The sequence below is a fragment of the Podarcis bocagei genome (genome assembly GCF_964188305.1).
Source record: "Podarcis bocagei genome assembly, chromosome: 3".
NCBI lineage: Eukaryota > Metazoa > Chordata > Lepidosauria > Squamata > Lacertidae > Podarcis > Podarcis bocagei.
Window position 1 is genome coordinate 27,616,474 of NC_138127.1, and position 72,089 is coordinate 27,688,562.

The following is a 72,089-nucleotide window of genomic DNA, read 5'->3' on the forward strand; positions in this document are numbered from 1 at the left end:
TCCTATGCAGTGATGCCCTGTTTTCTGTTTTAAAGTCACTCGTGTCATGACCCAAAGTTCCACACAAAAAACTGTATAACTGGACCTATGTAAGAACCACCTCCTTTCTCATGAGTGTTTTGGGAAGCTATGTCACTATGGTGGACATGAAGCATATCTTCCCTCTTCCTTCTGTTTGGAGATGGGTTTCCTGCCCACCTCAAACCATTCCCACTGGCTCTCTTCACACCCCTACAGCTCTTTCTGACTCTGAAAATATACCCAGCTGGGGAATTGGGAATGGGGGTCAGGCTTCATCAAAGAGTTGCAGGGGGCGCGTGCAGAATGACAGGGAGGGGAAGTTTTCATTGCCATCCCTCACTGGTAATACTCTCCCACAAATATCCCTTGGTCCACATTACTGTTACCTTTTTGTGAAACAGATATTTGCCAGTGTAATGCATAATTCCAGTCTTGAAGCATCGAACCTTCTAAATTTTGCCATTTAATGAATTTTCAACCTAAATTTCCTTCGGGATATTCTCAGTGCTAATGAAAGAAGATGGTGGATTTTTACATACATAGAAGTGACCCTTCCTTCAACGACTGTAAGCAATGAAAAGCCAAAAGCCAGATCTGTCTAAACACTTCTTTCCAGAGGACAAAAGCAAGATTATTACAAATATGAAAAGGTGCATTGTTTAGCTTGGGTGGCTCTTTAAAGGGGAGTTAAACAAATCATGCAGGATGATGCTGTCAGTGGCAACCAAGCTTGATGGATAAGCTGCTGGAGGCTGTATGCTTCTGAATACTGGTTGCTGGAAACTGCAGGAGGGAAGAGTGTTTTTATGCCCAGATTCTGCTTTTGGGCTTTCCATAGGCCTCTGGCTATTTTTGGATCCTCTTCCAGCAGGCTCTATTTGTTGTTCCAGTGGCTCAACAGCAATTTATTCTCAACCTGAGGATTTGGTTCTGGACATATTTTTCTCATCTTTGGAGAGTTCTGAAACAAGTTTTGATGCACACTAAAAAGGCACTTTGATATTTGCTAAGTGTTCACTCCTAGGCCTGTCAGCATGCTCATTGGAAGTACATTCCCTTTCCCCCATCAGGCAACTGTTTCACGCTACAGAGAGACAAACATATTGCTGTGGTCATGCGCAGCTTGCAAAAGATCATGGGAACTGTGACTGTCAAACATATTTAAGATACCAGCCCGTGCAAAAGCAGTTTAAGTGTAGCCTCCTGTCCTGAAGTTGATGGTTTGCATTAGATTGATTACATGCAGACCAAGAAATGTATCATATGTATCCACTGTGTACTGTGCTGAAAGATTAAAAAAAATCCCATTTGCTGTGCTTTGTATTGGTGGACTTTGACACTGGTAATGCAGATCTGTATGTTCCTTGTAAATCACAGATATAATGACTGCCAGAGAGCATTTCTCTTATCTATGGAAAAAATGTGGTTGTTTGGTGCTCAAAACTTGCAACCTTACCATATATGCTATCGAAGATCAAGGATGTAGCAAGCACCAACATTAGGAGGAATGCCTGGATTTCCAAAGCACTGTCTATGCTCCAACCTAAAAATAAACGCTGGGTGGCATTTTCTCCCCCACTTTGGGCCAGGACTCCATGACTTATCAGCGAGGGGCCATTTTTTCTCAGGGATCTCTGTGAGTGCAGAGCCTGAGCGTTTCCATTATATTCTGTCATGGAACATGGGATACCCAGGATCAGACTGTAGACCATTGCCAGAAGGGCATAAACAGCCCCCAAATCTGATCTTTAAATGTATGTGCTCCCACAGTCTGGCCCCACTCAACAGTGGGTGGAGCCAGAGCTAATGATAGGCAGAATCAGAGCTAATGATGGGCAGCATCACCCTCTGGACTGGTTGTAAGGGGAAAGGTACGCAGGTGAAGTAAAGATGAATTTGGTGGGGCAATACCTCTTTCACCCTAAAGGACCAGCCTCTGCTGGACTCCAGCAGACATCTTCATGTTCTCCTTTACACTCTGATTCGCTTTTTACAGCAATGAAAGCCAAGCTAGTTTCTGTGCTCTGTAAGGAGCACCCATGCATTGTGTGGTATCTCAAATGTGCCTTTTAGGGGCTTGTAATGGAACTGTCTAGTTACGCATCTTAGTCCCACTGAGTGAGTGTGGCTTTTATTTGGCCTACCTTTGTGTGTATATGAGAGTGAGCAACCATATGAGTTGCTCTGTTCCTGCAGCAAGACTCTGGATTGTTTCTAATGCAAAGGAAAGTATTTTATGAACCTACCTATTGAAGCACGTGAACGTAAGCAGGTACCCGCTTGGTGTTAAATAAGGATCAGGCAGACTCAGCAATGGAGAATAAGAAGGTAAGGTTTATTGCCAGGCAATAAGGACCCAGTTTGGAATCTCTTCCAAAAGGAACTGGGACCCCGATTGACAAGAAATCCAGAGGTCTTTATACCTGAGCAAATCACAGCAAATCATAGATCATGAGACAACCATGAGGGATTCACAATATTGTCAGCGAGAATCAGCCAATCAGCAAGCTCTTGTCACGCTACCAGCTCCTGGTCAAGCACAGAGTTCAAGTTCTGCTTTCCGATGCTTGCAGTGACGCTCTGTCTAACCTCTCCCCTCGTTATGACAGGACAGGGAGTTTGGAGATTTTGTGGTTTTGCTCTTCCTGTTCTGTGGATTAATTTAGCCTGTATCTGAGGGGATTTTGTACCAGAATCTCTGATTCACGTCTTCCCCTTGTCCAGGGTACACGGATGTTTGTAGGGGAAAGGTCGGCTCCTAACTTTGCTGTTCCAAGCAGTTTGCAGTTAGCTAAGGCACAGAAGAGAAGAGAGTTTTGGATTTGATATCCCGCTTTATCACTACCTGAAGGAGTCTCAAAGCGGCTAACATTCTCCTTTCCCTTCCTCCCCCACAACAAACACTCTGTGAGGTGAGTGGGGCTGAGAGACTTCAAAGAAGTGTGACTAGCCCAAGGTCACCCGGCAGCTGCATGTGGAGGAGCGGGGAATCGAACCCGGTTCCCCAGATTACGAGCCCACTGCTCTTAACCACTACACCACACTGGCTCTCCCTTTGATTCAAAATGGATTACAAAATACTGTAAGCCTTGATTATGTGTAAGCATATATGAATATATATTGAATATATTGATTACTGATAACTGATTATATGGATAGCATAGGGGTAGCCCTTCTTCCTTGCCTCACTATCTCTGCTGAGTGCAGACCTGGGAGCAGAACCTATGAGCACATGGAAGCCTGAGCCAGCACTTCATCCCTGGGACCCAGCCACAGACAAAGAGGAAACATGTGCAGGGTATAGGCTCTGCCCAGCATAATTTTAAGAGTGCTCTTTCTTTACCTCCAGAGGGCTGCCTGTTGAAAATGGTAATACATTTTTGTTCCACTTTGCTATAATTACACTCAAGAGCTTACTCTTTCCCAGTCACAGATTGAACCCAGGTTTCCTGCTGTGCAGGGAATTGACGCACACTATTTCTAGCACACCCAGAAGCCTTTTTGGAATGATTCCCTTGGATGATAGAAATTACAGCCCCTTTCTGTTTGCAACTCTTTTCACTCCTTCCCTCACCATATCACAATTTTTTCTCGCGACCTTTTTCATTGGGGTTCTTGTATGTGTCAAAACTACAACATCTCCACCCCAAACATATGAACTGCTTAGATTTATATACCAGGTGAACTTGGGGAATTCTTGAATTTAAAGAACATTTTTTTTGGCCCCTCGAGGCAAGCTTAAACTGATACCAATAGAATCAGTTGGACGTGCCTGCAATAGATGAAGTAACATAGTCATTCAGTTGCTAGTTTCTAAATTAATAGCTTTGCGTCAAATGTCAATGAGCTGTGAGCAAGCTGAAATTCTGGTCACTAAGATCCAAGACAGTACTTAGGGATCGCAGAGCAGTGATACATCTTGTTTCTTCTTTCTTTCCTTAGGCTTCTGGACTATAACAGTGAGTTGGGAAGAGATCCAAATAACCAGAGCAAGTAAGCTGAAATTGATTTCTTTGTATGTCTCCATCTGCTGCCAGTATTGCATGAAATGAAAGCAAGCACTTAAACCTGTAATCTTTCATAAAGGGATTGTCAAACAAAAACATCCATTGTGCTGCTTTTAGGCCCACTTCCCAAATTTCATGCATGTCAAATATGACTGACAAGGAGAAAGGCGGGGAGCCCTGTTGAGGGCTCTAAATAATTGTTGGGTTCCATACTTTTTCTACCCAGCACATGAACCGAAGCAACAAAAGTTTATCAGGATTAGATCTTGTAGAAGCAAGACAGTGATGTGTGAATCAGCTGTTATTCTATCTTGACTGGTGTGTAGGGGAACTGGCAGCGCAAGGAGTTAAGCACAACAGGCTTCCTGACCCACATCAGGGGGCATGTGGACACTTGGCTTATGGAGACAGGCTGCCATGTTTCGATGACAGCCCAGGAGAATGATGGCATTCCTTTCACCACCCTTGTGAGTGACACATAAATTGCCTCAGTGTTTGGGTGCTTTAATTTATCCCATGAAACCACCCTTCCTTGACCTTGGTTGGTTAGTATTTGGCCAATGTACTCAGCCCAGACTTTTTCATTTCTTTTTGGAGGGAGTTATCAATTGCCTCAGTATTCGGGTGTTTTGATACAGCTCATGAAACCATCCTCCACCTTGGCTGGTCATCCAGGATTTTTCATTCCTTTTCAGGTGTGAGGGAGGAAGTGCTTGAGTATTTGAAAACTTTAATATATCCCATGAAACCACTCTCCATGCCATTGGTCATTTAGCATTGAGGATTGGGCCAAAGCATTTAACCCAGACTTCTTTTCAGTGTTGAATGAAAATATCCCCCAAGGTTGAATTCATTTTGGGAGGTAGACTTATCTTGAAGACAACATGGCTTACTTAACAAAAATGCTTTGTTACTTGCTGAGGAGCTGCACAGTGGAATGACCTGTGGGAACGATGCTGAAGTAGACTCTGCTTCTGCCTAGTTTCAAACCTGCCATTTAAGAGCAGAGTGCTGGAGCAGGTGGTAGCTTCCCTCAGCTTTGGGTGGTTTGGGGTGATGGAAATTGTTTGAATTCATTACAGTTGAGATTTCTACTCTACGTCTCATTTTCATTCTCTGAGCTAAAGTAGTGTTTGCGGGTGGTTCTGGAGTGGATGAGGGTGAAAAAACTGAGGTCAGAGTGCTGTGAGTTGGGAAAGCAAATGGTGATTTACTTGTGGTCTTATACAGGACTGCACTCCCACTTGAAAGATGAAGTCCACAGTTCAGCAGTTCTTCTGTACTCTGCCTTACCACATTGGTAAACAGAGATGGATAGATATCAGCCTACAACAGCTGTATGTGACAGCCCAGGGATCTTGTTCGCCTGGGTCACTAGGTTTGCCATGTCTTAATTCTAAGAATGGGACGCCTTATTTAAACTGGATATCTGTTCCAAAATACAGGGAAGTTTCTTCCTTGGGTGCTTTAATGCCTTATCCTTAAACCTTTAAGAAGGCAGATATAATGAAGTTCCTGTAAACAATAGGTACCATGCTTGGAATAAGGAAGAGGTAGAGTCAGTTTTGGTGCTATTTTAAAATGCAGTTTTTACTCAGGACTGGAGAAACTTGAACATGACCCATTTATTGCCATCTTGATCTTCAGCAGTGCTGTTTTTCTAGGGGGAAATGGTGCTGAAGCTCACAATGAACTTCTCCCTTGTTTTCTTTGAATAGCAAATGTGCCCACCTGAGAGATGCCAGAGTTGAGCTCCAATGAGCTCTGGAAGAAAAAAAAAAAGGCTTGATCATCAGAGTCTCAGTTGATTATTTTATAGGAAGGCTCTAATTTTTTAATCTTTTTTTAAATTAAAATTTAATTTTTTAATTTTTTAATCTGGCGTGCTCTGGTCCATGGGGTCACGAAGAGTCGGACACGACTAAACAACTAAACAACAACAACAATTTTTTAATCACAGAGCAATTTACAATATTTCCACATGTAGCCATTTCACTTAGAAAATAAGAACATAAAAAGGGCTTGCTGGATCAGGCATGTCCCATCTAGTGCAGGATCCAGCACTAGCTGCATTGAACATATTTTACTAAAATAATAGTAACCCTGCAAAAAGTAACGACCGTATCCTCATCATGTTGATGCTGAAAAAGAGGTGCTTGTAAAAATCACTCCAGACATGGAAGCAACTGACAGTAAGCACCACATTTCAATAGTCTTAGACCAAAGAGCTGGAAAAATAGAGAGAGAGCAGGTAACTTCTCACTTCAAATAATTTGTGGTGACTCTTCCCACAGCCGTGGCCCATCTCATATTTATGCAGTTGTTGGTCATCATGCTGCCACAACCCTTGCTGTGCTTTGGACAAGTGCCTGGCCCAATCATTCTTCATATCATCCCAAGGCTAAAATTAGTTGTCTCTACACAACCTGCAAAGGATTTCTATCCTGTTCTGGCTCAGATTTTATGTCTCTGATTGACAGCCAAACATGGTAGCTGCCTACATGGGTGGCCCTTTGGATATTTAAAAAGGATATGGGGGGAGGTAGAGGGGGAGGGGTATTGATTATCCTTTTCCAAAAGGAGAAGGTGGTGCTGCTGCAGCTCTGGAATCGCTGCTGCTGCGTAGCTTGACAGGACAAAGTCATCTACAGCTCTGACATCTATGAGTGTAAAATACCCACAATCTACTGTATTCAGGTTTTTTAATGTCAATTTTTTCCCCCATAAGAAAACAGTAAGCTAAGAATAAGAAAGAAAGAAAGAAAGAAAGAAAGAAAGAAAGAAAGAAAGAAAGAAAGAGTTGATTCGAAGAATGAAACTCCACTGGCTTGTAGACCACCCCCACCCTATTCTGCTAACCTAATTGAGAGTTTTATCACCTTAACTGGCAACTCTTTCTTTCTGACAGAGCTCTTGTGTGTTCTGCAACCCTTAAAAGGAAATGGCATTCACAAGTGTAAAAGGCTTAGGCTCTACCATTTTGGTCTTTAGCGTTTTTCTTAGCTTATGCACTATTTTATCATACAATCCTAGCTCCACTTCTTTGGGAGCAAGGCTCACTGATCTCTTAATTTCAGAATAGAAGGCATTTGTGCTGTCAGTAATTCATTAGGCAACCAGAACTAACTTCAGGGCCACTTCAATATGCCATCTGGGATTGCATGTATCTTGTATGGACACTTGGCCAAAGCTGCAATGGAAAAAGCAGGAGTGACTTGCTGCTTCTGGAGCTCCTTCAAGGAAGCACAGCCCTGCAGGAAAATGCCTATCTGTCCATGCTTTGGATAATCTCCCCATATAATGCACAGCAACATAGTGTGCTACATTATACCAAGTCAGGCTAATGGTCCATCTAAGGTCAGCCTTGTCCACAAACACTGAGTGGCAGTGGTTCTCTAGGGGTTTCTCCCAGCTCTGTGCTGGGACCTGGATGCAGGTGGCGCTGTGGTCTAAACCACTGAGCCTCTTGGGCTTGCCAATTAGAAGGTCAGCGGTTCGAATTCCTGCAACGGGGTGAGCTCCCATTGTTCGGTCCCAGCTCCTGCCAACCTAACAGTTCGAAAGCTTGCCAGTGCAAGTAGATAAATAGGTACCGCTATGGCGGGAAGGTAAACGGCGTTTCCGTGTGGTCTGGTTTCCATCACGGTGTTCCATTGCACCAGAAGTGGTTTAGTCAGGCTGGCCACATGACCCAGAAAGCTGTCTGTGGACAAACACCAGCTATCTTGGCCTGACAGAGATATGAGTGCCACAACCCCATAGTCGCCTTTGACTGGACTTAACTGTCCAAGGGTCCTTTACCTTTTACCTTATGCTGGGACTTTTGCATGCCAACACAGGCTTCAGGATTGAGCAAAAAGCTCTTTTCCTGAGCTACAACCAGCCTCTCCGGTGTGATCACCGGACATCCTTTTTATTGTGGGTTCATGATTATTTGTACTCATGATGGTAGTTATGTCTTCAGAAAGGTTAAGCACTACCCTACTTTCAATACTGTTTGTGCTTGCAAAAGTTGGAGGGTGGATATACTACTTTGTTTCAATGAATGCACATTAATGAATGCACATTCCCTATGTTCCTGCTGAAATCCTGTAACTGTTTATACCACAAGCGTTCTGGAATTTTTTGTTTCCCCCTCTGCATTCGTTGACCATCCCGGTTCCAATAATGTGGCAAAGCTGGGGGAGCATCACTAATGCAACTAATAAAGCATAATGACATTTGAATGAGCCAGCTTAAATCCACCACAACTGCACTGTTGTTGTATCTGTGCCCTTTTGCAGAATGCACCCACAAAAACACCAGTCTGCAGGGGTCCCTAGATGCTCCGAAAAACTGAAAAGCTGTTTGAGCAAGGAAATGGACACCTCTCTTGAGATATGCTTCTTAACAAAACATGCTGTTAACAAGCAATACTGGGTGTCACTCTGAAACAAATTGCCGAAAGATAGTGTCAAAATGGAATCTTTCAACTGAATCATGAAATCTTCACTGTATCTTCACACATTCATCTAACACCAAGTGAGTTGTGCTGAAGGCAAAAGGCAAGGGAACTGCAGCAAGATGAGTGGGCTGTCTGCAGAAGTTTCTATTTTTGGTGGCGACAAATCTCTCCACATTAGTGTATTTTGTTGCTCAGCTTGCTAAGAAGCACATCACAAATCATGCCAGTTATCCACAGAGTCATCAGCAAATGTCGAAGTGCTTGAAGCAGGGCAGGGAAGAGCATTGCTGGAACCTATCAAGTGACATTCCAGGCAGGGACAGCGCATCCTAATCTCAGTATGAACATGATCTCTCTCCAAATGTTGATGAGATGTTGTCAAATACATATGCAGACACGAGTTATATGAGAGAGACAGAGACATTATCTGCACAGGAACATTCAGAGTTCTGAAATGAACCAATGTACCAGGAAGCCAGAGCCACTGATTTCAGTGCCTCTTGTTCCATGTAGATGTGTTAAGCATAATTGGCTTAGATTGTAAGAAAGCATGCTCCTAAGAATCTACTGTGGCTCCTAGAAGTTGTCAGCATGCAACAGTGGCTGCACCCTGGGAAATGACTCCGAATGGCCATCTTCACCAGGTGAGGGAGCCAATGGGTCTCAAATGCTTGCATTTCCCTGCATGCAAAGATAGGCTCTGGCAGATTGAGCAGATGAGACCAATAGTGGGTCCAACGGTCAATAAGGCAGTTTCTCTACATGCTGTAGAGGGAAGTCAGGGGCAGATGGGGCTCATCAACCTGGGAAGGTAGCCCATCTAGGAGAAGGAAAACCCTGACCTTAACCCTCACTGTCTTGTGGGCTATCTTTGGCAAAAGAAAAGGGATAAACCCTACACAAATCCAGAGTGAAGTTTCTAAGGCAGTTGGATGGAGCCTTGTACTCCTCCTTCCAGCAGCTCCTGCAGCCAAGCTTGTGCCAGACATATTTTTCTACTGTCCTTTGGACCACATCAGCAAGGCCAAGAGAGGAGTCTTGTTTGGGCAGCCAGGACCTCCATACACATTACCCAGGCTTGTACCCTGGAGAGGTCACTTTGGCGCTGCCAACACAACAGTTTGGCTTCACCCCAGAGGCACACTCCATTGTCTTTCAAGACAGACAGATGCCAGCAGTAGCAATCTTTCTCCCACATCTTTTGATGGTTAAAATGTCTGACAGTTTTTGAAAGACTGTGGCCTTAAGAATTCGCCCATCCATGAAATAAACGTGCTCTCAATGAAGGCAAACAAACCCCTTGTGATACTTGCGGAGGTCTTTGGATTCCTGTGACTGCATAGGTGTAATGAGGTAGCAAGAAGGATGGTGCAAATGTGCACACCTTATGCTCATCCCATTCCCACAGCTGTCATCTTATGTGTATCTATGAAGCCACACATAACATTTACTTCAGTATAACCAAGATACAGCAGAACATGCAGCCATAGCAAACATGCTTTGTACTATGACGTGAACTGTATTTATGGGGGGAAACATTCATGTCCCTTCTGTGTTGTATTTTAAATTGCTGTAATCCACCCTAGGCCCTTAAGGTGAAGGGTGGGCAATAAATTAAAATAAGAAAACAGGTTCTCCTTAGGTTTTCTTTATTTTCTATTCATGTAATATGGCATTGATTGCTGACTGGTGCCTGGATTCTGTCTAATTATCCGCCTGCTGAGAAATTCTTTATCACAGCCAAAGATCCTTTTGTGTCTAACAGCTGCTCTGGGTTTCTTTCTTTTCTCTCTCTCTCTCTCTCTCTCTCTCTCTCTCTCTCTCTCTCTCTCTCTCTCTCTCTCTCTCTCTCTCCTCACCCTCCTTCTCATGTGGAAGTGTTGTTATCTCTTTAGCAGACTTTAGCAATCATGTCTGTCATTTCAACAGCTCTGCTTTCTTACTTCTGTCAGACAGCATAGCGCGTTGCTGTTGCCTTTTGTTGCAAACTCTGGAGCACGGCCAAGCTATTCTTACTTAAGTGTCAGTCTCTCCAAAACCCCAAGTCTTTTAGGCACTCCACTTTCACAAGCAGCTCATAGGACTGGGTGGGAGAATCCCCCTTGTGTCGTAAGTGGAATCCAATTCAGCTCTAGTTAGTAACCCAGGAGCAGCCAGAGGCACATGCCTTTCCCTCTCTGTTCATCACATCTATGACATATGAGGTCTTTTGCCACTCTGAAGTGGGACATAGTCAATTCTGTGCTTCATATGTAATACTCAAGGCTATTAGGTTGAGCAAGGGTGTCCATTGCTGCAGACTATGGCCCTTAATTTTTAACAATAAATGGTATGAGGTGGTGTTCTGGCATACGACATATTCAACTCTTTCCAGCCCTTCCCAGCTCATTAAAGGTTCAAGTTTAGCCTCAGTGTCTCAAATTTAGAGCAACTCTTGCTGTTCCAATATTACTAGAACCATTTTTAAGTCTGCACATCTATTTTATACCACAACCACATGAACAATCAAGTTGCGTTATTGTAAACAGTGGAACAATTGCCAGCAAGCTAACACCAAAAAGTAGCTTTTTGCTTATTCTCCAGCATGGAAGCTCTGCCATGAAGTGTTGCGGTCACTGTGTGTGAGTGACTTCCATGTACATAGTAAATTTCAATGATTCTGTCAGTGCTATCAAAGTGCACCGTTTTCAGTTTGGTGGCTTGGTTAGAACACATACAGGCTGAGTACACATTCCTATTTACTCCAGTGTGTTCCTGACACTGATTAAGGAAGTGGTGTACATACACAATGTTAGTCACAATTCATTTCTTCCCTTTATCTGTCCAGGTGTTTTATATGAAATACCATGTTTTGATACACTCCCTCTCAAACCTGTTCTGATCCAAGTTGATAGAAAGAATGCCCTAGCTGAATTTTAAGTCAGTAATATCTACACAACCATTGGTAGGTGAGCTGTGCAGACATTTGCAGGATTGTCCTGCCGAAGCTTAATTAACAAAAAGGTCAACTCTGATATTTCCTTTCAGTGAAGTATGTTAAGGGTGTAACTAAATAAGACAGTGGGAGTTCACACATTTTTTTTCAAAAGGGCAAGGTGCGATTTGGATCAGGGTTGTGCTGCTGGGGGAAGGTTTATATGTTTCTCCTTCTAGTTTTCCAGATCCAAATCAACGCCCACACACTGTGAGTACTATCTGCCCTCTAAATAAAAGTGGGAGGCATGATAATAGATCTCCTGTCATTTTCTCTCTTTTGGCCCTAAGATGTAAATTGCCCTTTACATGCATGCATGTATTAAAGTCCCAACAGTTTGGGGTTTGTTTGTTTTTTTACATCAAAAAGCACACTCAGAAGACTACGGATTTCAGTTGAAGTGCAGTAGTGGAAAAGTGTCTTAACCTTTTTCCTGCTGGTAATTTCCCGCCCCCCAAGAAAATTGCACCTGACACTGCAAACAAACATCTGGAACCCTTGCAGGGTTTTGGCAGCTTGGGGAATGATTCTGAGAAGAAATCAGAAGAGTGGTTAATTGGTATTTGGTTTTACATAATTTTGACCCTGGGATGGTAATAGAATTTTTACAGAGGTCCTGTTGTACTTGCGAGTGTCTGCTTCAGGAAACGATGCACGAATCAAGTGCAGTGGTGCAAGGGCAAATTAGATAGATGCATCTCTAAAAGTGAAATGAATTGAATTAGTCTCCTATCCCAAGTCATTGGACACAGAAGCATGAGAACAGAATAGCATCCCAGAATGGTGCAATTTTTTTAATCAGGTAGTCAAGCAGTCACAGATATTGCACAGGCCAATGTCAAGCAACACAGAGGAACAAGCACCCACAAGATGTGAACCAAAGCCATTGCTTTGCAGCTGCCACAAAATATTGCCTTGAAACAATGCTGGCATTGGCCAAACCAGTACTGGTGAGTGGTTGATGGCTTTTTGATGGTGCTTAATGGCCAGGAAATGATTAGACATCTCTCTGGAAAGTTCTGAGTACAAAAATATCTTTCAAATGATGCTGCTACAATGGTGTGCGTGTGCTTGTGTGTTGCCACTAGACCACTTTAAAGAAGAAGGCCATGGTTCACCATAAAAAGAACTATGCTGGAACAGAGGAGACACCCATCTAATCCAGCTTCCTTTTCCCCACAGTGGCCAGCCGTTGCCTATTGGAAGAATATGAGGGCAATAGCACTCTCCCCCGCTATCTTACTTTTATAAGACATTTGAAGGCAGCCCAGTTTAGGAAGGTTTTTAACATTTGATGATTTATTGTATTTTTAATATTTTGTTGGAAGCCGCCCAGAGTGGCTGAGGAAACCCAGCCAGATGGGCGGAGTATAAATAATAAATTACTACTACTACTACTACTACTACTACTACTACTACTACTACTCTTGTTCCCCATCAGTTTGTATTCATGGGCATACCATATCTGATTCTGGAGGTTCACATACAGCCATTGTGACTAGAAGCCGTTGATAGCTTTATCCTCCAGCAATTTTTCTAACCCTCTTATAAAGCCATTGCTACATTGAGTGGCAGAATACCAGCCATGCCCTGTATTTCCTCCTTGAAGTGACAGAATCGTCTGCTGACCCAAAATCCAGAGGTCTGGACATTGACGTTTCCTCCTTTCCTCCCACTGCATTTACTGAAGCCAGCCACAAAAAGCTCCAGGTCAGTACAACTGTGCTGCATGATTTGTGTATTCAGTTACCTCATCACTGATTTTAATTTAGCAAGATAGACTACAACGGAAAGTGGACGTCAGTGCATCAGCCACAGCTGTGACAGATGTTGCGCAAAACCTGCTTATGCAAAACATAACGTGAAAGCACCTCCCCTCCCCCACCTCCGCCCCCCCCAGCCCCAAATACACAAGACTTCAAAGAAATAAATTCTGGCATCTGTAGCAATGACCAAAGATTGTCAGTCAAAGCCAATGCAGAACAGGCTACATTGGAGCGCAGCGTAAGTCATACAGTTACAGGGGTTTGTAGTTCCAGTTGATGGAGGAACATATGGCTGACAGCACTGGGGCCAGGATGTCTTAAAGGAGCTCCAGCCGGGTTTCAAACTTTGATTGTACAGAGGTGTCAGAAAAGAAAAAGGCTGCGTTCATGCCGTGCATATGTTGTCATTTTGGTGATTGAAGAAGCACCTGCGGCACACACACCACTTACGGGCACCGATGAGTGCAATTAATTTACCCTTCACTGAGGTCACTGGAGAAAATCTGTGGGTTTGATTGGTCCTGGACCAAATGGATCGAGTTTTAGATATGTGAGGAAAGTCACAGGAAGCCTCTTTTTGCCAGAACTTCCATTCCTTTGCCAGACAAGGTTAAACTGTAACATAACAATTTACTTGCGACAAAGAAAATATCCTGTAAAGCTGCATGTGCCTTTCTTCTAAATTAAAGACACCCTATTACCTAAAATGTTTGGGGGGTTTTCTGTTCTGTTTTGTGCTATATTGCTGTAAGTTGCTTTAAGGTACTTTTCTTTTTTAAAAGACTGGCTTATAACTTTAATTAGTAATGATACAAAAGCTATGCTCAAATAAAAAAATAGAATAGACAATGGTAAAATATTAAGTCACATTCAGTCAAAGAAAAGGGTGAATGGGACTTCTGCACCTTTGCTGAACTTGTTGACTGGGAGAGGAGGCTTATCAGTAATTTGTATTACTTATGTGTACCTGTAATTTCATCCTTCTCTTGTCACATGGACACTGTCCAGATAATGTTATAGAGTAAATAAATGGATGGCGTGAGGCCCCACGTAATTCTCAATCTGGGTGACCTTAGGCCAGTTGCTATGTGACTTCAGTCATACATACATATATGGAGCAGTGAATCTTATTTCAGCTCAGGGGCTGCATTCCTCATGGCCAGTCAGTCTTCTGAGGGCTGCATGCCAATATTGCGTGGAGCCAAAGACGAAAGTGGGTGGAGAAACAGATGTGACTCTTACCTTTCTACAGTAAGGCCATGCAAAAGTCATAGGTTTTTTTTAAAAAAATCCCATATACACACCTCTTCATCCAGGCAAACAAAAGGCATTGACAAAGGTCAGTGAGACACATCACAGCCAGCTAGAGGCACTCAAGGACAATGCAGAACAGACCAGTGGAATCTGTAGCCTGAATCGTGTGGCCAAGGGAGAGTCCTGAAGTTCAGATATGGATGTCTGGAGGGCTGCATTTGGCCCAGGTCTGAGGTATACACACTCCCTGGAAGTAAGCCCAGTTGAACACAGTGGGATTTGCATCCAACTAAAGAAGGGGGCCAGTTAGGAACAGACACTTTAATTAATTATTAAATGTTAAAAGGAGGGGGGGGAATGGGAGAGCCTAGTATTTTATATGAGTGGATCATGCTTGCTGATAGCCAAGCCAGATGCCGCGGAGTGTAGTAGTGTAGGCAGCCACCGCATGGAGTTGTGCATTCATTTGAGCTGCTGCTGTAGATGTGTGCATGGGCAACTGCTGTGCCTGCTTGTACAGGCAACTACTGTAGGTGGGTAGATGCTTGTGGGTCACTCTGTGGATGTTTCTGAGCTGCTGGGGCACACCTTGGGGTGGGGCAGCTGCTGGGTGCATCTGTCCAGCTGGCTGCCAAGCATCTTTGTGCAGCTGTCTATCATGGATGCTGTGGTTGGTTGAAATAGGTGTGGGCATCTTGTGTGCACATATATGCAGTCTGCTTCTGTGCACACCTCTGCATGTAGGTGCTGTATGCATGTTGGTGCTTGCGTCTCTCTGCAAAACTGTGTTGTACAGGCTCCAAGCTGGTGAGCAGTTACAGTGTGTGACCGACAAAATGGTTCATTTCTGTGGGCCTCTCTTTTGCATTGTCTAGTGGGCAGCTGCTGTGAATAGTTGCCGTATTTGCAAGGCCACCCCTGTGAGCAGCCATTTTGTAGCTTGATGCTGGATGCATTTGTACATTTGTCCCGGCCATTGCTGCACACAGTTCTGCTTTCTGTGGGTAGCTACTGTGTGTCAGTCAGGGAAAGGGAAATGGTTTGTGGAAAAGCCTGCCCAAGAGCTGGGATCATTGAATTAAACTAATGTCAGCTTGGGTTAAAAAGCCTGAGCCTTTAACTGAGCTTTGGGTGCTGTATAAACCAACAGAGCCAATTTCAAGCCAACTCTGGCCTTGGGAAATTCCTTTTTGTGATGCTTCTGGTTGATATTATTGTTCCTAGGGAGCTTATCTACTATCTTGCTGGGAAGGACAGTCCACTTTAATAAAGTGCCTAAAATATCGTAATAAACACAGAGCTTATATCAATAGCATCGGATTTCTCCATGCTGTATTTGTGTGTGGTTTAATTAGAGGGAAGGATCACAGGAGACGTTTGTGTCATAATGATTCTTTAAAGTGAAACCATAGATCAAAGTTCATAGCTGCCAAATATACAACTTTCAAACTAGGCTCAAGTGCTGCTATTAATCATGGCTGCTGGAGGATTTGATGACAAAGATTAAACTGCTGTAAAGGATACTGCTGTGCATCGGATTCTTGCAACTGTCATCAAATACTCTGCCAACCATTAACAGGCCAGGAAAGCTGTCCAGAATCCATTCCTGGTGCTCCACTGCTGGACTCACCTACTGTAAGCCTACGCGACAGTCAGCAGCATAGGAAAAGTAGCTGCGACCACCAACTTGATTCACCTCAGAGGTTCTCTGAGCATGAGGAAATCATCACATTGGAGACCATTGGCTCAAAGCAAGCTTGCCAGAAGCACAGTCCATTGGAGCACGGTTGTGGAAAATTTAGAGAGTGTGTTCTGTTCCCAGTTCTTCGCTTCACAAGCACAAGAAACTCAGCAAGGACGATGAGTGTAGCTGCCTCATGCAATCCTACATGGATCACTTTGTAAAGCTGGTGCAACACACTGGGGTTCTTCCAGTTGCCCTTCTATTGCAGATGCTTTGGACTACGGTTCTCATCAGCCCCAGACAGCATGGCCAATGGTCAGGCAGTTGCAGTCCATGACATTGGGGTGCACCAGGATGGTGGAACCTATTGAAGAGAACCATTTAGTGTGCTTTGCCCCCTCTGTTGTGACTGTGTAGATTTCCTGATTACCAATCTACAAGAACTACCACAATAATAGTGCAAAACATGATATGTCCACAAATCTGTTTATTTGTACACCTCTTCCTCTTAAGCTGCTTTACCAAACCTAGGCAAAAATATTAACGTTTGAGAGGGAAATAAAGTAATAGGCCAATTTGTTGAACTCTTAGAGTGGACTCTCCCCACCCTGATGTCTCTTTTCCTATTGCATAGGCGAAAGCAACTTCAAGGAAACCTTCCATTTTCTGTGACAGTCAATAATATACACTATCCATCCCATACACTCGTGAAGCAGGGAATGGAGCGCTACAGCATATGACACATAGTATATTAAGGACTTGGTGATACAGGGCAGACTCAGAGCAGCTACCATGGAGGATAAAGGTAGGTAGTTTATTTTTACGCCTACCTTTTGACCAAAAGGCCCTTTGGCCCCCAAGGTAGTGCACCGACACACATATATAATGATTATGTCAGAAACAGTGATAGGCAATAAAAGACTTGAGGAAATATTGTCAGAGCAAAGTGATCTCTGAGGAGATTCGCTAGCTGCCTTCTATGAGACACATGATCATGTGCAGAAATTCCTATCAGCATCAGACCTATTTACCCAGTGTGGGATACCTCTACTAGCTACTAATTTGTTAAATTATTTAGATACATGTCCAAAGCAGCTTACTATAAAAGAAAATACAATTTGAAATCTACAGTCTAATATTATAACTCAGTAGTAGCAGACACAAAAAACTAAATGGAAAGATGTGTCATCAAAAGACCAGAGGTTGTGTGCTGTATATTACACTAGAGACCACAAGATCTTGATTCAGCACTTTGGGAAATGGCTCACCTAGATATTGAGTATTTTGGAGGCTGGAAAAATTGGCTTGGGGGCCAAGGCCAATTTGGGGGGCGGGGATGAAGTTTCATCCTCACTTTCAGTATTTGGTGGGGTTTTTTTTTTGCAGAAGTAAATGAAATTTGCAGGTCATCAAGTAGGTAGGATAAAGCCTACAAAATTACAAGCAAATAGGTCCAGGCTTTTTTGTGCTGGCAATCTTTAAAGAAAAAGTTTAAGATTAGATATAGAGGAACAATCTACCTGTATACCTTTGTTTTTGGCAGACTTGTTTGAAATTTGCAGGCATATTCACCCTGCCTGATGGGGGGGTGGGGTGGGGTTTGAATCTTGCCAGATTTCAGGAGAGCTATATTTAGTGTAGGGTTTACGCCTCAGCCTTTACTTCTCCTGAAGATATTCTGCATGGCAACAGAAGTTTAGGATCAGAGCTTTCCTTCTCCAGGTTGATGAGCCCCATCTGCCCCTCACTTCCCTCTACAGCATGTAAAGAAACCACCTTCTGGAGTGTTGGGCCCACTATTGGTCTCATCTGCTCAATCCATGGGAACCTATCCTAAGTCCCTAAGTCACCTAGAATTTGAGACCCATTGGCTACCCCCACCTGGTTTAGGCGGGTGAAGCAATAGCTGTGTTTTCAAGGGGTTTCCAGCATATTATAGCAGATATTGCTAATGTGGTTGCCACCATGCCATTTTCTACCTCCTCACCTCCTCGAGTGTGGTGCAATCATCCATTGCTTACATTTGCCAGTGAATCAATATATTCTGCAACATTTAAGTCAAGGATAGCCAACATGGTGCCCTCCAGATGTTGAGGACAACTCCCATCACCACTGACCATGTTCTTGGCCTGATGTGAGCTGTGGTCTAAAACATCTGGAGAGCAAAGTCATATCTTTCCTTCCTTTTATCAGGCAGCAAAAACAGACCATATACTTGGGGGGTGCAGAGCGAGGGAGAAGCCAAGTGGAACATGCGTGTGTTAATTTTCTAGATCTGGCCGATAAATAGCTCTCATCCTATCGTCACATCTTTTGGAATGAGTTCAGGCATGTGGCAAAATAGCAAGGGTCTGTCAGGGGCTAGTTCAGCTCGGCAAGCCATTCATTCCTGTGTTCCAAAATAAAAACGTCGCTGGTTGGCTGCCTGCATTAGACTCTTCATGTGCTCAACATTTATCACAACCTTCACCTTCAAATGACAAGAGGGGACAGATAGCAACAGGTTTAAATTTAAGCACGTAAAAGAACTCCACATATATTTCTCACTCCGCAAGCCTACCAACTGTGTGCGTAATGACATCCAAGTGGTACTTATTTCCTCAACTTTTACACCTGGGACAAGTGTTTTGAGGGAAATGGATCGTGATGAGACCTTTAATAATGCAGCCACTACATATTCTACAGCAACATGGGGGTTTTCCTGTCTTGTGTGACTGCAAACCCCCATTCCTCTGCAACTTGCAGCTGGTTGCATTTATACCCTAATTTTAGTAGCATATTGAGACCGGATTATGAAAAAAAAACCTCTCCCATGGTTTGCTGCATGGTTTCTTTACACCAGAATTTTCCACTGCCCATGCCTAGAAGGCTGTAGAGTCAGACCACAATTTCCTTGTACAGAATTCCTGTTATGAGTTCCGATTGCCACCTCCGAAGGTAAGCTTGTACCAGGTGCTTAAGGTTTTCTTGTTTCACGCTATGTTAAAGATAGCTAAGGAGGCAGGCGGTTCCACTCCTGTATTACGTTTACCATATTAAAATGTTAACACCCTGCAGGGAGAAAGTGACAGGAAGATATATCACACTGAGAGTTCCTCAAGAAGAAATGTAACACGCAGTCAAAATGCATGACACTTTTCTGAAGAGGACGACTGTAGGTTGAGGGCTGTTGTTGGTTTTAAAGGATTTTTATTTTCAAAATTTAATAAAAAGTGTTTTTAGGTACACACTTTAATATCATTTCTGTGGCTTTAAAAAACAAAATACAGCTATATATAATTACAGATATACTGCATATTTGGCTTTCATTATATTCCATGAAAAGCTGGACTTTGTAATCATACACCATTTACTATGTACAGCAGCAACTGCATTTTAAGAGAAAAGGTGTTTCAATTATAATACCATGGCTTTATTAATATATGAGGGGGGGGGAAATGTTGCAAAAAAGGCAGGATAATGGAAATCCAATAGAAATTACAAAGCAGATACTGTTATAATTGTGCATACATACCCAGGGGGTTCAGTTGTGCTGCATTTTTTTGCTACAAGACAGCATGACCTTGACCTTCATGGTCCATTTTGCCCCATCACTTCTTAGCATAGTTTCCTCTAAGGTGGCAGCATATAATTCATTTGCGTTAAAAAATTAAATATAGCATTATGTCCATTTAAGATTTCGTGTAACTTAAATATTAATGTTTTCAATTATAGCAGGATTCCTTGTAACTGTGTTGGAATCACAGAATTGTAGAGCTGATCATCTAATCCAAGCCCCTGCAATGCAGGGATCTTATTTAATATATTTTTGTTATTTGAAGGCTTGACTGCCTTTGTAACAGCATTCATGCAACAAATAAAACAATTGTACAGGATATCTGACAACCTTAGAATAGAAACGTGTAAGACACTGATATGAGACATCCAAACTCAAGGAGAATCTCATCCAGAATCCTAAATTCAAATTTTGCAATTCAGATACACGTTTAACATCATTTGCGGTGCCATATTTCCTTCCACTTATTGGCACAACCATTTTTGCCATGCCAACACTTTTAGAACTACGATCCTACATTTTCAATAGGAAATCCTACTGAAACAAGGGTTTGCTGCTACAGTAAGAGGGTCCAGAACTATAAACCTAATGTGCTTTTATAACATTGTGCTTGCTGAGTGTTCACACAATATACTTCAAGATTTACACTTATGCAGGTTAGCCGAGTAGACTTCTAATGCGTGAAACAGAAACCTTCACAAGCAAGGTTGATATTATGGGTTTAAGGAACCATACAATATTGGCCAGGATCCAAAGAACCGTGCATAGAACACTGTGCATATTTCCTGCCTTTCCCACTGTAGCCACTCACAGCCTTCAGAAAGCCAATCTTGGAAGCTGGTGGTCTCCCCAGAGTAGGGTCCAAAGTGGGGTGAAAAGATGCTGCTGAAAGGAAACACCAGCCCTATGCACCTGTGGAAACACTTCCTCTTCATTCACAAGGCTTTTTGGATCCCAACCTCTTATACCAGAATGTGGCTTGAGTTTAAAATTGGGCACTCAAATTCAAAATACCAGGTATAAAGGATACAAGAACTTCTCAGAACTTATCTGACAAGAGCCGCTGCTTAAGTCTGAACAAATCCTACATGCAATTGGAATAGCCAGACACAATATTTCTGGACCTGAATACTTCTACTCTCGTTTCACTGCTCTGCAGATGTAAGATTGCTAAAAGGATAACAAACAGTTTTTTCTGCAGTTGCAGTTCTAGTATTCTACATAGCACAGCGGTATAGTTATTTTAATTGTGTCTTGTTGATGTTTTTCTTCCTTTTAAGATCTACGGGCAAAACAAATATTCAGAAAACAATCAGGAGAAAAAAATTATAATCAAGTGTTTGTTGGGATGGGGGCAGGGAAATGCTAAAGTTTTGTGTATTGAAGGGGAACAACTGTTGCCCATGGTGGTGCAAGCAGAAAATGTGTACAGTTTAGGTTTCTTACCCCACAACTAGAAACATCATACTTGTAGGGTTTCAAAGAGGTTATAAGAAATGTACACTGCCGCTTCTGCACATCTTCTGAAGCATGGCCATTTTTCCATTCTGACTGAAGCTCCCTGCATTACACCAGTTGCCAGTGTCACCACAAGATGTGGCAGAAGTCTGTCAACACACTGCAAGGCACTGTCCATGGAAAGAAGAGGCTTCAGATGACCCAAACCTATGCAATACGTTCTTTTGCTCTTGGGAGCACACTCAATACAAGCTAGCAGTAAGGTTTACAGTGTGATATCATGCATGTCTACTCAGAGGTAAGCACCACTGTGCAGTGGGGCTTCCTTGTAGAAAAGGGTGTACCACATAGGATTGCAGCCTTAGCTATACTGTGACAAAGGTGTGTGAGCAAATGATTTGTAGAACTACAGAAACAGAAAGGGTGATTTTCCACAGCACCCTACCCTGGAGTGGATGGTGGGAAATAGTAGCTATGCTTACTTGAAGCCCCAGCAGGTAGATCATTGCTCCTTACCAGGACGGAGGGGCAAGGCAGCAGGCAGCTCACTGGGCAAATGCAAGGGAGGAGCCAATATGGTGTTCCTGCTGATACAAACTGCAGAGTGCCAACCTGCCTAGCACCTTGCCCCTCCGCTTCTCCTTCCTCTTAAGCAACAGTGACCCACCTACCAGCTCAGGCAAGTGCCACCCTCCCTCTCCACCATTATGCTACTGTTCCTAACACCATTCTTAAATAGAAAGCTTATGGAAATATGTAGAAGTCCTGCCTTGTCTTTTCTATTTGCAAACATATATTTAATATTTTAAAATATAAAAATCTCTATCATCTTTATACTCTCTTCACATGGAGCAAGCCTCCTTTAAATTCATTCTGTACAGAAAAATAGGCCGTGTTGCCTGTTCCAATGCTTAATTTAGGTCGTTGTCTCTTCATAGTGCTCCCTGGAGTTCGCAAAGCTATGGTGTGCCCATGAAAAGCCAGATACACCACAAAGATTGAGAAGGGAGATCATCCTGTCCCTTTATTTAGAAGATTTGACAGACTTCTGAACTAAGCCTAATGCAAGCCCACATATGTTTATTATCTCTCTTACAACAGAGAAGTAATGTGTGCATTGTGGCACCAGCACGTTGTGGTAAGAACGCCTTAAGGACAGCTGTTACAAAATGGTAGTTATATATATATTTTTAAGTGTTTTTTGTTTCATCTAAATCAGACCTGAGTGTTGTTTTGTTCTTTAAAGAGGGAAAGATGTGGGGGGGGGAAGAGTGCTGCAGGAAGCCCTACTTAATTTGTTGCATATGGCCAAACGTGTTATAAAATGAAGTCTATTGCTACCAGGAAACTAAATGGGCTGCTCTGCAAACAAACGCGGCTTAACTCTGAACACGAGCACATATTCAAATATCTGCCGATAGGCAAGTCAAAAGATTAAGTCAAACTTCCCTTGATGACTTTTTTTTAAAAGCATAAACACCTTACTAGGCACATTAATCACCTTAGCATAATCCCGAAAAGGAAATACATTGTAGAAACCAATGTACTTTTGTTTTAAAAAGGCTTTATCAAACCATATGTGCAGATACTTGAGATGATGACAGCGTTAAGCTTCCTAGGGTCCTGGAGTCAAAGAAATTCTGCTGCCCCCCGCTGCTAAGTAAGTGCACTCCTTCTACAGGGGGCAACATCTGCCGATCGGTCATGGTTCCACTTGGCGACGACCCCAAGAAACTTCCTTGGGAAGAAACGATTTTCTCAGGACTGGCAGCCAGTTTGGGGGACGTGGAGAAGTTGTATCCGTACAGAGCACAGGGGCTGTGCAGCCTGAAAGTGTTGTAGGAACTCTGGTGGGTTTGATTTGCAGCGAAGGCGTTGCCCGACGGCGAGGGCATGATATACTGCAGCTGCGGAGACATCCCTGAAATCTGCATCGATAAGCCTGTCTGAGGGCAGCCAAATGCATCGCCGTCGCTGCCTGCCACAGGCATGTTCACGGTCGAACTGCCCGACACACCGACATAGGAGGGAGTCCTTGGGGTTGCAAAGGTCTCGCTGGATTGGTTTGTAAGCCTGTTGTAGGTTTCGGCCAAGGAAGTGCTGTATCTGTTAAGGGCTAGACCGGAACGGGCACAAGCTGTGTAGTCAGCTGGAGCGAGGCTGCAGAGCTGGCTAGTGTTGGGAGCAAGGTGGAAGGCAGGAGAAGAACAAGGGGACCCCGGGAGCAGGTGGGGGTGAGTGGTTGGTACTCCATTTCCGGTTCCCTGGAGCAAATTAGAAGAGCCAGCGTTTCCTGGAAGAAGAAAAATATCCAAGTATAAAATGGCATCCTAGGAAAAGAGAATTATTTATTACATACGTATTCGAACCTCAAGGTGGCTTAAATAGGATTACACTTTTTTCTTTTGACAAAAGCCCTGTAAGGTAAGTTAGACTGATATAGATCTGTCAAAGTAACCCATCAAACTTCCTGTCTAAGGATGGATTTGAATCCAGATTCCCCCCCCCCTTCAAATGGTACATCTACAGTACAACTATATGTTAGGACATAAGTATTAAAGTTATTTTCGTTGAAGGCAAGCCATTTTCCCCCCCCCTGCAGACCCACATATTTCTACAATGCAGTTCTCAAAGAGCAATACTGAAGCTCCAAGCAAGATGACTGATAATAAACAACGGAAGAAGGGTCCTGCTGGATCACACCAATCTACTTCAGCATCTTCTTCTCACAGTGGCCAACCCGAGGTCTGTGAAAAGGCCACAAGGAGGATAACTTATGGGTTCCAGAAATTGGTATTCAGAGGCATAGTGCCTCTGGCCTTTCTCAAAGATATGGTTAGCCTTATCCATATCTAACTCCCTCCAAACATCATCCAAGATGATGGCCATCGCTACATCTTGTAGGAGCAAATTCCATACTTTAAAAATGGGAAAAGTTCTGTGTGCCCGAACTTTCCTGGATTCAGCATCTCAGGAACTATGAGAGGGGGAGAAAACCTCTCTGTTCATACAATACATAATTTTATACACTGCTTTAAGTCCACTAAAGGCAATATGGCCAGTGGACTGCAGTAAGTTTCTGTTTAGTGGAAGCTTGCCCCCTTAGGGGGGGTAGCATGCATTTTTTTTAAAAAAAAATACATATAGAAGAATCCATGAATCCAAATAGCAAATCCAGCAGATTTTTAAAATTATTACTATTTATGTACACCGCTTAGAAATTCTAATGATTAAGTGGTACACATATGTCATAAATCAATCAATCCTGAGGCTGGAGGGTTTGTCGAGCAGGCTCACGGAGCTGCCCAACTCTTGCTAGTCACACCATTTCACACTGCTCCAACTATGATGCATTTATAGGGTTGGGTGGCTTTCATGGTGCTTCTCAGCACAATCCTACACACACACACACACACACACACACACACGTACGTGATTGGACTGGGGGGGGGGAGCTTCCACTAAAAAGAAACTGACTGAAGTCCACTGACCACATTGCCTTTAGATTGGTATACAAGTCATTAGCAAGCTGTTGTCAGTCTCCTCCCCTTGTGCAGTACTGCTGGCCAGTTTTGGAGCTCTGGGCTGACTCCAACCTGTAGCAACTCTGATATCTATTTTTAGGTCACACGTGTAATTCATACCAAGGTGTGTTTACATGGGTTCTGCTAGGTAACCTGCCCTTGAGCAAACTTTCCAAGTCTTCTTCCAGCCCAATCAGCTCAATTTTACCTGGCCTCAGCTGGTGAATTTCGAAGTTCAACACGGAGTGCCCATTCGCAGGCGACACACTTATTGTTGCTAAGGACAGTTCTTTTTGGGAGAGGGGAATCCAGTGGTTTGGGGAGGTGGCAGAAATTATTCAGAGGGGGATACTTCCTATGGCAGTGGCGGGTACTTTTTTGTTTTAATTTTCTTTTTAAAAGCCTTAACTCCACTTGCATCTGTCCACGTCTGCCTTAGGCTACACTTTGTATCAGCTATGCAAAGTCACATGAAGCACTTAGAACTAATTACATGAACATGTTTTTCTCATTAATTTTGGAATCCGGATCAGTGCATCTCATAAGGAGGAGTCAAAGGTCCTTTCCCAAGTCCCAATGCCTGGGCAATTAGATTTTTTCCCCCTATTTCTTTTAAAGACCACAGGACACCGGTACACTCTCTAAAGGGGATGTCAAGCCAAGAAGATGGGGAAGTGTATCATATGGAAGAGTTTTCTTGGGCTCTCTTTCTAATGCTAAACACCTGCTAACACCAGCTTGTGTGGCCCTAAGCAAGAGGAGGAAATACAGAGAAGATTCTTTTTCATAAAGCCATACATAGCTAGTAGGAAACTTATTAAAATGGTATCTCTCTTCTAACTCTGCTCCTTTAGGTATTTAGGAGGGGTATTTATTTTACATCACCATAATCCCTGGCAATTAATATGGAATGAAAAACACCAAGCAAAGTCCTAAGGGACGTCTACATCAGTATCTCTATAATGCAGATTTCAGATCCAAAACTAACTTCCTATCAAAAAAATACTTCTGGCACACTCATTTTCCCCACATAGTTTTCACAAAATTGAATCACCCTGGAGTTTTTGCCTATGCTTACATTCTAGTGCAGGATTTTTATGGAAATTCTGAAGCAAATGATTTTAGAAGAAGAAAATAACTTCTTGCCTTATTGTCTATTATTTTGCTGTTGTTGAATATAACTCTGAAATGACTTAGCATGGAAAACAGAAGATTGGAGTTCTGGTTATGTTAAAGACTAGAGCATTGTCTTTAAAAGGTGTTGGGAGGGTTGTTACAGGGCTAAAGAGTATATGTATGTATATATGTGGGTGTGGGCGTGTATACCACAAATTATCTTGGTATGCTCTGGGACTGACACACTATCAACAAAAATGTCTGGTGCCAAAACAGCTATCAACAAAAATGTCCAGCCAAACTTACCATTTTCAAGTCACATTAATTTTGATGAGGATGTATGAATGTATGCTAGGTTAATTTGTTTGTTGCATGTACGGTTGGGTGAATATGCCAATTTTGGTTTCTTTCTGTTTCACGTTTCCCCATCTTCAGTTTTTAACATATTGTGGCTCTTTTATATGAAATAAAATCCACATAAATATTTATTAGCATTATAGTACTAATTCTGCTAAATAGTCACATTTTTGCCAGGCAAGTTCCCTTAAAATATTGCATTCTGGTATGTTATTTCACAAATAGGTACATTTTTATGGACACTTTACCCATGTATATACGTTTTTCTACGCATTACTTTGTGGGAGCTGGAACAGGACATACTTGACTGGAGAACTGCACTGCAAAATTCATAGAAAGGGCTTTATAAGATCTGCAGTACATCAGTTTTTGCAGTTTACTGAAGACACATTTACTAAAGTTGAACTTTCAGCTCAGACCCGTTTTTTAAGTCAATGTGTAATATCTGAATTACGTAGCAATTCAGGCTTAGAACTGGCAAAGTTTCATAATTTGTTCCACTAGCCAGCAAGCTAAGCTGGACATACTAAACTGAGAATGTTAAAACCAGAGTGAAATAATACTGACTCTGACACCTAATCATAAATGCAACAATAAAAATTAAAATATCAATCAGGAATTGTTTTGTTTGCATCTTGAGTCAACTGCTGGCAAAATAAAGGTAACCTTATATCTTCCTCTTCTTGTGGGAGGTAAGTGGCTCAATATGACTAAAGGCTGACACCCATGACAAAAAAACTAACCCAAAGCACATGGAAAACTCCAGGCACGGTACAAGTTACCAGTGCAGTGAAGCAGTGCTCTGACTGCTCCCAGATCAATTTTCAGCATTTGGTATGGACAGCAATTTTTCCTGCTCATCTCATCATGTTCTGAACATTAATCCAGGGGGGCCTCTAATGAACTCTGAACATACCATTTGCTTAGGGCCAGTTTAGCTTTTTCACTGTTTTGTTTAACTGAAGAGGCTCTCAAAATATACAAATGGAGATTGGAAATCCATGGTTAATTTATTTGTGTTTTTATTCCACCCTTCCATCTAAGAAAGCGCAGACTGGTAAATATGTCTCTGTCACTCTCCCCCCACTGCCGCCTTTTAGTTCTTACAAAATCCCTGAGGACAGTTGACAGAGGTTAGGGTAAAAGAGAGCAAGCAACGGGCCAGGCTCACCCCATAAGGAGAGGTTTGAGCCTGCATCTTCCCAAGTTCAGCACTAGCCTAGCATCACAAATTGGGTGAACCACATCTGTATATACCTGGTCCCATTTACCTACTGTCCCTTTTTCCTTCTTTCTGTTTAGTTTCAGATTAAAAACTGCTTTTGGGCAGAGACCTGAATTATTTATTGTAGAGTACCAGTATATATGGGACATGGGTGGGGCTGTGGGTTAAACCACAGAGCCTAGGACTTGCCAATCAGAAGGTCGGCGGGTTGAATCCCCGTGACGGGGTGAGCTCCTGTTGTTCTGTCCCTGCTCCTGCCAACCTAGCAGTTTGAAAGCACGTCAAAGTAGATAAATAGGTACCGCTCTGGCAGGAAGGTAAATGGCGTTTCCGTGTGCTGCTCTGGTTCACATGACCCGGAAGCTTACGCCGGTTCCCTTGGCCAATAAAGTGAGATGAGCGCTCCAACCCCAGAGTCGGCCACGACTGGACCTAATGGTCAGGGGTCCCTTTTCCTTTATATAAGTAAGTAAAACTATAGATCCCATACCCCCCCCCCAAAGTGTGAGGTGCTTAGCATTTTACAATGGAGCAATGAAGCCTGGGATTAAGTTGCATATACCTGGCTTTCTTGTACCACCACAGCTGTAGCTGTAGCTGCAAGTATCAATTGAAGAGGCAATTGCAAGACAGAGATGGAAGAAACCCTGACATACTAGATCCATGGTGCAGGGCAGAGAAAGACTTCTTGCACCAGGTGTAAATAAGTCCACAAGGCTTCAGTGGCTAGTTTTCCAGGCTGTTTAGGATGACTCGCACCAACTTTCCCAAGCCTGGCATCATATTCTTCTTGCAAAAGAAGAATCAGGAGTGCAGCTGAAGTGCGCTCCCAATTCTTCCTTTGCAACTGCAGCTTGAATGTTAAATCTCGTAATATCGTATGTCAGGTGACTGACATGTGGATGAGGACACCCAACTGTCAAGGTTGCCCATGGAGGGTTGGCCACTTCTGGTACCCAACCTCTGAAGTAGATGGGACACACTACAAGTCATGCTGTTTCTGATTTTCACCATAACTGTAGCCTTACATTTATTTGACTTGCAGCTAAGCTAGCCATGGGTTGAGATGAGGTTACGTGCAAGAATGCAATTGGCATGGACCATTTTTTGGTGGCTTAAATAGCTGCTAAGGAAAAGCATGCAAACCTCAGAGATGTATGAGGTGGCCTGGAAAGGGAGAAGTTCTCTTCCTGCCACAGTCCAGAGAAAAGTCCTCTTCTAGAAGGTACTATTTGCATTCCAAGAAACATTTTCACCAGCTGCCACGTACAGAATGTGATTGGTTGACTCTAGTTTGGCCCACATGTCAAGAGTGATGCACGAGCACATCAGTTAGTAAGCCCTGAAACATGGATTAATAATTATAAGAGTACAAACTATATTTATGCCCATAACAGTGAAAAGAGCACTGTTATTATATTTAGTCTGAAGTCCTATACACACTTGCCTAGGAGTAAACCCCATTACACTCTATGGAGTTTACTTCCGAAGATGAACAGAATTGCATTGTTAATGATAATCACTGATTTTTTTTTCATGTATAAAATTGCTGGAATTGCTGAGTATTGTATTATTGTGCCATTGTGCCATTAAAGGTGAAATCTGTTCAAATCAATGTAAATTTTTCCAATGACCAAAATGGGAGGAAGACTGCACCCTCAGTGAGTAATTGTTAGCATTCTTCAGGTTCCCAAGTGAGATTCATACCTTGTTTTGCGATCCCAGGTATATCTTCAAATGTAAGTGTCCTCAGTGAAGGTCTCCAGAATGCGTAAGACTCTACTAAAGCTTCTAATCCCATCCTATACAACATAACAAAACCATGAGTTGAATAATAATTTCTTATTATATTTCACAGTACTTTATGATTGCTCTCTGTCTCTCTGTCTCTGTCTCTGTCTCTGTCTCTCTCTCTCTCTCTCTCTCTCACACACACACACACAGTAGAAGTATTACATTAAAACAATCTGGTTCCAAGACAATATTTTCAACCAAACAGCAGCCAAGCTGTGGTTGTTTGGACCTCACAGCCATTTGCAATAAACTTGCTTGTGACCCGCAAAGAATATGCCAAAGACACATGATTTTGGCTTTCTTCCTTGTTGCTGCTGCTAAATCAAATATTTTAAAAGCTAAAAATACATTAAATTCTTCCTGAATGTTGCGTCTTTATGTAAACACTTGCTGAAATTGCCAGAATGTCCATTTGCTATCTTTTGCATAGAGGCAAACAACAACAACAACAGTTTTCCCAACTCAATAGATCAACATAGTCATAGCAAAGAATGGGATCTGGATCTCTTTTGGGAACTATGAACAGGAATGCTGAGAGTTCTCAGACACATTCTTTATAAATTTGATACAAACATTTTCTCTTGGCCAACATATGCTTCCCCAAACCCAAATATTTACAATTATTTAATAAATAAATTTATACCCTGCCTTTGAGGGAAACTTTCATTCCACTCTTTGGAAACAGATTAATAATAATATAATAACCAATGTATTTAAAACCAGAAGCATAAAACCACAACACAAAACTACACCCAGCAATAAATAGCCTTTTTAACAGTGCAATCCATAAAACTATAAAATCATAAAAAGAGCAAAATCAGAATAACCACAGCCCAATTAAAATACTTACCATTATTAAAAGGAGTAGTAATTAAATAATTTTTAAAGCCCACTTAAAAGCCTGCACAGATGGCACATGTGAGTTAAGTATACAAGTTTTAAACTATTTTTGAATTTTATAGAGCTGGGGGAAGTCCAGAAAGTGGCAACCAAGATGATAAATGGTTACTTGGAGCACATTTCCTATGAGAAGAAGTTAAAGGATTTTTAGTCTGATAGAAAGATGATGGCAGGACAGGCATGATAGAGGTTTAGAGAATTATGAGTGATGTGATAACAGGCATATTGTTCAATTTCTCTAATACACCTGCAGCTTGGGGCTCTCTCAATTAAACTGATTGGCAGTAGACATTGGATAGCCAAGACAAAACACAACACAACACTTCTTCATACAATGCACAATTAACTTATGGGATTTGCTTTCTTTGGAAAGTTAAATCAATATGGGAATTGCATTTCAGCACAGCAGTTGAAAGCAGTCCAATGATGCTGCTTCTCTAAGGTTTTGTTGCCAGAAATATTGAATAAATTTTGCAGGAAAGAGTTACAGAAGTGGATTTAAATGTGGATTTAAAAAATAGTCTGCCCCCGCCCCGTGCTAATGGAGGCTTTTCATTTGTAGTTGAAGTAGAGATAAAAGCCCACCTCCTGGAGGAGCGTAGCCAAGGTGATAATTTATACAAGATGCTTTCAATCATTTTCACATTTTACCGCCATTCCAATTTATATTACCAAATGGCCAATTTTCTTTAACTAAAGCAATCGTATTTTTCTCCTGAAGTACTTAAGAAAGAGAAATGTTCATATCCCCCAAGTAAAGATTTTTATAGGATCGTTTTCTATGACCTACGTGAAGAATCTAAGGTATTCTCAAGAATATAAATTCTAACTTAGCAAGTGTTCAACAGGAAGAGAGAGCTTTTAAAGCACAAAGCCATTGTTTCTCTTACAAAACAATTTATTTTAAAGCCAGCATTTGCTTTGGGTTAGCAAACCTGTGATACAAAAGTGATTCAAATTTGCATTGTAGATTTTATGTTCCAAATCTCATAAAATCTCATTAAAGCAATGCAACAAAAGCACATGCCAAAAAAAACTAATGCGCACAGCACTCTCTCCAGTCATAAGCAAGGCATTATATAAAAGGAAGTGCAAAGTATTCAGTGAAATTTCTCTAAAGCTTTTAAAACAGTCTAGCCCCATCATCAACGGCAAGAGTTCTGTAAATAGCAATGTGTTCCAAAGCTCACCTGTTGCGTCCAGAATCTCTAAATCCTTTGGCAAATGGATTCCTATCAATCTTGAGTCGGGTAATCTGCAAGGGCAACAGAATATGCTGGTGACGAAGGTCCAGAGATATAAACAAGTACATCTTAGAAGCCACTCTCTTAATACTGAATGTCTGCTGAATTGCTAAATCAAAACTATATTTCAAAGCACTAAAATGCCATTAAATAATTTGAAACAGGGGTTCCCACGGTGTGGCCCATAGGACCATCAAGGGTCCATGGCATGTCTGCATTAAATACTCATATTGTTATTTAATCGCATTTGTATTGACTCTTGTATTTTTATAATATATTTTACATTACAATTTGCATTCTATGAAATGCTAATTGTAGTACAATGAAATGCAATATAAGAAATAAAAGAAGCAGCAAAAAAAAATATACAATTAAAATAATACCATGCCTAGTATGGCATGTTATAATTGCTATGACAGGCAGCAAAAATCATCAAGTGATCTGTCAAGAACATCAGGAATTCTGAAGTGGTCTGTGAGGGGGAAATGGTTTGGGACCTACTAGCTTAATAGACATTAGATGGTTTTCTTTCTCACCTAGTGTCAAGACAGAGGTTCCTTCTTGCCCAGCCATTTGCTTGTAATTAAATGAAAATCCAGTAAATCAGGAGCATTGAAAAAGAAGGAGAGCAAAAGTTACCTGTTGGTTCTGGTATGCCGTGACAGTTGTGAAAACAGTTTCAGGAAAGGAGAATGCCTTCACTCCTTCTCCCGAAGGAATGGGTTTGACTGGGGAGAGGTCATCCCCACAGTCCTTCCGAATCACATGGACACGTGGCTGATATTTGTGCATAGAATGGAGGATAATCTACATCAAAAAGAAAGAGAGAAAGAATTGGTTTTGCAAGAAAATACTCTATGTTTCTTCTATGCCAGTATTTTAAACACTTCCTGTTTTGTTCTGTCTGAGGACTAACTAAAGGCAATGTGACACATCTCAAAACTGGTCTTATACCTGATATTCGTCAGCTACTCTTGGAGCCTTTTTCGGCAAAAGAGCAAGGGAAAAATGCTTTAAAGAAATAAATAAGCAACCTCAAAATTAGCCTGGCTTCAGTTCAACAAAATGCCCATGAGAGATAGTTTTGTACCCATGTTACCAGAGGCTAAAGGGGAATTTATGTGGCCAGACTGCAGATGGATTCCCTCCAGATCTGTCCGAAGCCTTTAAAAAGTACTCTGGAACTTTCTGTTTCTTGAATCATGAAAAAATATGAAAACTCAACCGCTGAATACGCCCAACATATAAATAGCTACAAAGAATATTAGTTACTATGTTTTGTTTTTCATGTATTGCATGTACACAATATTTTAATTTTTCTATTTAAATCCTTACTACTGTTATTATTGAAATATGTAGCATGGATATATTTACAGAAGGACAGCCAAACAATGACCATGGACAGAGCAATCCTATACTGCAATTATACCAACTAGCAAAGGGCGACGGGGATACACCATCACTATGTAGGCCCAACAGCTGCTGTATCCAATATGAGCTCAGCCCAGGAGGGGAATGGGAAACATGATAGAAACATTTTAAAAGGCCTCAAAATGCCAGTCACACCCCGGTGTCCTTGGCAACTCCACCAATGGCTGCCAGTTCCCAGGATGGGGCAGAGATAACACCCGCCACCTGGACAGAAATGAAAGGAACAGAGCCAACCCACCATGACTGATCTGGGGGCATGGCCCCCAAACCACCACAGCATAGCAAGTGCACAGCTTTCCCTGCAGGAAAAAGGTTCAAGTCCCCAAACATAACGCTTGCCATGAGCTTAAGACTCTCTGCCCCCTTTCTTGTGATGCAGGGTTTTGAGAGAGCTAAAGAATGAATACTGCATAGGCTGAGAGACACCGAGATGCAATCGTAAGTGGCCGACACCAACATCTGTCAATCTAATAAATTGTATGCTCCTTTTATCCCATTATCCCTGCCAAGATATCTGGCAGATTTACCAAATGCTAAAATGAGGATAGCCTTTACACAGGCAAGACTAAACGTCCTTTCATTAGCAGACTGGACAGGCCGACATAAAGGAGTTCCTAAGAAGGATAGAGTTGTGGCTGCAACTCTATATCAGTAGAAGACATAACTCATGTACTCCTTGGGTGCCCTTTCTATGACAATTTCAGAAAGAATTATATCCACCCGTTGCTAAGATCGCAGAAGGGAAGGCTGTCTCTTGTTTTTTGCTGTCCGATGTTGAGAGAGATATAAGTAGTTTCTCCCTAGGAACCCACAGGACCAATCCGCACCACCCAAAGTTCACCTGATAGGCTATGGCAGTGTAAGGTGTCGTGGCAAGTAGTGTAACTGGTGCTTTGCTGGTGGAGTGGGGCTTTTGCCAAATCCTAAAGCTCCCCACCAAGTTCAGCTGCACTATAGGATCGCACTTAAGACATACCTCATTCTAGATAGCAAGCATAAAGAACTTCCACTTGTACAACAGGCCTTTTTGTCTTCTTCTCCTTCCCAGAAACCCTCTGAACACCCTCAAATTCTGCTCCAAAGGGTTAGGGGACCCACTTGAGCAGATTATGCAAGACAAGGGAGCTGATTGAGGAAATGAGAGGAAAGTGGCGTCCCACAGTAGAAGGAACACTGGATTCCACCCAGAGAATGAAGAACAGCCATTGTTCATTTGTATATGTGGGTTCATCTACATGTAGGCATATGGTGATAATCACTGAGGTTGAACAGAACAAAAGCTAGCTAAATGGCCCCCAAAATGCTGAGTTTCCTTGTTTAAAACTGGAAGTAGAAAGAGCAAGAGAAGATCTCAGAGAATCAGAAATGTTTACACTGACACTGTATAGAAGACAGTTTTGGTTAACCAGAGTCCTGAAAGAAATAATTAAAACTGGAAATGCTTTGGACTAAATAAAACATTTCCAGTGAATCTGTGAGGTCTCCTCTCTCGTTCCTGAATTAGCAACTTCCGCTCTTTCCTTCTCTGCTTCAAAACGAGTCACGTGCAAAGAAGCAAATGCCTAAATATTTTCATAATGCTGCATGAATCATGATTTTCAAACTCACTTGGAGAAAGCTTTGCGTTTATTCTATGTTGCATATGAATTGACTGTGAATAGTTCAGAATCAAAAACATTAACTATTACTTTTGGAAGCCCATGGGGACATTATATATAAACAGTTCCATGGGCACCAGGCGATAGAAAATCTAATTAAAAAGGAGGGAATTTTTTAATTTCCTGTTTCATTATTAGCCACAGAATACTAAATTCAGCAGTGCATGTCATCCTTCCCGCTGCCCTCCTTTTTTGGCATCACACTGAACGCCAAATACCATGAAACCTAATTACCCAAATAAAAGAAAAAAAATGAGGTATTGTCTATCTGAGATGCTTTTATATGAATTAATTCCTCACTGGGGAACATGACACTGTTTTGGATAAGCAACTTTCTGGATACTTGAACTTTCACTAGACTGAAGTCAGACCATTACATCAGAAGAAAACCAAAAAGTATGCTTAGGTAAAATCTCCCGACTTCTGTACCTAATACAGAGCAAGATACAAGAAAGTTTTCTGCTGGGTTACATATTACATTTCGAGAAAGGTTCTGATCTTTACGGTATGCTTTGTTAAAGGACCCTGAAAAGTAAGAAATTATGCTGCAATCCTGAACACACTGGCTTCAACCTAGCATGCCTTTTTGTGTATAGTCACATGCACACCATGAATATTATTATGATTATTATCATTTATATCCCACTTTTGCCCCCCAAGAAGCTCAAGGTGGCCTAGACGGTTCTCCCCTCCTCATTTAACCCCCACAATGACCTTGTGAGGTAGGTTGGGCTGAGAGGCAGTGACCAGCCCAATATCACCCAATGACCTTCATGGATGAACACGGATCAGGCTGCTTGTCAACACAGGACCTCTTTGGCATTTTTTGAATAAGAAAAAAACTAGAAGGGGCAGGGAATATATATATATATCCCATTCCTTTCCCCAAAGGATGATATCATCTAAGTAAGTGTATGTAGCGGGGAGAGTGAAGGAAACACGAGATGGAGAGAAGCAGGCTGCAGTTTTCTGAGTGAGAAACAGATGAATACAGTGGTACCTCGGTTTAAGAACAGCCCTGTTTACGAACTATTAGGTTTATGAACTCCGCAAAACCGGAAGTAGTGTCCCAGTTTGCAAACTTTACCTCGGTCTAACAACAGAAGTTGAACGGTGGAATTCACCGGTGGCGGGAGGCCTCATTAGGGAAAGTGCACCTCGGTTTAAGAATGGTTTCAGTTTAAGACTTCCAGAACAGATTAAGTTCGTAAACTGAGGGACCACTGTACATTGCTTCGGGAGCTGTCTCTCTCTGGATAGCTTCTATCGGGCAGTGGGGCACTGTTGCTTTCTACTTCACCTACAATAAAGGACAGTGTGGTGCATCACTGCCACTCACCTGACCTCTTGTTGGTCGTATCACTGCTGCTTGCCAGGAGATGGAAGGGCAAGGAGCAGGGAGGTTGTTATGGTGCAAATGGACTGGCAGGAGTGCCAAATTGACTTGGCCAGTGTATTAGCACCATGCCAACCTCCCCAATGTGTTGTCCCTCCCTCTCCTGGGAAGCAGCAACAACATGACTGACCAAAGGTCCCATGGCTGGTGACACGAAACCATCCTCCACCACCACCACTCACCTATGCATATTTGCAAATGAACTCAAATACTAAAAAACGTACAGCGAATTCTTTTGAAACAACGCCAAACCTAGGAAAACGTTGCATCTCTGGAATTTCTCACTGCTCAGGGAAGTGGAGAACGGATAGCTTTTATCTTCACAATGAAATTCATCAGTGGAAGATGAATTCCCTGACTGAGGTTGCAACTCTATACACATTTACGTGGAAATAATCCTCACCGAACGAAGTGTCTAAGCAGGAATGCATAGCATTGTGCTGTCAAACACACTGATTTTTTCTTACACTGATACATGATATAAATGATATAATGCAAGATTAGAAAATCAGCTGTGCGTGGCCTGATGGATTCCAAATCCAAAATTACAAAGAGCTTCTATTAAAGCATACAACATTTCTAAAGTGTTTGTAAAGCACCTGTAAAGCTAGATTTCACCACCACTTTCATAGCATCAAGAACCAGTCCCCCACACCTACAGTTTTACAGACAGGCAATCTTTGGTAAACTTCAGATTTGAGTACGCAGACACGTGCACACGCACACACACACAATAATTTTGGATTAGCAACAAAGACTAGAGAGAAATATATTGTGAATCTTTGTCTTCCCTCTTCTACTTCTAATTCCAATGTTCCTGCCTTGTAGCATAGAGATGCACCCTTACTATAAAGAAAGCTTTGAAATCAGTGGGTCTACTAGTGCAAATCTGTATGTTCCCACTCAGAAGTAAGCTACATTGAGTTCACCAAGTTTTACTCCAAGGTGAACGAGAACAGGATTGTAACCTGAATCAGCTAAAACCTAGCCAATCCAGTGGTGTGGTTACAGATTACTATAGATATTCTGCAAAATGTACCCAAAATATCCATCACCCACAAACATTTAGCATTGCAACAGCAAATGGTCAAAATTGCACTTTACAGCTCTATAATTTGTGGTCAACATCGAGAGGATTACATGCAGAAAAATACTGCTCTCATTGCTCTGCTTCAGCTAAATTGTGGGTATGTCTTGTGCAAGACACATAGAAGGGGATCTCTGTTTATGTCTTGAAATAGAAAACAGTTAACTCCAGTTACAGTTGCCAGCTTTCCCATGCAGGAGTTAATCTTTTGATCCTGGCCATAATTTCACCCCCATTTTTGTAGCCTCCGCACATGAAAAACCTGATGGATCATTAACAGTTAATCCACATTTAGAACCCCAGTTGCACCTGGAACATTCACCTATACATCCAACCAGCTGGAGTCAATGACAACCAACAGGTGTTGCTATCATCAAATGTTGTCAGTTTATATTTTTAGCCACTTAAAAGCTGAGGCAACAGATTAGTAAGCTTAGCCTGACTAGTTTTGTGCTGAATCACAGATTTAAGATATTGCAAGATTTTAAAAATGCTAATATGTTGGCAGTATTTTTTGTGTTCTATTTAGTGATGCTTTCATGCTTCCTAGCTGTAATTTCATAAGCATGACAAAAAGAGGCTATTTTAGAATACTGTTGAAATTCTTGGAACAAGTGCAGATACAATATATAAAAATGTTTTCTTCTGCAGCTCTCAAACTTTCTTTTATTAAACGACATGATAAAGTATACATACTATACGTACGGAGATAGTATCAATAAAGTTAAGATAATTCCCTGTTTTCATTTATTATCTTATCCATAAACCTGTCTTAAAAAGAAAAAGAAAACTAACAAATATTGCAACCAACGCTCCATCTAAATTCCAAATCTGTAAATAAAATATAGGCATACCAGCTTCCCATTCTGCCCTTGGTTTTAAATAACAAGAAAACACACAACAGGTAGTCAGCATCAGAAAATAATACCTAAGTAACAGTCTTAAGCGTGTGTAATGCTTGTGAAAATATGGGACCAATACATAGTGGAGTTTAATATTAGAGAATGCACCCCCAAACTCGGCCCTCCAAATGTTTTTGGGACTACAATTCCCATCATCCCTGACCACTGGTCCTGTTAGCTAGGGATGGTGGGAGTTGTAGTCCCAAAACAGCTGGAGGGCCGAGTTTGGAGGGTGCCTGTATTAAAGTATCTGTGACCTTCAAATATTGAATTTAAAGTCTTAAATCTAAAATCTTATCTTTCCCTATTTCCCTTTTGCAAAATAACCATCTTTCCTGTGTTCCGTGATGCTGCTATATCATCTGTAAGGGGACAGACGTATATAATTGGTGGGCTTCTTCAGGCAACTTGCTGTTGATTTGTGTAAGCAATAAAGTCATACCAAACAAATATCTATGTGTTTGTTTTGAGTGGTTGCTAGTCAGCGCTTTTCTGTCAATTTTTCAAATAAGGCCAGATTAGAGTATACTACTTTTCTTTACTAAGCCCCTCTAAATTGTTCAGAGTCCATGCTAGCGTTGTTGCCTATTAACTGCTGTGAAGGCAAACTAAATCTTTGTTTTGTAGAGCTTTATTTTCATCAGTGACTATATTAAGAAGGGCTAACTGCTGCATTATTTTGGTTTTTTTTATTCACTATTAATTGTCTTCCCCTAAAAACCAGTTCAGAATTCCTGTAAGTTGGGCACGCCCACCTCTCAGGCATATATGTGCCTACGCTATGTCTGGTTCAAAGAACAATACAGAGAATAGTAATACTTAACAAATTGATTACTTATTTGAGGGGCTGTTTGTGCCACAGATCTGCCTTTAAAAAAAATAATAATAATGAAAACTGGAGGCACCTTTTGTAGCAAAAAGACTAAATTATCTATATTCTGCATCTCTGGTTCTGTACTAAATTAGGGAAAGGAGCAACTGTAGTAATGAGTAAGGTAAGTGTGGTGATATTCTTTGTCTCATCCAAATGTGAGCAAACAGGGTGCCATCCACAAAATATTTATTCATCCTTACTCATCATTGCTTCAACTGGGAATAAGCACTGTGCTAAGAATGTTTCAGTAATTTATTTTGCAAGAGTATAACAGTTCTGAATACCAGCTTGTATAACTCTACCTCCAACTTTCCTCCCTGCATTTATATAAGAAAAAATTTCCCCTGTGTGTTTCTGCATGGGCAATCTTTCAGCCATCTCAAAACACTTTTTCATTCTGCTGTAAAGCAAAAGAATGAAAGTATACACGTTGGAACAGCCAGTTCTCTGGTTTATATTTCTGCATTTTCTGGTAACAATAAATGACATTCTTTGCAAACTTTCCAATTTTAGAAAGATGAATTTCTTATAAAATCTTTTGTCTCCAAAACCTATATTCTAATTTTCAAGGCACATTTCGGGACTGAATCAGTTCAATGTGTATTTTGAAATACTCTAGGAAAAAGCTACTTGACTTTCCTCCAAGCTGAAGTACTCATTAAAGTGGAGTGCTCAAAGAATTCCAACCACGATAGAGTTTTCAATTCAGCGGGGAAAGAAGTTAAACCTCATTATCACACAATATGGAAACTTGCTCTTTCCATCCTGAGACTTTGTTTGTAGACTACCATTATCTAACTCACAGAGGTTTGTCTACCTGCTGCGTCCAATGAAAATAATGATTATAAGCAATCAATTCATGCAGGGTCAACTGCAGACTCCAGAAGCTTTGCTGAATAAAACTCAATAATAGGAGTCTCCCATATTTGGCTCTTGGAGTTTATTTGAAATGATGGGGCCTGATATACTGCACCCTATACCCAACTTTATTTCTTTACAAGTGCCTCATTATTTAATATCCAATCCTATTACAGGTGTGCCTCGGGTTAAGTACTTAATTCGTTCCGGAGGTCTGTTCTTAATCTGAAGCACCACTTTAGCTAATGGGGCCTCCTGCTGCCGCCGCGCCGCTGCAGCACGATTTCTGTTCTCATCCTGAAGCAAAGTTCTTAACCCAAGGTACTATTTCTGGGTTAGCGGCGTATGTAACCTGAAGCATATATAACCTGAAGCATATGTAACCCGAGGTACCACTGTACTCCTAGTCATAGTAGCCGTAGGCATGCAACAGTGCTCCTGAAATAGAGTTAATTCACCTGTATCTATTGCTCAGCTTTACATCTCTCTTTCTAATGATACCAATGAGGTTGTAGATGTTCTAGACCAGTGCTAGCTCAGATGTCAGTTATGGGCAGGATGAGGACTAACAAACTAAAGCTAAATCTGGGCAAAACAGAGGTTCTTCAGTACAAAAGGTATCAGTTTCAGTGTCCAACTGCTGCCACAAAAGGGGCTACACTCCCTCTGATAACACAGCCTTGCAGCTTGAGAATGTGTTTGGACCCAGCTTTGGACTTGGGTTGTCAGGCTTCAGTCAGAAGCACCTTTGCAGAATTAAGATTGGCATGCCAGCTGCATCTCTTTTCTGGGACCCCTCAAACTTGCTATGGTGATCTGTGTATTAGTCACCTCTCATATCTTGATTTCTACATGGCGCTCTGCCTTTGAATGCAGTTAAGAAATGTGAACTCGTTCAGAATGCAACAATCAGACTTGATTTGGAGGTGAAATATAGGGTTCATGTTTTTCCCACTCCAAGCACCACTTTTGTACTAACTGCCTTGGCTTCCTATTAATTTCTGAATACGATCTGAAGTGTGAGTTCTAAAAAGCTCTAAGTGGCTGGAAACCAGTTTGTCTGAATGTCTTTCTCCATATAATTCTGACCTAGAAGTAAAGCATTCTAGACAGTTCCTGTCCCTACAGGTATTCATAAGGTGACCGTGCAGAAAAAAGCAGACCTCACTTCTGAAACTCTCTCACCCCACCCCAAGGAAATGCATTCGGATCCTTGCTGATTATATTCAGGAGAGAAATTAAAGCCTCTCTTTTTAATAAGCTCTCTCAGATATTTTGGCTCGCTGAACTGAAACTGAAATAGTCGGCTGGGTATAAATTGCCTGTTATATTTTACTGTTTTTACTTTACACTGTTCCGATCTCCTTAGTGAGGAAGAACAGGATATATATAATTTTTAAATAAATAAATATTCCTCTTCCATCTAATTCACCTGATGATTGCAGAATCAAACCCCAGCAACCTAGGGACAAACTAGTGCTCAAAGTTACAGAGACAAAAAGTTAAAATTAGCTTTCAGCTGGCTTACAAAAATGTATTATGGGGTGCTTCGTTTATTTTCTAAAACATCATATTGACGTTTACAAAACAATTGGCCAGGCATTCCAATTTCCAACTCCTATCTCTGAACTGTTACTCGTGGAATGCCGGGGGGGGGGGGGAGACTCAGGCAAAGTGCAAAACATAGTTATGTGTGTCAAAATTCCATACAGCCTTGACTGAACTAAAGTCAGCACCGCTGTATTGCCAGACATTCTAAAACAACTGGCCATTTACCTTGTAATTTCATCCTTTCTTAGAACTCAAAAGTAGCTGATTTTGTACAAGTAATTCCCAACAATTTGCCTAACAACTTGCTTGTGGAAGAAGAAGTAGCAGATTCATTCATAACTTCATTAAACAAAATTACAGACTCTCAAAGTGCTTAGAGTATTCAGTATGGATTAGGGCTACAAAAAAGCCAGAGGTGGCCTTGAAGAAATCATAGCATGCAAATCCTTCCCTCATGTGCCCAAGAGGGAAGCGTTCTCACAAGAGTGTGGTCATGTCTGTAAGAATATTAGGATGGCCATCACATCCCTCAGTTTTTAGAAATCCACAGCAGTGTTCTCTTTAAAAGAGGTTAATGTATTCCTTTATTAATGAATTTTCAAAATGCTCAAAGAGTCCTGTCTCAAAACCATTTTATATAATTTTTACCAAGGCAGGAAACGTGGATATTTTAAGGATTAACTGAAAGGTATTAGTTCGCCTGTCTATCTTCCATCTCATAAGCATTGAAGAGAAAATAAAATATTACCATAGTGTATTTTGTCATGTGAGGTGTTGTCATAGCTAAACAATCTGGAGCTTGCAAACAGAACACTTAACTGCACAATTCCCTGCCAGTGTTGCAGAAGTAATGAGCTTCAGCTGTGAAAAGGTCTTGCTCCATAAGGTAGGTAATAAATCACTATCAGAGGGAACGTAGAGCTCGTGTTGCTCCTTTTAAATACTGTTATTAACACCTCACGAGGCTTTCACACAAATTATTTTATTTCTAAAAAATCATTAATTGAATTTTATTTTGCCCAGCTAAGGCTGCTAGATATTGAAGATGTTCACATTAAGTACAGACATATTGTTTCACCTTACAGAGGGGGATCTGAAGACTATGAATACAATGCCAATGTGTTCAGTTAAGTTAACTTTCAGTTAAGTTAATTTAGGGCCTATCCATACTTCTGCTTGTAGGAAGCACAGATCCAAGCGGTTTTCTAGGCAAGAATCCAAGCAGTTTCTCCCTTGCCCTGTTCCTTTCCCAGGGAAAACCCGCTCTTTAGCTTTAAATCAGAACAAACAGAAATCTGCTGAAAACCCGATTTCACTTGTTCTGATTGAGTGCTAAAGAGCAGTTTTCCGTAGGGGAAAGGCAGCTGGAAGAGCAGAAGTACAGATGAGCCCTTACTTAGGAAGCTCAGTTCTGCTTCTCCAACAGTCCAAATCATTCTACAAGGGGAAATGACACACAGTTACGGATGAATTGTTGTGGCGGGGAAGAGAAACATGTCTGTATCTAACCTGCCCTAAGCTTCACAAAATCAATCAATTTTTGCTAATGTGAGAGTGTAGGTCAAAAAGAACTGTTGTTGGTTTTTTTTTTAAAAAAAATACAATTGATGATTAAATGCGCACTGTAGAAAATAATATACTCACGTGTCCCTGGTCATCCAGTTCATTGTTTGTAAGTTTCAGTTTGTCAAAGCTAATCACCTGCCTCATCCAAGTCTCTCCTGAGGCGGGTGAATCTGGGTGGATGTACACACGGGGAGGAACTGGCGAATCAGCATTCCCAGCTACCATCCATTTGGAGCTGTGATAAACATACCTGTAGAAAGAAACCCAATATGCATGAGATTCAGAATGGAAATAATGTGGTGGCATTGGTTAATCGTTGTGGAGAAGCAAGAGGAGGGAGAAAAAATAGATGAGCAAAGGAGAAAGAGCGACTCACTTCTAGGCAGCAGTATTTATTTATAAAGGAGAAAAACAGTTTGGTACTGACTATTTTTGTTTTATTTAGCCCTTTTCCCCAAATTAAACTAGTTGTTGAAAATCTTCAACTGGGGGTTGCACAAATTAGCTAAATATCAGGAGGAATTCAGGAAAAGTTGTAGCCTAATATTTAACATTACAAATGGATTGTTTCAACTGAAAACAAAATTCTAGGAAGATCTCTTTTAAAGGCCACAAAATTACAATAATTCTGAGCTTTATCTTATAACCAGAATAATATTTTCAATTATAGGTCAATCCATTTAAAATAATTTATTGAAAACTGAGCCAATGAATATATTTATGAAGTATTTTCAGTCGTTATTAAAATCTCTGTAAGGTGAAACTTTTTTAAGCATTCTAAAATAGCCTTAACTTTTTCGTGTGCATTTAAATTTTAGGACATTTAGTTCTAAAAGGGAGTAAACATTGTAAGGGCTATTTGCTCTCACACTGAAAATATAATTGTTTAATTGTAATGTGGCACAAGTAATCACTGCTGACACAATCAAGACAAAATGGAAATTTTGTCTTATAAAAGTATTTTAAAAATCTAAGGATGTCAGAGAATTCCAACAGAAATGGGAGCACTTGGCAATGGTCACTTATTCATCCCATGACTGGAACAAAAATCAATCCAGCAATAATTATCAGTATGCACTGTCGCTCTTGTTTTCAGTCTGAAAATGATACGTAATTGATAACTCCCCTCATCTCATTTGCACTGTGTTTCATTTGCACTGAAATGAACGGTGGAGAGTAATGTAAACATAATGCAATTACGAAATTAATTGCATAATTATCTATGTAAAATTCTGCGACAGAAGAAAGCAAGACAAATAATGAAGCTTTTGTCAGAAGCCGAACTGCAGCAGACTGGAAACAGCACTGCCCCCACCAAACACAGGTCGGAATGGAAATTGATGCCTTCTCACACCTATACACAAGCCAAAGACCCATCTATATGCAACTGCAAACACAGAACTCTTGCAAGTAGGCTGGAATTATGTGCTGGGCTGCAGTGAATATTAAAACACTTCAGGACACTAGAACTGGGCACTGGAGCCTCACAATTACTGGAATGGGGAGATCTATTGCAGTGATGCGGTCATAACCTAATCTATTTTATTACAGAAACTTCTTTAAAAATCACTGTCATTTTTCTATTTGCAAACTATACTGTACTATGGCCCTAAGTATTATCTCAACATTTCATTTCTTATATTTACTACAGCATTAAACATTAACTGGGCTTAAATAATGAATTATTAAATACCAGAAATTTATTTTAAACTGTTTATAGTTGAATAATGGCCTTGACATCAAGAGAAGCAGAACTGGGATCATTGGCTTGAATTCCAAGTGTCCCTTCTTCAAATGGAAAGGCTCCTACCGTTTGCTGAAAGGTTGCAGTCCTAGCAAACACTCCTGCTGGCTGATTCATCCATTTCCCTTCCCTTTGCAGATCCAGCACCACCACTACCTATTCCAGATGGCCCCCTATCCCACAGAGCAGATGTTCAGGAGGTGAAGGGGATTAGCAGGAAAAAGGGAGAAATCAGTGAAGAACACCTATCTGTCTCACCCACCCACACCACATACAGAGGAAACATCCCATATTCTGCACACAAGAACTCAGAATCTGATCCTAGGGACACAACCTACAAAGCGCTGGTCCCATTTAAACCATTTAAAATAATATTAGTCATTTTAATTTTAATTAAATCCGTTATATGAAAAGCTTTCTACCTCAGTTCAAGAAGAAAGGGGGGGGGGGGAGGAAATGAGTATGCCGTCTGACATATAGAAAGACTGAAATGTACAACAAAATCATCTGCGTGTGTGAATCGCAGACATAAAATTCAGTCATACCAATCTACTGGTGATTTAATTTCATTACTAATTTCAATCTTGAAATATGTTGTTGCTAACTTTAGATATATGCCATTGCAAAAAATATGCCAGATGTATGAGCGTTCATGAATACTTATCAAGCTCAATGGGATCTCCTCTGAAGAAAGCCTTATTTAGGTTTGTACGCTTAGACTAACTCATCAAATGTTATCTGACTCCAATTTAGACCCAAGACACTGATCTTTAAAAAAACTATCTAGTTTATGTTGAGCCAAAGGAAACTACAATCCAGCCAGTTATACAATTTTAAGACTCACTAAACAGTGTATCCAGTGTTTCCCTTTTATATACAGGGACAAATATTTGATGGAAATTTAATAACAATGTGGCAAGGGCAAACAAATTCAACTATCCCACAAAGCAAGCGTAATTATGCCATGCTCCTGCTAGTGCAAGGCACAACCTAAATAAAATAAAGTAAAACCATGATGATCCTAATTATTCTGACACATTTAAATTAACTATTTAAATCCAGATATTCTGTCAAAACGTAGAAGTGAACCAGGCCATCTGAAAGCAGCAATATTCCATATATTAAGAAAGTATCAGAGAGTTGCATAGATTTTTCCCCAAATTAATGCTGGAGTCACAGCCTGGTATTACAACCATGAGTAAATCATGTTGGAAGCATGTCTCATGGGTACTTTCATGAAATGGCCACAAGCAAAAAATGGTAGCACTCTCCAATGAATATACAGAGCTCTGTGTCAATGCAAAAGCTCACATAGCACCTTCATTTTGCATCTGTCACATGCTCAAGACACACATCTTGGCCTATGACACCTGAGATATTTTCAGTACCTACCCTATTCTTATAACAGTAATTTGCTTTAAACTGTTTTAATGTTACATTTTTAAATTGACATAGCTCACTTATGTTGAAGGGCAGATAAGAAAGTCATCAACAACAACAAAAAATCATCCCAGTTTTCACAACACTTGTGGTTAATGCTCCATAAACTCATGAGGTATGAGCATACACAACATTCTCTGCCAGAAAAAAAAATGGACACAGGCTTTGCTGTCCATATCAGAGCCTGGACAAAAAAGCATTCTCTGTTCCTTAATATCATTCAGTCTATAACAGAACTGCAAGTTTGCCCTCACTTTTGAAATGTCAATTTGCTGAGAAACTTGTCAAACGTAAAACAGAAATAATAACTGCACATAATACGTACTGTACAGAAAGATGACTGGTTTAAAAAAGGAGCAAAAACTTCAGACCATATACAGGACATGACTGAACCTATTTATACAACAAGACTGAGAGAACTGGGAGTAGGAAAGTTAAGCGTAAGGAAGCTATCTTCCTTAAGTTTGATAACTTGGGCTTCTTAACGAAAGAATTAAAAAAACTGTTCTAATGATGGTATCATTAAAAGTGCTAATAGGCAAGAACACGGAGAACCATTTGGGCAACCCTTCTTTAATGCAACAGCAAATATACTTGGGATGCAGATCTGTCATCTCTTAAATTGCTAAAAGAAGTCACTGTGTTCCCATTCCTACAAATTCATGCCAGGAGTTCTAGAGGGAAATGATTACTTAGATGTGCATTGCCTTGGTCGAGGTCTACATGATCAAGACCTTATGTTAAAGCATTTAAGGAGTGATTACTGATAGCTACTAGCCAATTATTGCAAATGGCTGCACAGACAGAAATGCTGTTAAGTAACTAAACAAAGAAAGCCACCAAAAGTGCTATTCTGCAATTATACTCGAACCTATGCCTCGTACAAGCACTCTCTTGAAATAATTTAATAGTTCAAGTAAGTTATATGTTTAGCACAGAATTTAAGTTTTTTTGCACTTACTTATCAATGCTTAATAACATTATGCAGAGAACTTCTACCTGAATAGCCACTGAAAATACGCAATATTCTCTTATAGTGCTGTTCTTTAACTGGGTTAGAATAGTGATTTATACAGGTTATGGACAATCCACTCCAGTCTTCCCAGCTTCAATAAGTATTCCCAAGTAAGGGGGCTCAAGAACAGCAGCTTGTGATGGGAGGCGGGGGGGGGGGAATACGATTCGGATAATGTAGAATGTGTTCAAAATATGAGCCAATGTACAAAGCAGTTCAATAAAACAAGCCTTGATTGTTCTCACGTGCTTGGCACAAGGCACTTATTTTTCATGCAGGGAGATGAAGATAGGAATTTGGGAGTTAAGCACAACCTTCTGTTAATTTCCAAACTAGCAATATTCTTTTGCAGTTCCTGATATCCCAAAGTCTTATATACCGCAATTACCTGTATCTTTTGTTATCCACAGGGACGATGTCCATGGCAATATAGTATTGCTGATGAGGGTCTAGGCCTGAAATTTTCACTCTCATTGCAGGAAACATCCGTCTGAACACAGAAAAAGAAGAGCATTTAATAAAAAACAGACATGGAATACAGAAACAGCAACATGTTTGTGGAATCTACCTCCAATTCTTTTTCATTTAAAGTTATTTGTGGGAAGTTTCTCTTTTTAAATAATTATACTCATTCACAAAATAGACTTATGACACACGCCTCCATGAATTTTAATTTTTTTTTTCCTGAACAACACTTGTGTTTTTGCCCTGAAATTTCTTCAAAGAGCAAACTGCCAAATCATTCAGATGCAATTGCTAAGCATTTTTCAATGGAGATTTTCTTTTAGCAGGTTTTTTTTTTTTAAAAAAAGGTAATTCTATGAAAACATGTGCTTAATTTGGAACTGTAGTTCACAAAAGAACAGATTTTTCAGAGATTGCAGTTTGGATTCTAAACAAATTTAAGTATTTTCTAAGCCACGGGCCAAATAGATCATTGCATCCAGCAGTCGCTTTGTATGCAATGAGCATCTTCCCCATGAACACAACTATGTATTGAATGAGCAGCAGCCACATGGGTGATGCTTGTTTCTTATTTCCAGTGCAGGCTTGTACTGATTACCTAGATCACATTAAAAGTATTTTTCAGAGAGTATTAACCATGAACCAAGGAGAGTGTCGTTCTGAACATCGCCTGCTCAGGGGTTTCCCAATGGCATCTAGTTGCCCAGCGGGAAAACAGAATGCTGGACTAAATGGTCTATGGTCTGATCCAGTAGGACTTTCCTTATATGCATAAGATGACATTAGAAACAAGTCCCATTCAAATGAATGGGATTTACTTCTGCAGAAAGGCAATCAGGATTGGGCTACAATTTAAGTCTAAGGTTGCAGTCCTATACAAACTTAACTGGGAGTAAATCCCATTAAACTCAACGGGGCTTACTTCTGTGTAGACATGAATAGGATTTCACTAGAAGGTGAATTAGTTACTTGAGTTGCAATCCTAACCTGTTTTCTCATAAGAAATCCCCACTAACTTCAAAGGAACTTACTCTCTAATAAATATACTCTGGTTTCTCTGCAGATTGCATAAATATGCTTGGGACTGCAGCCTTTTTATTATTTAACAATATCAAACAATTAGCAATTCTATAATGGAATTCTATGGAATGACAGTCTAAATATTGAATCATGATAATGCCATAGGATTTAGTATACTAGTATAGACAAAGTACAATCAAAGAGCACAGCTCCCATTCATTTCAACTGGGCTTGAGAGGGATCGTTTAAGGGATTGTTCTATGAATTCAGAATATATGTAAAATCTTCGTTTTTAGATATTATAAAGTTCATTTTCTTAGGGACAGGAATTGATATCAAATCTACACTAATACAAAGGTGCACATGTGAAGCTTTGCTAGAATCACGCTGAAGTGGTTACAGGTTGTAGAAGTTTAAAATACATTTTATTTTCGAATTAACATATACCCGATACCTGTCTCTATTCATCTGTTTTGAAGGATATTTTTCACAAAGGCATGTTATATTTTTCTTTCTATACAAATGAATGTGCATTGCTATTTTCTTGTATTACTGATGTTGTTGGAAATGCATGAAATCAAAGTTAGATTTTGGAAGGGGGAAAGGAGTTATTGACATCATGCCTAACTAAAAAAGAGGGCAAAACTAGCTGCTGCTAACTAGTTCTTGCTGTTATTTCAGTGCACCTGTAAGATAAAAAAGAAAAATTTTGACAGGACAACTTTTAAGACAAATGTTGCCTTGTGCTGTTTAAGACTGCACTTCAATCATTAATAAAGCCCCTCTGAAAATGTAGAAGGTAACATATGGATTCAATAAAATATGTTTCTGTAATTTCTAATAAGTTCAGATACTTTTATACTGTGCAGGTTTTTACCATGTGTATCCTTTGGAAAGGGAAGAAAAAAAGTTCTTTTAAGAACCTAGCATTCATGCCCTTTAACATAATGAACAGGAAACCTAGAAGTCCACATATTTCTATATCATCTGAAATGACTGTGGCCTATCCAGCTTTATAAATCAATTTGCTTAATTCATTTTGACATATTGACAGATTTGGGATCGTATTCTCAACTTTAAGCATTATAGAAATTAAGAGGCAATTTAAACATCCAGCTTCTGCAGCATAAAGACTTTGTATTTAATTAAGATGGTGGAGAAAGCTATCTTGTGAAACAACATGCTGCAACATACGTATAACACCTTAAGCCATCCACATTGCAAAACCAAGAGAGATCAGTGGGTTCTCCTGTTTATATGGATTTGACTTGATCTTCTGCAATACTCTACTCAGAAAACATCTAGTATAGTTTTAATCATGCTAAAAATGTCAGGCACTGTACAGTAGTACCTCGGGTTACATACACTTCAGGTTACAGACTCTGCTAACCCAGAAATATTACCTCAGATTAAGAACTTTGCTTCAGGATGAGAACAGAAATCACATGCTGGTGGTGTGGCGGCAGCAGGAGGCCCCATTAGCTAAAGTGGTGCTTCAGGTTAAGAACAGTTTCAGGTTAAGAACAGACCTCCGGAACGAATTAAGTTCTTAACCCGAGGTACCACTGTAATTATAAACATGCCTTATATATATTTCTACAGAGTCAATACAGACTTCTCAAGAGGCAGATGGCTCACTTCTAAAATGACCCCATCACTTGTAAACAATTCAATTTTAAATCAAGTGATTTTATTTCAAGTACTCCTGTTAGTTTGCAAAGCCTTATTGCCATTTACTTTAAAATCAGTATGTCTAGGTCGGGGCAGAATGACCTATCTAATAACCAAACCTTAAACAAAGGACACAGAACTCAACAGTTTACAAAGACCTGCTCACGAGTAGTTTAGAGTAACAGAAGGAAATAAAACACCTTTTAGGGTTGTTAAGCAGATAAACAAAGGCTATTAAGGGATGAATGGTACTGTTTGGAGGCAATCCCCTCCGGCTGAATGTGAGGGAGAGAACTGTCAAGAGCGCGCAAAATGGATGCATGGCATTCGCAACGAAATTTCGCGCGGAGGCAAATCTCTGCCAGGAGAGGAAACGCAAAACCTCGGCCCGTCTCCAAGTGGCGCAGCGCCGTTGGCGAAAGCGGGAAAGGCGCCTAAGGGCGCTGCGGGCCTGCCGCTCTTTCCAAAGTGTTTCGGCCAGTCTTTCTGGCTGGGTCCGGGAGGCCTTGCTCTGCTCGTGTCGTTTCGCGTTTCGTTCCTTACCTCCCCGCCTTGGTGATGATCATCTCGGTGCCGATCTCGTGAAAGCGCTTCCAGAGCTCGGCGCCCTGCAGGTCGACGCGAGGCACCGGCGGGGCCAGCAAGGGAGAAGCAGGCCGGGAGGAGCCTTTGGCCTTGGCGGGGCCTCCGGGGGACAGCGGCGGCGACGTAGCGCTCAGGAAGCTGTCCTCGCAGCCACCTGCAGGAGGGGGAAAGCGGGCGACGGATTAGAGAGAGCGCCGGGCAAAGAAACTCGAGGCCCGGAGGCTCCAAACCTCGAGAGGCGGGGGGCGCAATGTGCCCTTATTTCTGCCTTGCGCGTCTTTGGCTACTCGGGAAAGGCCGGCGCCAAACCTAGAGAGGCGAGGGGCGCAATGTGCCCTTATTGCTGCCTTGCGCGCCTTCTCGGGAAAGGCCGGCGCTTCTAGGGATCACGGGCCAAGCCGGGGCCCCCTTCCTTCTCCCAGCGGCACGTGCGTCCTGCGCCTTCCCCCGCGCCGCGTTTTTGCTCGCTTGGGCGCAGCCTGGCGCGCTCCTCTGCGCTGGGCCAGAACGCACAAGGAAAGGGATTCGCTTGCAGAAAGGCCGCCGGGCCCGGCCGAAGGCGGGAAGAGAAGAAGTGCCCGTTTCCCTCACCGCCACACCAGGGAGACGAGCCCCGGAAGGGGGCCGGGGTCGAGGGGGGGGGTCTTTCGGTAGCAAGCAAGCGCGTCCTTGCGAAAGACGTGGCCCTTCCTCCGAGCAGAAGGAAACCCCTGTTGGGGTCAAAGAGGGCGGCTTGGAGGAAGCCGGCCACCTCGAGCCCGTCTGCTGGGAGGTCGAGGGCCTTCGCTTCGAGGAAGGCCCGTCGGTGCCAGTGGAAGTCCCGAACCAGGGCCAGGATCGAGTTGCCCATCTAGTTCGAGGTTCATTTTCCTCCACAATAGCGCAACTCCGCGCAACAGCAGTTTTAAGATCCTCGGTTTTTCTGCAAGTATTAGAGTCAGCATCTTTATGATGGCCTGAGTTTTCATAAACTACGGCTATTTTTCTTCGCTGAACGACTAACACGTGCATTTTCGCTGGCGGACTTTTGGGCAGGTTCTGCAACAGTTCTCGGGGATTATGAGGTGCAAAACTGCGCAGGCCCAAATGCTATAAAAGTATACATGATCGTAGCAATAAAATCGGCGTTTCAACTATACTGTTGAGACGTTCTTAAGATTTCTGTGGGTTACATCCAGGTTGCTCGTGCGACCCTAGACGCTACTGAGCAAGACCCGCTGAGTTCAATAGAATTTACGCCCAGATAAATGGGCATAGGATTGCAGTCTAAAATAGAAATCCAAGCATTCCAATCCAAAACACATTTGAAAATAAACCCTAAGGATTTGAAATGGATTAAATATAAAATGGATTAAATATAAAAGGAACAGGTTTCTTTATTTTTATAAGGGATGTTAATCCATTTTCTCGCTAAATAAATCCCTAAGATAATATACTAGTCATTTTAGTTCCATTTTTTTGTGGGAGGGCACCAAAATAATAAAAATGAATGACTAGAAACAAATTATATGGAATGTATTGTTCCGTATAATTATTATTCGTATATGTTTATTTGATATTTAATAAAAGACACCCAACATCTTCTGACTCTGGGTGCACTTAAAACCTCTGTGTTTCTAATTAGTTAAAGCTGAAGCAGATATGAAAATAATAGTGTGGAAAAAAGACCGAGAATGTTATTAAAGTATCTGTTCATTAGTTTGGCACCTAAACAGAACAATTAAGACATAAGTGGGTGTGCTTGGGCATTCCTATTAAGAATAAAAAATATGTCAGCTAGAAATCGTTAAGGCTGGATTTTGTATAAACTGAATGATTTATTAATGGATATTAGCTCTAAAATAAAATAGGATGAGCCATATATGTCAGGCTAAATAAGGGTTAAAACCATCTGCAATTATCTGGTAAAGTTAAGAACATCTAATAGTACTATCACAACCAGTAATTTAAAGATAAACCCCTCATGTATATAATTCCTTTCGGTACCAGTAAGATTTACGCAGGCCTGATTTTGTGCCCACTGTCTGAAACCAAGTACTGTAACCCGTTTGGTTTAGCGTCACAAGACTCTTGTGTTCGCATGCCTTTGGGCGCTTCTTTGGGATCAAGTCCCATTGAACTCAACCAGATGAGGAAACCCATAGGACAGATATTACAATGTGCATAAAATTAATGCTGAATAATGAAAACGATCGTTAGACGGTGTGTGTGTTATTCTCACGCCATCGGAAGTATTCTTAAACAATAGCGGGTTGATCTTTCCCCCCACTCGCCCACCCACTCAGACCTGGGAAAACTGGGGGGGGGGGACACACACACTTGGGCACAGTCAATATCTCCTGGTTTTTAGCAGGGTACCCAGGGCAAGCTCTGGGCCATGACAGCTGTCCCCGGAGAGGCCGCTCGGTTTGGGTACAAGGAGAGTACGATCGCCCCATGAGGAGGGGGGGAAGCCTTCGGAAGCGGGGCGCCTGGGGAGACGGGCTTTCACGGAAAGAAAGGGGAGCCCGAGAGGGGCATTCCCCACCCCACACCCCACCCCGCAACAACACAGGCCGGGGCGCTACCTCGCTCACTCACCGGGAGGCAGAGCCCGGACGCCGCAGCTCCTCTCGGCCGCGGCCGGCCCCGTCTCGGCGCTGGGCGCCAAAGCGTCCGCGCCTTCGGCGGCGCCCTTCCCGCAGCTGCTCGCGCCTTCGGCGGCCGCCGGTGGCGCCTCTTCCCCGGCCACTTTCCTCCGCTTCGGCGGCTGCTGCTGCTCCTGTTGCTGCTGCTGCTGCTTCTCGGCGCCGATGAGGGCTTCCACCGAGAAGGCGTGCGCCTTGAGGCTCAGCATGGCGCACGGGGACGCTCGCCTTTTCTCCGCCATGCCCGGGCCGGGCTGGGAGCCCTCCGCCACTCTTCCCCGGGCGCCTGATCGCCTCCTTCCAGGCCGCGCCGTCCGCCTTCGCGTCGCCTCCTTCTCTTTTACATCCGACTTCAGGCAGCCCAAAGAGGTTTGGGGTTCCTTCTCCTCCTCCTCTTCTCCCTTTCCCTCCTCTTTTCTTCCCAAGCCCGCTCTATTCCTTTTTGGAAAAGCAGCGCTTCTCTTCTTCTTCTCCTCTCCCTCCTCCCCCTCCTCCTCTTCTTCCTGCAAGCTCTGCTTCGTCTGAGGGGCCAAACAGCTCTGACATGGGTAACAAACGCTCTGCGGACACAAATTAGGGCTTGTAATTGAAATTTGTTGCCTTGATCTGTCAGCACTTCCAGGCAGGAGACCGGTGGGAAGAACTTGCTCATTAGTGTCAATAAAGGGACGGCGACGGGGCGGAGCCCAAAGGACCGGAACGGCTGTCAATCAGGAGGTGCCCTCGGCCAATCAGAAATTACGGGTCCCCTCACCCTCCCCCCCAAAAAACCGGTTGCTTCTTCCTTAGAAGGTTATGCAAGTGGATGGGGAGCGGGGGAGCAATCTAAGGGGTGCTTGCCACCCTCTCTTCCGTTCCTAGCACCCCAAAGCAACCCCGTCTCTTTCATATTCTTACAGCCCTTTGCTTTCTGGATTTATCTAGCATTTAACCAACAATCAACTAAATCTAGAAATTCAGATCTGGGTGGTATCAGGAGGAAAGGGGGGGCTGGGTTCTAGTGCCAGCTCCTTGGGGAGACCCGTTGGGTGGCTCTGGGAGAGTCCTGGTTTTTCAGCCTCAGTTCTCCATCAGTAAAATGGAAATAACCGCGACTGGGTAATGTGTGCTCAAGCAGTGTAAATGTTGCAGAAGGAGAAGTCTCAGAATGTTTTACAAAATTACAGACAGCTCAGGCTGGTATAGCGCAAGCCTTTTGCAATCGTTTTTCACTTTGCTCCCCAACCCCAAAATAAACAATAAATAAACTGAGATATAAACTTATTTAAAGTATGGCAAATTTTTTATTTAGAGGCGGAGAGAATAATTAATGCATTCTTATGGATATGTTTTCTAAGGGCAATTGTTTTGTTCCTTTCCAGCATAAACGGAGCAGTGAACGTTTAGTTTTTAAAAATATTAATAGTAAAAAAAAACACACCACATGTGTAGAATAAGAGCTACATATTTAATCCTCCATATAGAGGGATCTTTAGACATGTTTAAAACTGCACCCCAGCACTGAAGACGTAGCGCACCATCTACTGGGAAATTCTCCTGCGCAAGAGCAGAGACCGTTGTTCCTATATTCTTTCAAATGTGAATTAAACATAAGGATTTTTTTCCCCTCAGTGAAAGCAGGATCCTTTTATTTCCATCAGTTATATTCCTAGGAGTCTACGACTCCCATAAAGTCAATGCGGGTATAGTGCCACCCACTGTCTCCCTTCCCCATACTGTATATTCCTCCTTAGAGTCTAACTAATGACCTAGGACTGAAAGCTTTAATCAAATAATAGATACAATTCATCGGATAATATACCGACTGCAAGGTTAAAATATAATTTTAATCTCATATGAATTTGTTTCTGATGGTGCTTGGTAAATAAAGATTAATCCATGCACCACCTTTTCTGTTTTAACCCCCCCCCCCTTTTGCGATTCAATTGATAATTTCCCAAACGATTAGCATACAACCTGGGGCAGATTATACAAATTAACCACACTGTATACACTTTCCAAATTGAACTGTGGACCTCGGTATGTTTATTCAAAATTATGTACGCTATCTTTGCGAACATTCTCAGAAGCGAAGATAAAATAAGTTTTTTGTTATATTGTCATTTAAAAAGTTATTTGTTTATCGCCTCTGGAGAAAGCCAGTCGGATGAACAGCCCTAGAATGTGTATTTGTGTGTGTATGTGTGTTCTTTTCCTGCTCAGGGTGTTTGTAGTGCCAATTTAATTTTTTCACTAAAATTCTTAAAATATAAGCAACAAGCGGCTTCATCCCAACACTGCGAGCAGGCTTCAAAACCATCTCTCTCTCCTCTGCTCTGCTCTCTTGTGAACGTGTGTGCCTTGATGGCGGGTAGTTCTACACCCCTATATGCATTTTCTTAGAAGAAAATACTGCTAATTTCAGCTGAGCCTTTTCCAGGTACAATCATCACACCAGAGAGAGGGAGATGTCCCTGGCAGAGCTTGGGACATCCTTACCTGATTTATTTCACCAGTAATCATTTTCAGATCCAAACTGTATTTATTAAATATTTATTTATTGCTCCCCCGCCCCGCTGCCAGCTTGGCCTTACGTTGTTATTTACTATTGTCATTCCTTTATTCGATTTCTCTCCCTCCCTTTCCCCCAAAGGAGACCGAGACAGGAGCAAATATCACCTCTCCCTTTGACAGATAAGGCTACCTTTGCAGTTGGGCGGACATCTTTGTTCTTTAACTAAGCAGGTTATAATACTGGTCGCCTGGAACCAGAGGTATTCAGACACAGTGACTTGCCATTCGCATACTGTGATCATTCCGAAGGAGCCCCAGGGTTGTTAATGGGATTACTCTGGAGCAGGTAATCTCACAGCCTAAACACACTCAGTTGGAACCCACCGTGGAAATAACCTAGGTCGGTTTTTGGGGTTGTTGTTTTTAACTCAATTTATTCTACAATGAATTATGAACTTCATAGTTTAATCTAGGAGGGATTCGTATTTCAGTTTTTGTCCCACTTTTAAGCCACAGCGGAGGAGCAGTTTTCTTACACAGTGTGCCGATGTAGTTATTTATTTTACTCTCTTTGGGCGAGCAATCCTTTCCCCGAGCACATTTTTGAGAGTGAATGCGGGCGCGTGTGTTTCCCTCCTATTCGTTTATATTGTTGCTCTTACTCCTCTTAAAACGATGCATCTCTGGAGCCCGAGCAACAGAGCGAAGGGGAACGTTTGGAGGATGGAATTTAACGTGTCACAAAAAATGTAAATCCATCTGTCGCTTCCTTGGCGGCCGGGGCAGTTGGAGAAGTCAGCGTTTACAAGAAGGGGACTCTGGAAGTTCAAAAGCTTCGGTGATAATTCGCTCCCCATCTATACACATACACACATGCATATATAACCACTACTCTCCTGAGCAAACCTGGTTAAAAGTCAGTGCCGCTGATTTTTAACGTGGAGCTTCCTCCAAGTTATGCTATGGATCGGGCTGTTAATACTGCTAGCCAAGCAACAAAGCTACGCTCCAAGCCCTGCCCCATAGATTTAAGCCCGTTTGGCCCTGACGCCCAAGGAGCGCTAAGCTTTAAAGCTCCTGCGAGAGTCTTAGAGAAAAGAGGTCGCTGGTGGGTCTCGGTGGGGCGGCTCTTTTCGACTGGGGTCACCCAGGCAAGCAGTTGCCAATGGCAGTCTGCCCTTTCCACTGGAACCTAAAGCAGCAACGGGTCTCCTGGGGAAAATACTTTTCCTCCTCGGTCTTGTCTTGTGTCCAGAGGGGTAAATCGGGGGCTTGATCATTATTAGTATTTTCTTGGAGAAATAAAGGGCCGTTCCGGAGAGGGGGAGCGGGGATCAGCAACAGAGTTTAGCTGTACAGGCTGCAATTCTGTGCACGCTTCCTTGGGAGCAAGTCAAAGTGACTCTAAGCAGACAGGCGAGTGCCAAGGAAACTCTTCGCTTTATGCAGGAAGAGAGAGACAGAATAGAAATAGGCTACAGATTATACATCTTCTGAGCCTTCCTTCCTTCCTTCCTTCCTTCCTTCCTTCCTTCCTTCCTTCCTTCCTTCCTTCCTTCCTGGGTCTCTCTTGCTGGTGTTCAAGGGCATCTAAGAAATTATCCACCCGTTTAACCATTCAGCTATCGACCCAAAGGGTAACAAACACATTCTATCGGCAGAAAGCAATGTCAATTGAACGCAACTTTGTTTCTCTCTCTCTCTCTCTCTCTAAAGTTGTTTGACTTACCAAGACCCCTTAACAGGAAAGGAGAGAAGAAAGAGAAGTGGGAGATAAATAACTTTGAAACATATGTATTCCCGTGTTTATATAGATACAGTGGTACCTCGGGTTAAGTATACTTAATTCGTTCCGGAGGTCCGTTCTTAACCTGAAACTGTTCTTAACCTGAAGCACTATTTCTGGGTTAGCGGAGTCTGTAACCTGAAGCGTATGTAACCCGAGGTACCACTCTCTCTCTCTCTCTCTCTCTCTCTCTCTCTCTCTCTCTCTCTGTGTGTGTGTGTGTGTGTGTGTGTGTGTGTAGTTACCAGGGGGGCAAAGCATTTGACAGGGCACGATGAAAGCGAATTTCCGTTCAACAACTAAGGCTGAACTTCCGTTCAACAACTAAGGCTTCTTCACCGACTTTGCCCTCCAGGGCTGAAGAGGCACCTTGTTCCGAGATATGAAGCTTCGGGGTACTGTCCTCCCCCCCCAAAAAAAATAGCAGGACCCCCTGCACCTTGTACTCAGCGAGGCAGGTCAGTGTGTCCCGTCGTGTAATGCGGCGTGTTAGTGTGACAGAACGTGTGACAGAATCTCAAAGGAAACTGCGCTGAGCAAAAAGGAATGGGAAAAGGCTTTAGAATAGACCTTCGCATCTCACCACTGTGGTCCTGAACAGAAAAGGTGGCGCGCGGGGGGGGGGGGGCAGGCAGTCCCACGCACACTTATTTGGGAATCAGCCTCCTCCGACACAAGGAGACTTGCTTCCTAATCCACACGCACAGGATCCGGCTGTGCGGTGGTACGAAAGGCACCTTGGCGCATCTCTCGCAGCCACTAAGGAGAGTCCCGTTTCGCCAAAATAAAATGCTGGGATCTTTCAGTCACTTGCTCCCTCCCGGAGCCCAGATTTTCCACCCGGTGCTCCGCAGCTGTCTGTCAGTGTCCTGCTTGTCTTTAAAATAATACATGATAGATGCTTGGATTCGCCGGGCTTTCTACAAGTGCAACGGGAGGTGAATTCTACCTCCGCATCCCTTTGAGAAAAAAGCTGGGAGAGTGCGCAGGAACCAAGCAATTTGTGCAAGTACCAGCAAGGTTGTCATTCATTCCTCCGGACTCTCCTCTTCATGGTTTCAGGCAGACGATCTGCCAAAAAAATAATGTTTCCAAAAAATCGTTTTAAGAGAGTCTTGCAGAGGCTGCTATAGAGGATGGGGACGAGATATACCTTTAAGGACCCATCCGCTGCTCTCTTAAGCTGCTGATGCAGATCGAACCTGCAGAGACGCGCGTAGCATTAAACTGCGGCGCGACGCCGATATGAGATGTTGTGAACGCTGCATCTGTTCCCCTATTGTGAGTGTCTTAACAACTGAGATGAAATGCTGAGAGGGGAACTGCTATGAGTTCGATAAGAAGGGTAATCACTTTTATCAACAGGATTCCATCACTAATACTATTGATCCGTTACGAGAAATCTCCTATGAAACGCGTTTAGCTTAGAATCGGTATAAGGGCATCGTGTAGCTCGCGATCCTACGGTTTTTACCAGTCCCACTTTATTCAGCTCGGGTCACGTCCCAAGTAAGGGGGCACAAGACTGTAGCCGAAGCCAACCTGTTAGTAAAAAGAAATAAATCTCCCCCTCCGCAAAAAAAGAAGAAGAAGAAGGATGTTATGTTATTTCCCGTTCACGTGCCTTTTTCTGACATCCTAAATATACTGGCTGGGAAGTAAATGTTGTTGAAATCCATCGACAGACATTACCTCTGTTATTTATACATCTTATACACGCGTAGATATTTTTTTAATGGCGGGGGGGGGGAATCTGAGTTCCAAAACAAACCCCTTGTTTGCCTCCTGTGTTTCCCAGGTAAAGCGTCTGCTGATTATGGAAGCTCAATCAAAATATTTCCAGGGGTACTGTCTATTTTGTGTTGAGCTAAAAAAAAGTAAAAGTAAGAGAGAACGAGTTACGAGTTAAGCTATTATTTTATAGCTTGCTCTGGAATTATTGTCACGGGGAGCTAAATCTGAGTTGCAATCCTGTATGCAAGTGTCCAGGAAGTGTGTCCAATGGAAGTCCGTGGCGCTTACGACCGAGTAGACCGTGCCTATTAAGCACTGCAGCGCGCAAGACTGCTGCAAAACCGAGGACAGGAGACGTGGCGTCGCTCGTTCTGAAAACAGGGCACTTTCTCCTTTTCGCCTTCCCGGGCCAAATCAGACTCTGGAACAAAGATGAATCTTAAGCCTCCTCCTTCCCCTTTGCTTCTTTAGCGCCTCTCTCTCTCTCTCTCTCTCTCTCTCTCTCCCTCCTCTCCCTCCCCCCCTCCTTTCCCCTGTTGCACGTTCACTATCAGCCAACAAAGCAATGGTAGAATGTTAACATTTTTTTTAAAGGTACTTCAAAGATCGTGAGGCTGGAAGAAACATATTGGAAATCAAAATTAAAAAGGGGAGGGGTCGGTTTCTCTTGGTGGACGATTTTTCCTCTGAGGACTCTCTCTCCCCTCCCCCCTTCTTCAGATTCGCGGTCTGAGTGAAATCTAACATGCGCTCGAGTGCTTTTCATCTCCGGCAAGGGACGCGAGTGCATCTGCAGGACGCCCCCTCGAACTTAATTCCCACTCGTTGAGCGGGACCCGCTTTACACGCGAGTAAGTCCCGTCGCACACTTCCCACCCGCGGGTTAGGCCGCAATCTGCAAACCCCTGTCACCCGCCTGCAGTCGAGTCAATGACACCCGATCTGAGAGCGTATTTTGAAACCGCTTTGAGTTCATTGGAACTTGAGGTGGTTTTTTTAAAATAAACAAATCTGTTGGAATAAAATATAATTTACTTCCATGACTGGGAGGGAGCAGGGAGGAAAAGGTGAACTCGAACTTTGTCTTCTCCCCTCCAGTCTCATCTGAGAACTGTACGAGGATCAATTGTTTCCTGCTTGGCAGGGGGTTGGACTCGATGGCCCTTGTGGTCTCTTCCAACTCTATGATTCTATGATTCTATGAATTCATCGGAACCGCAACAGCAACCAACTTTCGGCTGCGTTCATCGCAGGCAGTACAAGCAGCGTCTGTACCGAGGCTTTGACAGGACTCGTGATGCGAGCGGCTTATCTCCTAGTACAGTACTATATACACGGGCTGCATCAGATACAGGACTCATACGAAGCACGCCGAAATATTGTTTAAAAGTTCCCTTTTGTTTAGGGAATCACAAAAGGGTCCCGGAAAAGTTTCTACAACGCCGGTGTAAATGGAGTATGTTTCCTCCATAAGATACGCGGGTTTAAGAGGAATCAACATCTGGTTCCTCCAGTACATTTATTCAGAACCTCAGTTTGCTGTGTATTTTTTTTTATTGATGGGGGGGAGCTGCCCCTCCCTTTCCCCCTCCCTTGGATACGTCCATGTTCAGGATCATCATTCTGGATCGCTTTAGACCGCCTGCTGCGTCCAATAAGCAGAAGACAATCTAGTGCTTGTAAGCATCCCTTTGCCAAGGGTGTACTTGGTGTGTGTGTGTGTGTTTCCAAGGGCCCACCCTTAACTGGAAGTGAGGTCCACTGCCCTGCAAGATGTGGAATGAATGCGATCCTAGGCGTCCTTACCCTCACTCCCAAACAAACGATCCCAGGACTGCTGCTGCGCAAAGCACGCGGGGTCAGTTTTCCTGCGCAAGCCCCATGGAAAGGCCGGCGAGCTTCAGCAGCGTGATTTTCCGCACAGCCCTTTGTCCTAGGCAGCCCCTAATCCTGAGGACGCTGGACCTAACCCCAAAACGCGTCTTTTGCGTGCACTCTGCGGGTGGTGGAGTCGGTGTGTGCTAAGCAACAGGACTCGGAGAGGAGTCGCCTCGCTTCCTCCAGGTTGCGCTCCAGTGGAGGTGCGTCCCGCAGATTTCCTCAGGGACTTCCGAACCCCTTAACCAGCCGACGCTAATGAGTAACTCTTGGCAGGAGCCCTGCCTTCTGATCCAGGCAGTTGTTTTGGTTCAGCCGTTCTCTGCCCGGGTGGGCCAGAGAGCGACGCTCTTGGCAGACCCCCGGAGGTCTTTGAAACGCGCGCAAAGATCCGAAGATCCTTCCTTCCACCCAACCAACCAACCAACCAGCAAGGAGGCGGCGGCGAGTTTTGCTTCTTAGCATCCGCGTGTTTTAACGCAGAGCCGGGCTCAGCAGGAGGCAAAGGAGGTGCTCACGTTTGGCCAGGGCAAGGGGATCACCCTGACTCGAACCCCTCAAAGCCAATTAAACCGGGTTGCGATGGATTCATTATTATGTTTATCTGATCACACTTTTCAACCCCTCCAGAGAGCTTAAAGCAAGACACGCAATTCTCTTTCCCTCCCTGTCCCGCCGCAGTTTATCATCGCAACAACCGCGCGTTGTAGATTAGAATGAGAAACGGGCAGTGGTTGACCCCAAGCCAAGCCAAGACGAGCTTCGTGGCTGAGCGGGGATGGATTTGTGCCGGGATCCCGCCAGCCCTGCTGTGACCCTCCAGCTCCCGTCAGCCCCCGCCGGCATGGCCGATAGGCACTGATGATGGACACTGCCATGCCGGCGGGGGCTGACGGGAGCTGGAGGGTCACAGCAGGCATGGTTCTCTCACAGTGGCGTAGCGTGGGGGGTGCAGGGGGGGGGCGGCCGCACCGGGCGCAACATCTGGGGGTTAGGGGGTGCAAATCCACGGTTAGGGGGCGCAAATCCACGGGTTAGGGGGCGCAAATTACTTGCCTTGCCCCGGGTGCTGACAACCCACGCTACGCCACTGTTCTCTCACCTAGATGTTTGCGTCCCGCTGAGCTCCGAGGGACCATAGCTGTCAACTTTCCCCTTTTCTTGCGAGGAATCCTATTCGGAATAAGGGGATTTCCCTTAAAAAAGGGGAAACGTCGACAGCTATGCGAGGGACGCCGGTGAATTTTAAGGCCGCGGCTGCGTCCAACCGGGCGCTGCAGCCTCGAAGGACATCAGGGTCCTCAAAAGCACAGCCCCGTCCCGTCGAAGTCCTGGCAAACACTGTAGCAGCAAATGGGTGGGAAGGCTTTTCGGGTGGATTTGGTGCCCAGACTGGGCTACTGGATCTTCCTGTTGTTTTGTTTTTTAAACAACAACAGAGCCCCTTAACTTCTTTGTGGAGTCGGGGTGCAGTGTAGGTCCCAACAGACGTGAGGCAGGAAGAAGGGAGGGGCGAGAGAAGCGCGCCCTCGTCTTCCTCCCAAACATGGATCTGGCCGCGGCTTGGGGCAAACACCCCGGAGGGAAGGGGCACAGGTGCCCCCCCCACGTGGCAGCTAAACGAGGCGCAAACCCTGCAAGGGCTTTGGAGGCACACGGACTTCAGCTTCCATTTCCGCTTGAAATGAACGAGGTGAAACGGTGATTCCCCGTTAATGATGGAAGGAAGGGAAGGAAGGAAGGAAGGAAGGAAGGAAGGAAGGAAGGAAGGAAGGAAGGAAGGAAGGAAGGAAGGAGGGAGAGGCGAGGAATGTCCCCAAGAATGAACTACAAGCCCTGCCGCCCTTCTCCCATTTCAGCTGCAGGGGAGTGGGCAAGGAGGGGCGGAGTGCCGGCTGACGGAACGGTTCTTTGCACATGCTCAGAAACCACTCATTTATTATTTCATGTCTTCTAGGATTGAATCTTGCCTTTCAAAATCAGCCCGGACTCCTAATTCCTCCTACCCTTGCTTAGAAACAACCCCCTTCCCCAAGCAAGTGGGATTCATCCTGCTCTACCGAGCGGAGGCCCACCGTGCAAAAGGCAAATACAGTATGCAAGATCTTTCTGCCTGGGCATTGTTGAGAATGGACGTGGGGTCCGGGTGACAGGAAGCTCGCTTTAGTTTGGAGGAGATTTGATCGATTTTGTAAATCTGCTAGGAGACTACTTTGGAATTGAGCGGTGTAACAACAAGAATAATAATAATAATAATAATAATAATAATAATAATAATAATAATAATAATAAATAATAAATAATAAATAATATGAAATATCGTGCCTTGTTGCTGCAATTGGTTGAGCCAGCCCCTGCCTGCTTCTTGAGTTGCAATGTTTAAGCCCTGCTGGCTTCAATGGGGCTTGGCCGCTTTGGGCTATCTTCTGCCGAGGAGCAATCTTCTGTCGCGCAGATTTTCTCACTTGGGGGGAAAACCCGCCTCGCAATTTCAGGGACTGACTTCCGAGGCTACACTCCTGCAAGGTCGGCCGGCTGCCTCCTCCCTGACACTCTGAACTCAAAAAGTAGACCCGTCCGCGCCGCGGGAGTCCTTCCGTGGGAAAGGATCAAAGCGACCAGGATAAGGTTGTAGGATGGAAATAAACTCTTTATTCTCGCCTGCATTTCCTGGCTGATAAAAACTCTGGAGGAATGGAATTAATAGAGATTCTGGCGGTGGAAACTCACCAGCGCTATCAAGGCAAAATACGATCTCTTATTTCTAACAGAGGGTGAAATCGCTGACATTTGCAAATTTGGGCTTCGTGGTCTTACGCCCTCCGCTCTTTAGTTGGCAATGCATCTCGTGTTATTTGTTTCTCTGCCTTCAAAACGCAAGTGCTGCTCTTTCCGCTGAGAGGGGCCCTGCCCCTGGCCCTCTGCCCCAAAGTCCTGTCTTGAGGGTCCGGAGGTGTGGGCTGACCTTCTTGAGAAGATAAATTTGCCCTGGAGAAGAACCAACCAGACAAACCCCAAACTCTTCAGAGACACTGCCCGCAATCCAGTCGAAGGAAGCGGTGGACAAGTTGTCTCAGTAGGGGATCCAGTCTGTTCTGACCTTAGACGACAAATTTAAACCGCTTTCAAGCTCCTTAGTAGCCAGGACTGAGAACCAACCACCGGTTGTGTGAATGGCGCTGGTTCAGCAAAGAGCCCTCCTAGTTTAAGATCTGGATTAGGGAATACTCAGCAACAACCCTCTCCCCTACAGAGTTCCCTTTATCGCCAGTGTGAAACCCATCTTGCCTTCCTGTGTAAACCGGGCCCCTCCGCTAGGTTTTGGATTCAGGGTATCTTCCTGCTCAACGCTCCTGACATCAAATGCGCCTCCTTAAAGGAACCTCTATTGATCCAGAAGAGCTTGCTTCGAAGGAGAGCCACCGGCACCTACCCTAAATACTACTTCTGGACATCAGAATCAAGCATAGGAGCCAGCTCCTAGGGGCCGAGGTCCCTTCGTCCGCTCCGTTGTTGGGCATTGCCATTCAAACGGTGTGCATGGGTCTTGTGATCAATTATACTGGTCGGGACTTACCTGCTTCCTCCCTCCCCCATATTTTATTCAGGTTGGCACTCCTGGAACCAAGGACGCCTAAAGTGGAGGAAGCCGAGTTAGTGGGCTGCAGTGCACACCTTGGAGCTGACCTCCCAGCTGCCACACCCAAGCTCGCTCGCTGCTTGGTGGAGCATCTGAAGAGCTTTGGAGAACTGGGAAGCTTGCCACGTTTTCGGGACAATTTTCGTTGGTCCTAATAAAGGCTGCTTCTTCTCCTTCTCCTTCTCCTTCTCCTTCTCCTTCTCCTTCTCCTTCTCCTTCTCCTTCTCCTTCTCCTTCTTCACCACCCCTCAACGGGGCTTCTTGCTGCTTTTGATGTCACATCCCAGCGCCTCGTGGTGGCATCTTCTAAAGGCTGAGATCCTAAACCCATCCACAAACAGGTGAACACCACCGAGCACAGTTGGGCGTCCGTCCTTCCTTCCTTCCGTTTACACACATACACACTGAGGCATGGGTAGGATTTTCGTGGGTGAAAAGTCCCAGATATAACTTCATTTACAAACTGAAATACATAAGAAGACTTAGATAAGAAAGTTAGATTTGTTGTTGTTGTTTAGTCGTTTAGTCGTGTCCGACACTTCGTGACCCCATGGACCAGAGCACGCCAGGCACCCCTGTCCTCCACTGCCTCCCGCAGTTTGGTCAAACTCATGCTGGTAGCTTCCCGAACACTATCCAACCATCTCGTCCTCTGTCGTCCCCTTCTCCTTGTGCCCTCAATCTTTCCCAACATCAGGGTCTTTTCCAGGGAGTCTTCTCTTCTCATGAGGTGGCCAAAGTATTGGAGCCTCAGCTTCACAACCTGTCCTTCCAGTGATCACTCAGGGCTGATTTCCTTCAGAATGGATGCGTTTGATCTTCTTGCAGTCCATGGGACTCTCAAGAGTCTCCTCCAGCACCATAATTCAAAAGCATCAATTCTTCGGCGATCAACCTTCTTTATGGTCCAGCTCTCACTTCCATACATCACTACTGGGAAAACCATAGCTTAGAAAGTTAGATAAGAAAACTATTATTATCTAACCACTCACTACTGTATGGCCATAATAACTCTTATTCTCCCTCATGGTAAAGGTGAACCTGTACTCTAATTCTTATTCGGGTGGTATTTCCACTCTGATCCGTGCCATTTTTAGGATCCGGGTATTTTATTATTATTATTACGGAAGCCGGTTCCTCTAAATGCAATGATTTCAGCCGACGTATCTAGGATTGGGGTGCCTATCAAGGCCGAACTCTGGGACAGGAAGACCAGCCTTCACCCAGAAGGAGCTGTGGGCTGGTCGACCGTATGCCGAAGTGATGCGCCTTATGCTACCAGTTTGGTTAGAATGTTGGACTAGGACTTCAGAGTTGGAATCCCCCCTCAGCTATGAGGCTCACTGGGTAACCTTGGGACAGTCCCTGCCTCATAGCCTACCTCGCAGGATTGTCGGGAGGCATAGGACCCAACTCCTAGAGGCCGAGGGGGTCTTCGCCCTCCCCCAATAAAATATTTGAGGGGGCTGCACCCCAGCCAAAGTTGAAGGCCATTGCCATTCAAATGGTCTGCGTGCACCGCGTCATGTGATCGATTATGCAGGGCGGGGCTCACCTGCCTCCCCCAATATTTTATTCTAGTTAGAACCCCTGTTGTGAGGATAACACGGGCAGAGGAGAACCATATACGCCACCTTGAGCAAAAGTGGCACAAGTATGCAGCAAGAAAGAGGTGGTGTCCTTTAGAAAGACCAATCCGGAGTCTAAACTTCACTTCGCTGCAACTCTGGCTATGTACAAACTCGGGAGCGCGCAGTACCACTTCTGCTCTCGTTCCTTTCTTCAGTGGCAAACTCTAAACGTAACAGGCAGGGCCCGTCCGCCAAAGTGTGTTTGTCCATAAATGAAAATGACAGAAAAGCACGATTTGGGTAAAAACACCCCTAGTTCTCTGTGGAGGCACTCAGTCAATGCCCATATACCTGGATGTGCGCGGCGCTGCCTTGCGCGAGTTCCGGAGAACCAGGCCGCCTTCGCGGATGAGAAGCGCGCGGGGCGCTGGCGAGGCGGAGGCCGGGAGAGGTTTGTTTCTGCTGGGCCGGTTGCTGCTGCGAGCGCGCCTCGCTCGGCGCGCAAGGCGGGTTCTCGAGTTACACGAGATCGATTTGGAGAAGCACTACCTGCTCCAGCTGTCCAGGGGGAGAGAGAGAGAGAGAAACCCACAAAGGGAGAAAAAGAACGGCCGAAGAAAAAAAGAAAGAAAAGAAGAATTGAATTATGAAAGTAGGAAACATATGGAGGTTGCATATTGCACCAGAAAGGTCCATCTGAAAGTTATAAATTTCGAGGTGATTTTTTTTTTTTAAGTCACCCTTGTAAACGCGTTTTTATGGGCTTCGCAGTGTGTAGGACATCTGTAATATTAATTTTTGCAATATACCTTCCTTGGAAGATAAGAGACCTGGAATTGCTGGGAAGGACACGCAGAGGCGAGAGCGAGGTGGGGAACGTGGCGAAGTCGGAGGCACAGGAGGGGGAACAGGCGCAGGCGTGAACAGATTGAAAAGGCAACTTTTTTGGAGGGAATTTTGTGATCTGGGCTTTGGAGTATGGTCACGACGCACCATCTATTGGCTGAGGAAGCTCAAATGCAACGGGCCCTCCAGGGAAGACTTTCCTTCTTCTCCAAGGTCATCCTGGAATAGGATCCAACTCATGTTGTTCAGTACATTTCGGCTGTGATCCTATGCACTTGTCTGCGATCCTATATGACTTGCGCGTCCCTGAAATCAACGGAACTGTTTTCTAAGGAAATGCTTGCGCTGTTCGGTTAAGCACACTTCCCTGGAGAGTCAGCCCCGTCGAATGACAGGGCTTTTGGGGGAGACGGGCAGAGCGATCCTGTGCATCCGAGGTCGCCACGCGGCGCCCTTCAGATATTGCTAGGCTACAACTTTCATCACCTTGGTCATACTGGACCAGGGCTGATGGGAATTGGGAGTCCAGCAAGCATCTCGCGGGCGCCACGTTGGCCATCCCTGCCGTCCACGTTTATCCACAATTCAGTCCCACTGAGTTTAATGGGGTTGGGTCGCCGGACAACGTATTTGCAGCTGCTTCGTTCTTCCATTTAAACCAGCGATGCTCTCCAAAGGCGGTCAGGGTCGCCTGGGTAAGGATTCACGCCTCGCGGTTTGAAAACTGCAGACAATTTTTACGCAGATGCGGGCGCAAAGATTAGGAAACCTGCTTGCCCAGAGCTGTTGAGATCAGCTAAAATTTCTTTTCTTTTCGACGGGTGGGAAATCTCTCCAAATAGCAAACGAGGCCCGAAGCAGCCTAAGTTAGGGATGAGCCCCCTTAGAGACGGAGCCGCGGGCTAGCCACAACCGGACCATTTGGCACGCATTTTAAGAGCACTTTGTGCTGGAAATGAAGATGCTTGCTTGGGATCCAGTCTCATGAAGTCACTGGGACTTATTACTTAGGAAATAGGCGCAGGATCGCGCTGCATATCCCACCAAGCCGCGAAATTTATTGCGTTTACTCGGCAGCAGCTCACGTCGTATTCAGTGAGGCTTATTCCGGCTGAATCGCATTGTGGGCTGAGAAGAAGATTAGTCTCCCGCTTCCTCGCAGTGGAACAATAACTAATTCTTATTCTAATTTATCTCTTACGGAGAGCCCTTCCCTATAGATTTAAACACAGGCCACCCGATCCAGACCAAGTCAATGGAAAAGGTAAGCCGGCGTAGAAGCCAGCGGGACCCTAAAGCGCCTCACTTATGCTGGAGGGCGCAGAAAAGCCCTCCCCGCCTTCCCTCGGGGCGCCGCTCGCCTACACAGCTCGCCTGCTCTGCCCAAGCAGAGAAACCGGTACGAGGGAGGGAGACTTTCGCCGGGATCGGAGGAACTCCGGCGGCATATTGCGGGGATCCTGCAAACAGTTAAGCCCAGAGTAGCCCCACCGACGCCCTAGGCGCGCGTGAGAGCGAGCGAGCGAGCGAGAGCACGCCTGACGCCCACAGCCAGGGACAAACTGGAAAGGAAGTGACTTCGGATCCGACGTGTGGACCCTATCAGCGGGATGCTGCTGCCCTCGGAACTGGGCTGGGCAGGGCCTGCCTTGAGGGTAAGCGGAAGCAGTGCCTCGGGGCCTGGCCTCGAAAGAAAGGACTCCGCGGAGACAACCTTTTTCGAGGTGCAAGGAACAAACGGCACGTTTCTTCGACGGCAGCCGGGATTCAGAGCACTCCGCGGGGGCGGGGAAGCGGGGAATGGATCGCCCTTCTCAGTGACCCCACCGATCACCTCTCCAACAGGGAATCGCATCTCCCACCCCTCTCCCGCTCGCTCCCTCAGTGCGCCTTCTTTCCGCGCTGAATTTGGTGAAGGTCTTCTTGTCTCTTTCACTTCGCCCGCCAGACTCTGAGCACAGGGAGAAAGACGGGGCGCGCCTGTTTGGGGGAGCCTTTCAGCATTCTTCTGACGCCTTCATCCGAATAGCAGCCTGGGAATCTCCGATTCTCATTCTGCGCTGGGCTGGGAGGGGCTGGGCGCCTGGAAAGCTTTCCCTGATCAAACAATAGCTATTTCCCCTAGTTCATCCATAGCAGTGAGGTATATGCGTTCGAGACACAGATATATAGGAATAAATCCATAGCTATCCAACTAGAAAATCAAGCCACATCCAGAATACAGTGAGGGTCAGTGTTTGTGAATACTAAAAATGTGACTCTTCTTATACTGCTTTACACATCTGCTGAAAACTTTTTTTAAAAAAAATTCAGTGACTATCCAGATATATGATTTAGTTATACATATTTGTTTTCACCATTTGCTTATTTTGTCTGTTTTATTGATTATTGTTAATGCATAAAAATAAATTGGTCGCCTTTGAGGATACAGACCATTTGTCAGGACAGTATCACAGCAAAGCTGGTGACGAACAATGAGCAGGTGGGGGGGGCATTTTAAAATATGTATTTTGTTACATGGACAAATGGGAGGGGGGTCCTTTGAAGGTCACAATAAGCCTTTTGACATCACAACACCACAGCAGAGAACCTATGGGAGCTCTCAATGATTTCCCCATCTTTTAATGTAAAAATTGGGGCTGGGGAAATAAGTTTTGCCATTGTGGCATCACAGTAGGGGATCCATAGGAGCAGTTAATTTAAAAACATACACAACTAAGGTGGTTTTCTAATGCCAATTTTTGGAGCTGCAAAAATGTGTAAGAATAAATTCAAACATTCAGGAAGATTTACAAAGCTGTGATAGTATCACTGAAATTTCAAAGGGGCTGGAAAACACTTGCAAGGTGTTTCTCAGCCCTGTCAACAGAAAGAATTTTAACACCAAGCTTTACTAACAGAGTCTGTGCAAACAACTTTGAGGATTCGACTCCCTTCCATGTAATCCCCCCCCCCCATACAGTTATTCAGAGAAATGTGGCTTGAGGCTGGTATCCTAAAACTGCCACTGTTAAGGAAATCCCACCAGTTTAGTGCACCGACTGAGTGACAAAAATGCCATGCTTTCATTCTAACCACTGAGTGTCCGTATTTTGTAAGCAATATTCATATGGCTAGATCAATAATGCACTAACGGACCTAAGCTGACTAGTGATGAAAGGAGGGACTGCTGCCTTTCAGTGTTTATTTCTTGGATTTAAAGCCCACTTCTCAGCCAAAGCTCAATTTTCCAGCGATTTAACTCAGATAAAATTATTTAATGAGATTTTGGAGAAGCACGCGTCTCCTTTCCCATCCCAATGGCACATTCTTTCAATTATCGTAAAACTATTTGCTTATGGAATCCTTCTGAAAGCTTGAGCTAATGTTATTAGGTCATTTAATTTTTTTTAAAAATTACATTGTAATTGATATGTAAAATGCAGTGTAAACTGAGCCTCTTCTCATCTTTGGTTTACAACATAGCAAATATGGGCTCCTTTGGGAGGATGGGCAGGGTATAAATTAACTAATTAAATAATAACAAGGGCATGGAAACTTTCAAATTGTCAGTGTTGCCACCATTTTTTAGAGATACAACAATGTGAAGAGATGGAATTCCACAGCTAAGGGGCTGCTGTACAGACTGTCTGACTCATTCTATTATGCTCATAACTGGATGGCCTGGTGTCTAACTGATACACTTTGCACTTGCTTGCTGAGGATATAGTTGGTGGCTTTTATAAAACACAAAAGTGGCCACAACCTCTCTTCTAACTAAATCAGAATGATAAATGTTGAATGCAGGAACTGCTTATGCATAAGAACTGCACTGGGAGAGCCCTATGGCTCCCATCAGCCCCATATTGCATGGGTTATGGCCAGGGATGTTGGGCGTTTTTGTCCAGCAATACCTTTGCAGAGCCAGCCCTGCTCTTAAAGGACCAAAGTCCTTCACAACCGAAACAAAACACTCCCACAGAATACACCGCTTTCATAACCAGGGAAGAGCTATTACTTAGTCTTTGGTATTATTGGGCATGATATCTAACCACCTTGATTCCCTGCAGGGCAAAAGGTGGGGTATAAATAAATATATGATGGTGGTAATAATAATAATAATAATAATAATATAATATTCTGTTTCCAGTTCAAATTTGACAGCAGATATGTGCAAATAGAATAATCTAAGAAAGGCAGTTTCTTAATAGCAAAATAACATTTAAAAAAATCTGCACCCAATAAACAAATCTCCATGTGACACAGTAAACTTTGCACAAGCACCTACTGAATGTGGGTGCAGACAGCATTGTCTGTCCTTAAAAGAAGTGGGGGGGGGGGAGTGTCAAGGATCTCATCTGGTTAACTGGTTAATGTTCAGCTCATCATGCTGACAATTTCCTCGACAAATTGAAAGGCAGGGCCAGCCCAGCATGGGCCACTGCAGGCATGACTCTGGTGTTTTATGAAAAATGGAAGTGAAAGTTCTTGATCAATTCTTCATGGCTGTGTGGGAGGTGAGGCAAGGGCAGTGGCGTAGCGTGGGGGGTGCCAGGGGTGCCGACCGCACCGGGCGCAACATCTGGGGGGGCGCGAGTCCAGAGGGAAGGGACAAGTTCCTTCCTCCGCCGGGCTCCCCGCCGCCACCGCCAGCCTTGCGCCCTAGCGCGCGCGCCCCCCGCCGTCGCTGTGGCTGCGCTCCGCTCACTGCTCGCAGGAGGAGCAGCCGCTGCAGCAGCGCCGCCGCCACCACCGACGCCTGGCCGGGCACGGGCAGCCTCTGCACCCTGCCGCCGCCGCCATCCCCTCGGCCCAGCCACAGGCGGCGGCTGCTTCTGCCTCCATCCTCCTCCGGGCAAGCAGCGTTGTTTGCGCGGCAGCGCCAGCGGCAACTCGCAGGTTAGGGGTTGGGGGGGCGCAAATTACTTGCCTTGCCCCGGGTTAGGGG

The 72,089-nt window shown here is 43.5% G+C and overlaps 1 protein-coding gene across 1 annotated transcript; it reads right to left on the minus strand.

The window, feature by feature from the left end:
* Positions 1–19,309: 19,309 nt before the first annotated feature.
* On the minus strand, positions 19,310–53,878 carry TBX18 (T-box transcription factor 18). Its single transcript, XM_081187487.1, has 8 exons — positions 53,168–53,878; positions 50,546–50,741; positions 47,235–47,336; positions 42,726–42,897; positions 31,964–32,131; positions 31,271–31,335; positions 29,094–29,188; positions 19,310–23,457 (listed from the first exon to the last, which is right to left on the minus strand). Exons 1-8 carry the CDS (start codon positions 53,454–53,456, stop codon positions 22,733–22,735), a joined length of 1,812 nt encoding a protein of 603 aa, XP_081043613.1. The 5' UTR covers positions 53,457–53,878; the 3' UTR covers positions 19,310–22,732.
* Positions 53,879–72,089: the final 18,211 nt, after the last annotated feature.

What these genes read in the sequence shown, in the direction of transcription:
- TBX18 (XM_081187487.1), bottom strand. Translation starts at nt 53,456, where the DNA reads ATGGCGGAGAAAAGGCGAGCGTCCCCGTGCGCCATGCTGAGCCTCAAG. An exon ending in GTGGATAACAAAAGATACAG is followed by an intron (nt 42,898 to 47,234) that starts GTAATTGCGGTA and finishes TTCTTTCTACAG; the next exon opens with GTATGTTTATCACAGCTCCA. An exon ending in AACTGGATGACCAGGGACAC is followed by an intron (nt 32,132 to 42,725) that starts GTGAGTATATTA and finishes TTTTTGATGTAG; the next exon opens with ATTATCCTCCATTCTATGCA.